Source organism: Carassius carassius, chromosome 4 (genome assembly GCF_963082965.1).
Source record: "Carassius carassius chromosome 4, fCarCar2.1, whole genome shotgun sequence".
NCBI classification, from domain to species: Eukaryota; Metazoa; Chordata; class Actinopteri; order Cypriniformes; family Cyprinidae; genus Carassius; species Carassius carassius.
The window spans coordinates 5,344,892-5,416,980 of record NC_081758.1 but is presented as its reverse complement, the minus strand read 5'-3'; the positions used below and the strand labels follow the sequence as shown (position 1 = coordinate 5,416,980).

At 41.0% G+C, this 72,089-nt stretch overlaps 2 protein-coding genes and 1 long non-coding RNA gene across 5 annotated transcripts in view; all 3 read left to right on the top strand.

Annotated features, from left to right (window-relative positions):
- Positions 1-16,534: 16,534 nt before the first annotated feature.
- On the top strand, positions 16,535-29,446 carry LOC132132819 (adenylate kinase isoenzyme 1-like). 3 transcript variants are annotated; one of them, XM_059545358.1, is made up of 7 exons: positions 16,535-16,623; positions 24,176-24,208; positions 25,274-25,309; positions 27,471-27,634; positions 27,743-27,859; positions 29,077-29,268; positions 29,360-29,446. In XM_059545358.1, the coding sequence occupies exons 2-7, from the start codon at positions 24,202-24,204 to the stop codon at positions 29,426-29,428; spliced, it is 585 nt and encodes a 194-aa protein (XP_059401341.1). In that variant the 5' UTR covers positions 16,535-16,623; positions 24,176-24,201; the 3' UTR covers positions 29,429-29,446. The 3 variants fall into 3 exon arrangements, with proteins under 3 accessions (XP_059401341.1, XP_059401344.1, XP_059401332.1); XM_059545361.1 differs by lacking the exon at positions 16,535-16,623 and adding an exon at positions 19,940-20,019; XM_059545349.1 differs by lacking the exons at positions 16,535-16,623; positions 24,176-24,208 and adding an exon at positions 25,004-25,111.
- Positions 29,447-40,035: 10,589 nt separating this feature from the next.
- On the top strand, positions 40,036-46,564 carry LOC132132864 (uncharacterized). Its single transcript, XM_059545402.1, has 2 exons — positions 40,036-40,277; positions 45,426-46,564. The coding sequence occupies exons 1-2, from the start codon at positions 40,218-40,220 to the stop codon at positions 46,560-46,562; spliced, it is 1,197 nt and encodes a 398-aa protein (XP_059401385.1). The 5' UTR covers positions 40,036-40,217; the 3' UTR covers positions 46,563-46,564.
- An 18,361-nt stretch (positions 46,565-64,925) lies between these two features.
- The window catches only part of LOC132132870 (uncharacterized), a 16,107-nt gene continuing 8,943 nt past the window's right edge, over positions 64,926-72,089 (top strand). The window contains exons 1-2 of the long non-coding RNA XR_009429101.1: positions 64,926-65,015; positions 65,551-65,709. This is a non-coding gene — a long non-coding RNA (uncharacterized LOC132132870). The remainder of the gene's footprint in view (positions 65,016-65,550; positions 65,710-72,089) is intronic.

Here is a 72,089-nt window from a genome sequence, read left to right as displayed (position 1 = left end):
CTGCATTTCAAGTCATGAGGGTGCCCACTGAGGATCGGGTAGAGCTGGTGAAACAGCACCTAAAGGATGAGGCCAAAGCCACAGTGAAGTTCATGATGGATGGGAAAGAGGAGTCTGTTGACAACATCTTTACCGTTCTCCTTGACACCTATGGAGATAAAGTGCCCATTGGTACAAGGCTGAAAGACTTCTATGACCGTGCTCAGAATGCAGGAGAAACAATACGCTCCTATGCTTATGACCTTCGGGAGAGACTTAATCGTGTTCAGCGCCGAGAGCCAGCTAGAGTGGCAGATGCTGAAAATGTTCTGAAAGAGCAACTGGTGTTAGGCCTAAAAGATGACTTCTTGCGTCGAGAGATGAAGCGCAGAATTAAGGCTGAGCCAGAATTGAGTTTCGTGGAGTTGATGCAAGCAGCAATTACCTGGTCTGAAGAGGAGGAAGCACAGCCTTCTAGCAATGCCAGGCCCAGTACCCGTGCCAGAGGGGTAGTGAATGCTGCTGTAGCACAGGATGCTCCTTCTGCGCTGTCATTGGAGAAACTGCATGAGGCGATACAGAAAATAGCTGCTCGTCAAGAGGAACTATATCAAGCAGTCTACGGGAAAGAGAGAAATAAACCACAGCAAAGCCGTCCAAAGAGTCAACCTTTAAAAGATAGTGAAGGACGTTATATTTGTTATTCATGTGGTGAACCCGGACATACCAGTCACTATTGTCCGCAAGGTGGCAAGTTAAGAAGGGGACCAGTTCCACCACAGCATACAGTGGAGTCAGTTGAGGCTACAGAGACAGAAATTGGAGGTGCAGTGCAGAAAGGCCCAGGGCCGTCATTGATTAGATGCCACACAGCGGAATGGTTGGCTGACGAGACTGCTAAAAAACTGAAGGACAGTGCTTTTGGGGATTGCTTGGCCATTGAGGTGAAGATAGCAGGTGTCAAAACCAAGTGCCTCTTAGATACAGGGTCAGAGGTGTCCACCATATCCGAGTCACACTTCAGACAGCACTTTGGGGAGCAGAAGTTGAAGTTATCCTCTGCGTGCTGGGTTAAGCTTACAGCGGCCAATGGACTGGACATTCCTGTCTTGGGATGCTTGCAGGCTGATGTAGAATGTCTGGGAAAGGTATTTCCTGGAAAGTGTATATTCGTTCTGACTGACACAAGTCCTGATGTGAAGGGAATGAAAGGGGTGTCTGGGATCATCGGGATGAATGTACTCAGTGAAGTTCAGTCCTTGTTTATCCCAGCTGAGGGGATGAAGAAGATTGGCAAGTATAATAGGTGAGATGAAGCCCAGGTCCGGAGAGTGCTTGCCAAAGTTGAGAAAGAAACAGGACATCTAGGGTCTGATGGAAGGATTGGGTATGTCAAGATTGCCGGAAGACAGGCTGTCACTATTCCTCCCCGCTGTGAGAAGGTGCTGGAAGGCCGCTGTGGAGTGTCGCCTAGGGTGAACGGTCATGTGCTAGTTGAGCCAGTCGCTGGAGCAAGTTTGCCAAATGGACTCTTAGTGGCTCACGTTCTTGCTAAAACTGAGGATGGAAAGGTCCCTGTGCGTGTAGTGAACTTGAGTGGAAAAGCTGTTAGACTTATTCCCAGATCCAGAGTTGCTTCTGTTTTTAAGCCAAAGGAAGTAATCACAAAGGACGTGCTTGAATTTGAGGAAGATAATGGAGTACTTCATGTCAAAGAGTTGGTGCAAGACAAAGTTCAAGCTGATAAAAACTCACTCACGCCGTTACCAGTTCCTGTTGAAGTGAACTATGACGGACTCACACCAGAACAATGTGAAAGGCTCACTGAGTTACTATCAAAGCACAGAGATGTTTTCTCCAAGGATGACCAAGATTATGGCTACACCACGGCTGTGGTGCACAATATTCCGACAGGTGAAGTGCCACCAATAAAGCAGCGACATCGTAGAGTACCACCGCGGATATTCCAAGAGGTCAAAAGGCATGTCCAGGGTCTGGTGTCCCAGGGAGTCATTAGAGAAAGCAGTAGCCCCTGGGCATCACCTGCAGTTATTGTTATGAAGAAAGATGGCAGTGTGCGTTTCTGCTGTGATTATCGAAAGCTGAACGAAGTAACGTATAAGGATGCATATCCGCTTCCACGAGTGGACGAGTCCTTGGATGCGTTGGGGAACGCCAAGCTGTTCTCAACACTGGATTTGACTGCTGGGTATTTCCAGGTGGCTGTGAGTGAGAAGGATCAGGAGAAGACAGCCGTCACCACTCCATTTGGGCTGTTTGAGTGGACCAGGATGCCGTTCGGGCTGTGCAACGCTCCGGCCACTTTTCAGCGCCTTATGGGTGTGGTGCTTGGTGACTTAGCCTTTAACGTTCTTCTTGTCTATCTAGATGATGTCATTATCTTCTCCAGAGATTTTGAAAGCCACTGTGAGAGGTTAGAACTTGTCTTTAACCGGCTAAGGCAATATGGTCTGAAGTTAAAGCCAAGCAAGTGCTTTCTTCTAAAGCCCGAAGTAAAGTTTTTAGGACACCAGATCTCTGCAGAGGGCATAAAAGTGAATGATGAGAAAGTTAAAGCCCTGTATATGTGGCCAGTTCCTAAGAATGTGAGAGAGGTCAGGCAAGTGCTTGGTTTTATGAGCTATTACCGAAGATTTGTCCCAAGGTTTGCTCAAATTGCCAAACCACTGCATGCACTGGTAAGTGGAGGAAAGACAAGCAAGAACCCAGGAACGTTTACTTGGAGCCAAGAATGTCAGTCCGCATTGGATAAGTTGAAAGGGTGTTTGATGTCACCACCAGTCCTGGCATATCCCGACTTCAGTGAACCCTTTATACTCACCACAGATGGAAGTCTTCATGGACTGGGAGCAGTCCTCAGCCAGAAACAGGAAGGGATTGAGCGTGTTGTGGCATATGCAAGCAGAGGGCTAAGGGGTTCAGAAAAGAATGACAAAAACTATAGTGCGTTCAAGTTGGAACTGCTTGCATTAAAGTGGGCGATCACTGAAAAATTTAGAGAATATCTTATGTATTCAAAGTTTACGGTGATTACTGACCATAACCCACTAAGGTACCTCAACTCAGCTAATCTTGGCGCAGTTGAGCAGCGCTGGGTAGCGCAGTTGGCCGAGTATGACTTTGAAGTATGCTACAAACCTGGCCGACACAACACGAATGCCGATGCCCTGTCAAGGATTCCCTCCAAGGAGGAACCAGAGAAGGATGATGATGGGAAGGATTTTATTCGGCTAGGAGCTGATGAAGTGAGAGCATGCTTGTGGCCAGGAAAAAGGGTCGACCAAGAGCAACCTGACGGCAAAGCCGCGGTGCAGGCTTCAATAAGAGGAGAAATAAATGGGTATAGTTGGAGTGAGATAAGAAAGCAACAGAGGAACGATCCTGTGATCGGCCCCATTTATAAAGCCGTATCTGAGAACCAGAGACCAAGTAGAATGGATCACAGAGATATGGCGCCAAAACTGAAGAAGCTTGCCAAAGAATTTGACCGTCTTAAGCTGCGTCAGGGAGTGTTGTTCAGACGCATCTTGGATCCGAGGGATGGAGAGGAGATCTGGCAGATGGTTGTTCCTGAGCCTTTACAGCGTGAAGTGTATGAGGGACAACATGAACACGGAGGTCATTTTGGAGAGAGAAGTACAGTTACTCGGATGAGCAGAAGTTATTACTGGCCTACAATGTCTGCAGATGTTCCATGCTGGATCAAGCAGTGCAGGAGATGTACACTAGCCAAAGATGTTTTTCCCAGACTTCGAGCTCCTATGACCTGCAGTAATGTTTCAGCTCCATTAGAGGTCCTAGCCATGGATTATACGCAGCTTGAGCAGTCTTCTGGAGGGTATGAAAACGTGCTTGTTCTTACCGATATGTTCACCAGATTCACAGTTGCTGTTCCTACAAAGAATCAGACTGCAAACACAACAGCAAAAGCGTTGCTTAAGCACTGGTTTGTTTATTACGGCTGTCCAGCTCGCTTGCACTCAGACCAGGGCAGGTGTTTTGAGGCCAACGTGATCAAGGAGCTTTGCAAAGTCTATGGTATAGGAAAAAGCCGTACCACCCCATACCATCCACAGGGGAACTCTCAATGTGAGAGATTCAACCGTACCATGCATGATTTGTTAAGAACCTTGCCACCCGAGAAAAAAAAGGATTGGAAGACTCACCTTCCAGAGCTGGTAATGGCTTACAACAGCAATGTGCATTCATCCACTGGTTATTCTCCGTTCTATCTAATGTTCGGAAGAGATGCACGTTTACCAATGGATGTCCTTGGGGAAAAGGACCTAGAAGAGGATGAGGTTGATAACCTGGATGATTGGGTGAAAGGTCATCATGCAAGGTTGAAGACGGCAGTGGAGATTGCAAATGCAGCATCTCAAGAGGCTTCCAGAAAGAGAAAGAGAATTTATGACCGCAAGTCATTTGGAGCTCTTGTGAGGCCTGGAGATCGAGTGCTTCTGCGTAATCACAAACACAGGGGCAGAAATAAAATTCAGGATAAATGGGAAGATACACCATACATAGTGTTAAAGCAAAACCATGCAGACATACCTGTGTTTACGATCAAACCAGAGCAGGGGGGTCTTACTAAGGTTGTACACAGAGATCAGCTTCGGCACTGTTCATTCCCGTCATCCACAACACCGCATGCACACCGGCACGATATCAGAGACAAGCCTGAGTCAGACACAGACATGTCAGACATTGTCTGCTTTCCAGAAACTGCACAACACTCCACTTACCATGCACACACAAGGGTGGATCAAGGGGAGGTACAGGAAGTAGGACAGGGTGACCGTGATGAAAATCAGAATGTGATAATTGAATCAGAGTTGAGGGTACAAGATGACGCAGATGATGTTAATGTTTCAGAAGCTGTAAGAGAAAGTATTTCTGAGCTTAGACGCTCTCAGAGGCAAAACAAGGGTATCTTACCTGTGAAGTATAGAAGTGACTATATTGTTAAATAAGAGTTCAGAGTCTTCTGTAACTTTGGGAAGTATATGAAGTTATATGACATGTTTTTCTAACATGCTGTTTTGTGTTTCAGAGATGAATCTGCCAGAGATGTCAATGGAGTGGCAGGGTTTAGCAGGGGGGAATGTAACGGGTATATTATTTTGAAAGGAGATTATATATATATTTTTGTTTAGGGGACTTTTATTTAGGCGAGTGGTCTACTTTTTGTGCGTGCTGTGAATGCAGCGGAGGGAGACGAAGAAGAGCGCGTGTTATGAGTGTGTGACTGACTCAGAAGAGAGTGCAGTGTCGCGTTTGTGAAGCTTGTTCGATAAAGTTGTTTCAATTAAAGATTATCGAGGCTTAAGTAGAATAAAGGATGACAGCACCAAGTGAAAGTGTGAACAGTGACCCACGTTTGATTTCGCAGAAGACAGTTTCGTTCCAGTGGTATGTGTTGGCTGTGAGAATGAGCAGTGACATATTGTGAAGACCACGGAAGCTGTGAGTACGTGCAAACCCTGTTTGATTTTTTTTTTTTTTTTTTTTGCCATCCAGAGACCTGTTACATGTCTTATTGCAATTTTTTTTTGCACTTCTCATGTTTTGATCGAAAAGTTTCGTCGAGTTAATAGCTCAGTGGGACTGTTCACGTGTAATTGAGTTTCCCGCACGAGTCAGAGCACGTGAGATTGAGATCGCTGTAGCAGCTAGTATGCAGTATGCACTTGATAAAAAAAACATAACTTTTTCGCTGATTCAAGAGTGAAGATTGTCGTTACCCTGCCATTCAAGTGACATCTCAGTTTGATTCATCTGCAAGTTGATTTTTTTTTTTTGAGACAGTTTATCTGTGAAACAGTTGAGACAAAGTTGAGTGTATTTTTGAACTTGCATACTTCAATACGGGATCTTCAGTTTATTGCAACGCACCCCACGTCCAGACAACGCACTCTAATTCTTCATTCTACGAACTGGTATTTTCTTTTATTTTTCAGTGACTGAACTGATAAACGGTGAACTGTGAGTACACGTTTAAAAGTGCTTATTCAGAGGTGAGATTTGATGGTATGTTTGTTTGTTGTTTTCAAATGTGATTGTTTGAAGGCGATCTTTTAAGAAAGGTTATAATTTGTGGGTATACAAATTGAAACATTTGAAATTATCTCGATTTGACGATCTATAAGGGATTTGTAATTCCACAAGCGAAAAGAGTTTACAATTTCAGTGTTGAAAGTGTTGGTGTGAATTCAAAGACAACACAAAGGCTGTAAATTATTTTTATTTCATTTTTTATTTAGACAAGACATAACCAATCATAAGAAAAAGAAATCTAAAAGAATAAATTGTTTAATTGTTTTTTTTGTACTTATTTACAGTGTATCTTTTCATTGAGAGCTGCTAGGGAGTGGGGAAGTCTCACTTACTTTATTAGATCTGGGGAGGGTGGAGTATAACACACTGTGATCTAGCATATGCAATTTCTCTTCAGGAAGCCACCGTGTGACATTATCGTACCTGAAGCCTACCCTTGTCAATCTTTAGATTTCTCATACAATAAAGTAAGAAATCACATACACACATTAGCGTGTAACGAGGCTAAAACGTTTGGGGAGCGAGGACCAAGATCCTTTCGTTGTCCGAACTTCCAGAGCAGCCATAATCCATTTCCCCACACGACGGGCTAAATACCCCGTTACATTTAGTCTGATGTTGCATGTTCCCCTGTAGTGTAGTTTAATAAACATCCATATGTATTCACACTTGGTTGTCTGTGTTTGCTGCTCACAGGACAAGGTCACTTTTAACGTTCTGGTTTCGTTACATGCTCTGGGAGCAATGTATTAGTAGTAAAATAATTTTTTGTGGCCAGAGAAATAATTTTACTTGGAGTCAATAAACGATTAACACTGTCCGCCCTGCGGATGAACAAATAATTTTATTGTACTTTTAATGCTATAATGCTACAAGTAATTCCTGAAGATGAATGTAGTTAATAATAACCTGTTATGATTAATTATGTACATCTCACTTTGAGCTAATTTGTTACACCTGTTAAGCCCTCCTAGTGTGAAGACCGATGAGTGTAAAGACCATCGACTCTACCGTGTGACTCCAACGGGCAGGGACACAGACAAAGGGATATAAGTATTGTTATGATTAATACTTTTTATCTTCTGATTGTTTCACTTTTGTTTCAGTTTTTATAATCAATTCTTACTATGTGTTTCCAGATCCCTACTATCACTACCACTCGCAAACCACGCATCACACAATGCAGGCAGCGCAATCTTAACAACCTGCACACTTTGCCTATGTCTGCTAATATACTACTTTCCTTTTTATTGGACTCTGAAATTGCCAGTCTGCAGTAAACAAAGCCAATTTCATTACTTCTATTATTAGTCATTCAAAGCTTAATCTCATGGCCCTGACAGAGACCTGGATCAAACTAGAGGACACTGCTACACCTGCAGCACTCTCCAATAACATTTTCCCACTGCCCCTGTTTGACTGGAAGAGGTGGAGGTACTGGTCTGCTCATCTCTAATGATTGGAAATGTAATCCTTTACCATCTTTGGGTATCAATAGCTCATTTGAATCTCATTCAGTTACTGTTACCTACCCTCTTAAAATACATTTTGTCATTGTCTATTGACCCCCAGGACCACTAGGTAACTTTTTGGATGAATTAGATGCGTTGCTCTCAACCTCTCCTGAGGATGAAACTCCCCTAGTTATGCTTGGAGATTTCAACATCCACCTAGATAAACCTCTGTCTGCAGACTTCCAGACTCTGCTTGCCTCTTTTGATCTCACCCGAGTGTCAAGTACTGCTACTCACAAATCAGGCAACCAACTGGACCTTATTTACACACGACACTTCTCCACAGATCATGTACTGGTTACTCCACTGCACACCTCAGATCACTTCCTCCTCATTCTTAACCTCAACATGGTCCCTGACACATCTCTTACCCCTCCACATATCATCTTTCGATGTAACCTATGCTCACTCTCACCCTCCCGGCTATCTGTGATGGTTTCATCTTGGCTTCCTTCCCCTAAACTATTAGCATCTTTTGATGCTAAAATGATGCTTTTGATGCTAAAAAGTAAATGCACTCAAAATTTTATCAAAAATACGGTAAGAATTTTAATATTATTGACACTATCCTTCTCCAGTTCATCCTGCCTAGAGTTGACAAAAATAAAAAAAGATTGATAGTTACTGCAGACAATAGTCAAGTCAAGTCACCTTTATTTATATAACGCTTTAAACAAAATACATTGCGTCAAAGCAACTGAACAACATTCATTACGAAAACAGTGTCTCAATAATGCAAAATGATAGTTAAAGGCAGTTCATCATTGAATTCAGTGATGTCATCTCTGTTCAGTTAAACAGTGTCTGTGCATTCATTTGCAATCAAGTCAACGATATCGCTGTAGATGAAGTGACCCCATTAAGCAAGCCAGAGGCGACAGCAGCAAGGAACCAAAACTCCATCGGTGACAGAATGGAGAAAAAAACCTTGGGAGAAACCAGGCTCAGTTGGGGAGCCAGTTCTCCTCTGACCAGACGAAACCAGTAGTTCAATTTCAGGCTGCAGCAAAGTCAGATTGTGTGGAAGAATCATTTGTTTCCTGTGGTTTTGTCCTGGTGGTCGTCTGAGACAAGGTCTTTACAGGGGATCTGTATCTGGGGCTCTAGTTTATAATGTAGAGGATTATAATGTAAAAGGAGCTCATTCAAATACTGAGGTGCTAAACCATTCAGGGCTTTATAAGTATAAGGGCTTTATTACTTATAAAGCCCTGAATGGTTTAGCACCTCAGTATTTGAATGAGCTCCTTTTACATTATAATCCTCTACGTCCGCTACGTTCTCAAAACTCAGGCAATTTGATAATACCTAGAATATCAAAATCAACTGCGGGCGGCAGATCCTTTTCATATTTGGCGCCTAAACTCTGAAATAACCTACCTAACATTGTTCGGGAGGCAGACACACTCTTGCAGTTTAAATCTAGATTAAAGACCCATCCCTTTAACCTGGCATACACATAACATACTAATATGCTTTTAATATCCAAATCCGTTAAAGGATTTTTAGGCTGCATTAATTAGGTAAACCGGAACCGGAAACACTTCCCATAACACCCTATGTACTTGCTACATCATTAGAAGAATGGCATCTACGCTAATATTTGTCTGTTTCTCTCTTGTTTCGAGGTCACCGTGGCCACCAGATCCAGTCTGTGTCCAGATCAGAGGGTCTCTGCAGTCACCCGGATCCAGTACGTATCCAGACCAGATGCTGGATCAGCACCTAGAAAGGACCTCTACATCCCTGAAAGACAGCGGAGACCAGGACAACTAGAGCCCCAGATACAGATCCCCTGTAAAGACCTTGTCTCAGATGACCACCAGGACAAGACCACAGGAAACAGATGATTCTTCTGCACAATCTGACTTTGCTGCAGCCTGGAATTGAACTACTGGTTTCGTCTGGTCAGAGGAGAACTGGCCCCCCAACTGAGCCTGGTTTCTCCCAAGGTTTTTTTCTCCATTCTGTCACCGATGGAGTTTCGGTTCCTTGCCGCTGTCGCCTCTGGCTTGCTTAGTTGGGGTCACTTCATCTACAGCGATATCGTTGACTTGATTGCAAATAAATGCACAAACACTGTTTAACTGAACAGAGATGACATCACTGAATTCAATGATGAACTGCCTTTAACTATCATTTTTGCATTATTGACACTGTTTTCCTAATGAATGTTGTTCAGTTGCTTTGACGCAATGTATTTTGTTTAAAGCGCTATATAAATAAAGGTGACTTTGACTTTGACTCTAGTTGTCCTGGTCTCCGCTCTCTTTCAGGGCAGTAGAGGTCCTTTCTAGGTGCTGATCCACCATCTGGTCTGGATACGTACTGGATCCGGGTGACTGCAGTGACCCTCTGATCTGGATACAGACTGGATCTGGTGGCTACGGTGACCTCGGAATAAGAGATAAACAGACAAATATTAGCGTAGATGCCATTCTTCTAATGATGTAGCGAGTACATAGGGTGTTATGGGAAGTGTTCCCGGTTCCGGTTTACCTAATTAATGCAGCCTAAAAATCCTTTAACGGATTTGGATATTAAAAGCATATTAGTATGTTATGTGTAAGCCAGGTTAAAAAGATGGGTCTTTAATCTAGATTTAAACTGCAAGAGTGTGTCTGCCTCCTGAACAATGTTAGGTAGGTTATTCCAGAGTTTAGGCGCCAAATAGGAAAAGGATCTGCCGCCTGCAGTTGATTTTGATATTCTAGGTTTTATCAAATTGCCTGAGTTTTGAGAACGTAGCGGACGTAGAGGATTATAATGTAAAAGGAGCTCATTCAAATACTGAGGTGCTAAACCATTCAGGGCTTTATAAGTAATAAGCAATATTTTAAAATCTATACGATGTTTGAGAGGGAGCCAGTGCAGTGTTGACAGGACCGGGCTAGTATAGTCATAATTCCTGGTTCTAGTAAGAACTCTTGGTGCTGCATTTTGGACTAGCTGTAGTTTGTTTACTAAGCGTGCAGAACAACCACCCAATAAAGCATTACAATAGTCTAACCTTGAGGTCATAAATGCATGGATTAACATTTCTGCATTTGACATTGAGAGCATAGGCCGTAATTTAGATATATTTTTGAGATGGAAAAATGCAGTTTTACAAATGCTATAAACGTGGCTTTCTAAGGAAAGATTGTGATCGAATAGCACACCTAAGTTCCTAACTGATGACGAAGAATTGACAGAGCAACCATCAAGTCTTAAACAGTGTTCTAGGTTATTACAAGCAGAGTTTTTAGATCCTATAATTAACACCTCTGTTTTTTCAGAATTTAGCAGTAAGAAATTACTTTGACATCCAGTTTTTATATCGACTATGCATTCCATTAGTTTTTCAAATTGGTGTGTTTCACCAGGCCGCGAAAAATATAAAGCTGAGTATCATCAGCATAACAGTGAAAGCTAACACCATGTTTCCTGATGATATCTCCCAAGGGTAACATATAAAGCGTGAAGAGTAGCGGCCCTAGTACTGAGCCTTGAGGTACTCCATACTGCACTTGTGATCGATATGATACATCTTCATTCACTGCTACGAACTGATGGCGGTCATATAAGTACGATTTAAACCATGCTAATGCACCTCCATTAATGCCAACAAAGTGTTCAAGTCTATGCAAAAGAATGTTGTGGTCAATTGTGTCAAACGCAGCACTAAGATCCAATAAAACTAATAGAGAGATACACCCACGATCAGAATATAAGAGCAGATCATTTGTTACTCTAAGAAGAGCAGTCTCAGTACTATGATACGGTCTAAATCCTGACTGGAAATCCTCACATATACCATTTTTCTCTAAGAAGGAATATAATTGTAAGGATACCACCTTTTCTAGTATCTTGGACAGAAAAGGGAGATTCGAGATTGTTCTATAATTAACTAGTTCTTTGTGGTCAAGTTGTGGTTTTTTGATGAGAGGCTTAATAACAGCCAGTTGGAGGAATTAATAATAGTCAGAAGAGGATCTATGACTTCTGGAAGCACCTCTTTAAGGAGCTTAGATGGTATAGGGTCTAACATACATGTTGTTGGTTTAGATGATTTTACAAGTTTATACAATTCTTCCTCTCCTATAGTAGAGAATGAGTGGAACTGTTCCTCAGGGGGTCTATAGTGCACTGTCTGATGCGATACTGTAGCTGACGGCTGAATGGTTGCAATTTTATCTCTAATAGTATCGATTTTAGAAGTAAAGTAGTTCATAAAGTCATTACTGCTGTGGTTTTGGGAAATGTCAACACTTGTTGAGGCTTTATTTTTCGTTAATTTAGCCACTGTATTGAATAAATACCTGGGGTTATGTTTGTTTTCATCTAAAACAGAAGAAAAGTAATCGGATCTAGCAGTTTTTAATGCTTTTCTCTAGGATAGGTTACTTTCCCGCCAAGCAATACGAAATACCTCTAGTTTTGTTTTCCTCCAGCTGTGCTCCATTTTTCGGGCTGCTCTCTTTGGGGTGCGAGTATGCTCATTATACCATGGTGTCAGACTGGTTTCCTTAACCTTCTTTAAGCGTAAAGGAGCAACTGTATTTAAAGTGGTAGAAAAGAGAGAGTCCATAGTTTCTGTTACATCATCAAGTTGTTCTGAGGTTTTGGATATGCTAAGGAATTTGGATACATCAGGAAGATAACTTAAACTTAAACTTAAAGCAGTAAATAAAGGCTACATGATGACTTTCCAGCATTAATGAATATAAGTTTGACTAAATAAATAAATTAATCAATTAAAAAGAACTCCAAATGAACTGGGAAGTGTTGTCTGTCAATGTCCCAGATGCTCTCTATCGGCACCAAAATGTCATGAAGCTGCCCACCATCTCTCCACAGTCTATGTAAACACAAATGTTCCAAAGAGGCAGGAAAGTAAGAACAAAAAAATTTCCTTTGAGGAAAGGAAGAAGCACCCCCCACCAAAAAAAAAAAAACGGAACAACCTTAGTTATAAATAATATCCAGTCATTATAAATGGTTCAGTTGAGTCAAAGCATTTTCAGTCAAGAGTTTATATAGACCTTGCAGTATCTGCAAAATGTTAATAATTTAAGCAGTAAGAGGGTAGAGAGGTAGTATCATTAAAAAAATTACAATTACTGCCCTGATGAAGCATTATATTCTGCAAGGTGTGTGAAAACTTTTGACCACATCTGCATCACCTAAGAGATAAATTAACGTTACCACAATCAACAGGGCAACATGGTAGTAGAATGCTGGGAGATATTCCTACACATTTCCCATAAACAGCAGAATTCCACTGACCACACCATCTTCACTGACACAAGGCTTTAAAAATAGTTAACATTTTTACAAATATTTATTACTCCTACTTTACAGGGAATAAAAATTACCAAAAACAGATAAATGTCCCAAAATGTATTTTAAATGTAAAATAATTACTATATATATATTAGTTTATTAATTATAGTATATTAATTACTATATATAGTATATATATATATATATATATATAGCCATTTGAAGTCAGCTCTTTCAGGGCCACACACACACACACACACACACACACACAAACATATATATATATATATATATATATATATATATATATATATATATATACACACACACACTATATAATCTCATAAAGGATTATTAGGAACATCTGTTAAATTTCTCATTATTGCAATTATCTAATCAACCAATCACATGGCAGTTGCTTCAATGCATTTAGGGGTGTGGTCCTGGTCAAGACAATCTCCTGAACTCCAAACTGAATGTCAGAAGAGGAAAGAAAGGTGATTTAAGCAATTTTGAGCGTGGCATTGTTGTTGGTGCCAGACGGGCCGGTCCGAGTATTTCACAATCTGCTCAGTTACTGGGATTTTCACGCACAACCATTTCTAGGGTTTACAAAGAATGGTGTGAAAAGGGAAAAACACCCAGTATGCGACAGTCCTGTGGGCGAAAATGCCTTGTTGATGCTAGAGGTCAGAGGAGAATGAGCCGACTGATTCAAGCTGATAGAAGAGCAACTTTGACTGAAATAACCACTCATTACAACCGAGGTATGCAGCAAAGCATTTGCACAACCTTGAGGCGGATGGGCTACAACTGCAGAAGACCCCACTGGGTACCACTCATCTCCACTACAAATAGGAAAAAGAGGCTACAATTTGCACGAGCTCACCAGAATTGGACAGTTGAAGACTTGAAAAATTTTGCCAGGTCTGATGAGTCTCGATTTCTGTTGAGACATTCAGATGGTAGAGTCAGAATTTGGTGTAAACAGAATGAGAACATGGATCCATCACACTTTAGTCCCCTTAGTGCCAATTGGGCATCGTTTAAGTGCCACGGCCTACCTGAGCATTGTTTCTGACCATGTCCATCCCTTTATGACCACCATGTACCCATCCTCTGATGGCTACTTCCAGCAGGATAATGCAACTTGTCACAAAGCTCTAATCATTTCAAACTGGTTTCTTCAACATGACAATGAGTTCACTGTACTAAAATGGCCCCCACAGTCACCAGATCTTAACCCAATAGAGCATCTTTGGGATGTGGTGGAACGGGAGCTTCGTGCCCTGGATGTGCATCCCACAAATCTCCATCAACTGCAAGATGCTTTCCTATCAATATGGGCCAACATTTCTAAAGAATGCTTTCAGCACCTCGTTGAATCAATGCCACGTAGAATTAAAGCAGTTCTGAGGGCGAAAGGGGGTCAAACACAGTGTTAGTATGGTGTTCCTAATAATCCTTTAGGTGAGTGTATACATATTATACTTTTTATTTATTTATTTTAATCTTAATTATCATCTTGTATTGCAAGCTTCTCTCACATATCTTCATGAAGGATGTTCCTGTATTTACAATGTCTGGCACAGAAAAGCTACTGTCCTCATCTTTTGGTTTATTACCTGTAAAAATATATGATTATTAGAGGGGGCTCTGTAAATGGAAAAGATTCAAAGCAGTTAAAATCCATATCAGGATAGTGACTAAATATAGCACTTTTAGCTTGTCTTGTGATCAAGGTGAGCTGATTGAGCAACAATTCATTTAAAAACTTCTTATATTACCTCTGGTCTGTACTGGTCTGTGTTTCCACACTGTAACTTATCTCCAGTAACAAAACTGTACTGATCCTGCAAAATGAATTCATAACTCCAGATAAGTAGAAAAATAACACAAGAAGTAACAGAACATCTCGCTCTTCAAATGCAGCACATGCAGCAAACAGCATTATTTCTAAAAGTGTCTGATATATTGAATATTACTGGTGGTTATAATATTGTTTATTTACATAAAATTTTACAAGATCGATCTTTGAATTTTGTTCAGTAACGTTAAATTTAATCTTAAATCATTTAGTTAAAATAAAATATTGTATTTTCAGTTGCCAATTTTTTTGGTACACACATGCAATCACATTCCGATATCAGAATGCAGTCAGAGATAAATTACGCAATTAATTCACCTCCCGAGTTCATATAACAATTAGCAAGAACTGCCACGTTATGGCAAGAATGGTAAAATTAAATTAAGATAAAGAAAGCTTATATCAAGATAAACTTACTTGATTCATTGTCAGCAGTATATAAAGTCTCATCTGTAATCATCCAAACTTGCCGATCCTTTGTTCTCGATTGTTCCCTCATGCATCGCGATTACACAAACATGGCGCACCTCGCATTTTTCAAACTCTGGTGAAGAAGTAATGTGCTGTCATAGTATTTTGGTATCATAGTATCATTAAACAAAAGAGACACTGCGTTGTTACGTATTATTTCAAGCTTTCCATTTCTATTCAAGTTCAAGTTGTTATAATCTGTTGTGTAGTTAGTCCATTTTTCAAATGGACTTGATAGACTAGTTTGGGGAGGTAATTCCCAGTTCTCCTGCGTCTCCGTTGGTTCCGTCAAGTTCAAGTCTTCCCGTGTTCCCTCCCAGCCTCCCTCCCAATTTCCACCATGGCTCCTCCTGCCGTTGACTCCACTGTGGGTCGCTATCCTGGATGGCCTCTGGATCTCCACCTGGTACCTCCTGCTCCAGGCTCCTTCATGGCTCCTACCTCCATCTACTCCGCCCTATGAACTATGCCCATTTCCCATTGCCTGTCCCTTGCCTGCTCCACGCCAGCCTCCTGAACCCCCACCCTCCCTCCTCTGTTGGACTTTTTGTCGGTGCGAGGACGCACCATGCTGGGAGGGGGTGAACTGTCACATGTATGATCTGTTTTTGTTTAGTTTTCTGTGTCTCCGTAACCCTGCCTAGTTAGTTTGCATGGTTTTTGATTAATTAGCTCCACCTCTTTCTTTTCTTCTTGATTACATTCCAAGTATTTAAAGCCTGTGTTCTCCATTTGTTGTTTTTGTCAGCTATTGATGTTTATTCGTTTGGATTTGTGTTTGGTTGTGCCCATTCTCTCCTGTGGATTATTAAAAAAAACTATTTTGATGATACTACTTTGTGCGCTTTGTTTTGTACACCAGACCAACAATAGGTGTTACTTGAGTTTACTGTATAAGAAAGTGTATTGAAATTTATTTTTTATTAATTGCATTAATGCACATAGTATATATTATAGACTAAATAGTAATACATTTAAAATACATTAACAGACTTACTTTTGGAGAACACACTTAAGTAAAATTAATCAATTATTTTACACGTGCTTTAGTATATTGATAAATACTTCAAAATAAGTGTACTTATTTAAAACACAAAATCATACTGTAATTATGTCAAATGTATAAGTAATACTTAATTAGACATTATCATAAAGTGCATTTTTATAAAGAATTCCTTTAAGATTTGAAGTACACAAAAAGTACACTTTTAACACAATTAAGCACACTTCTTTTTCACAAGGGCAATCATGAGCTCTAATTCATCTACATTGCTGCATTTTATCCCAGCAGCCCTCCGTCTTCCCAGTGTGCCGTGCGTCAGCTGGAGCTGCTCAAGACTATATAAAGTGGCTGTTGGCAGAGGGAGGGCTGCCGTGCAGTGGACAGACAGGAGCCGGACACACTCAGCCTTCACGGGACCACAGAGACAGACAGAGAGAGACAGACAGGTCAGTACAACACACTGAGAGGAAGTGCAATAATACAGCACGGAAATGCCTTATCGTGTATGTGTTTGTGTGTGTGTGAGAGAGAGTGAGTTGAGCTCTTTAAGGTCTTGCTGTTCACAGGCTGATCAGGTTAAAGCTGCATGAGAATATGTTTTGACAGCTGCAATGTCAAATGGACAAATGCGCATAGGCATTTGTGTTGTTTCATCTTTGCAATCGTCTTGTGTTTTCTCACGAGTTGCTCAATGCAGTGCTGATCTCACGCTCCGGAATAAACATCTGATGGAATCAGTCACATGTTCTCCATTGTAAACATGGCCCCTTTTACGTCAAACGGAGCCGCTCTCCTTTCTTAAAGCTACAGCAGCTCCATCACTATGGCAACAGCAGAAATGGGGTTTTCCAGTGGGTTTGAGAATGAAAGCGTTTTGTGCACTGGTTTTGTGGTGGACAGCAGCTGCCGCCATAGTAGATCATCTTTTTTTAGCGTCTCCTCATGAGCGGATGGATGGATGGGAGGATCATTAATCTATATGATAGGACAGGATCGAGGTTTCCCTCATATCAATTTCACCAGAAACTGAGCACAAGGTGTCCACAGATGCGTCACATGACCCTGAGACGCATTAAAATACATGCAACCAGTTCTAAATTTTGATGGCTGATTTATGAGGTTATATGTGACATTTAATCTAGTTGGAGACACTAACTGGGATCCCATATTCCTAAAAATATGCTACCCCTGAACAGAGTTCGAAATAGGTTTTGTAGTAACTAGCGGATGTAATTGGACTCAATATTCATATATATACATATATATATATATATATATATATATATATATATATATATGATTAGTAAAAATTATTATATAAAAATTGTTCAATATATATTTTCAAATTTTTTTTTTTATGTATTTTAAATACTGTATATAAGTATAGGTAGATGGATGGATAGATAGAAACAGCTAACAAGTTAGTTCATTAACTTGTATGTCCCCTATCATAAAGATAATTATGTTTGATAATTTTTCTGTCAATAACTCACAACTTACATCTCAACACAATTTCACAATTTTTTAATCTTTGGATCATTATTACAACATTACTGAAGTACATTTACAAGAAAATACCATTTAAGTCTTCTACTTAAAATGTTTTATATTTAATTAAATGTTTTACTTGCCATTTTTCTGTAATTGTTTACTAGCAATTTCTGAATGAGAGTTGTTTTTACACATTTTTTCAGAGGGGAAACTCATGCAGAAATAGGGTTAAATCAGTTCAAACTGACTATTTACAAATATTATAGGAATACACAATGTTTAACTGCATCACTGAAATTGAAATGCATTTTATACAACAAATGAAGGTTCCATTTGCGGGTGCTGATGGGAAGCACTGAGCAGCTGTCTGCTGAGAGAACTGGCTCATCTTTATACCAGCTTTTAATAGACAATATTACAGACAGCTCTGTGCATATCAGGTTGCATTTGTGCCTTCTCGTCTTCAATTCGGACATGATTTTGGAGTGTTATGCTGTATAGTAACCAAAAAGTAAGTGTTATGTTACCAAAGCATTTCATAATCAAAGTCCTTCCAAACCTTTCTAACCTTTGATTCATTTTGCTGGTTGATGCACACATTGACACTCTACTACAACCCTAGCGCTAATTTTTAATTTGTCATGGCACTATAGTTTCTGCCAAAATACCATAATTATGTTGGTTTTTCAAAAAAGCAAATAGTGACGATAATGTTTTTTACATGACGTCTTGTGCACGACACACTAAAAAATTCAATTTATCAAATAATGAGAGCTCGGTAAGCCGTTATTTACACAAGAAGTAAGTCATAGTGATCGAAATGGCAGCGGTTGTTGAGAATGACCCACATACCGTACTTCAGTTAATCATTCTTAAATGCAAATAATACAAGCATAAACACAAGCCATTAAACCTGCTATGATTCTCGGCTAATGTTTCCAACATAGACACTTCACGTCAGTAGGAATAAGACATGTAGCTGCAGAAAGCGAGAGCTGCTGGACCTGTTTGCTTCACGTGCTCTTGAAACTATGCCATATTCAATTAATCAGATCTACATCGTCATACTATACATTACATGCATGCAACCATATAAACCAGCTGCTAAGTTAGAGCCAAGAACAACAGTCTCCCATGCCAGAGAGTCCTACAGAATCACCATAATTGGCAGTGCATGCAGTGCTGAAGTGTCCAGTGCTGATTCAGGTCTTTGGGTGACATTTACAGTGGCACAGGGTCACCCGCATATAAAAGCAGCCCACTGGAGAACAGATCAGTGCATTACATAATACTGGCAGTGTGTTTGAGTTCACTGCACAAAACCCAACAGACAAGTGATGTGCTGCCAGTTTTGGGTGGAATACAGTTTGCACATGTATCTTTAACAAACAGATGCATTTACATTTTGCCAGAAATGTGTCTTAAACCACTTCCTGCAGCTATTTTTGTGATAGGGTTGCGATGCATTTCAGTCTGTCTTTTCCTGATTGCATAGCTTTCTGGTCAGTAAAAACATATGGCACGGTAAATAAGTGTAGTTGAGAAACTCAGCAGTTTAACTACATTTCAGACATTGTGCCTTATGAATGTAAATTCTGGTAGTGTTTTAATGTGCCTTGCAAAGTAATTATTAGACAATGGGGGGAAATAGGAGTGGCACACTTTTGTAATGTTTCATAAAACACAATTTTAAATGGGCAGGCTTGTTGCTCCAGCTCAGTTTTCACTGAAATTCATTTACTAGATCCATATACATTTTCTTATACATAAAATTATTAAAATATATTTATCTAAATTATAAGAAATATTTGTAACACTATATATATATATGTGTGTTTTATGCAGTGTTAGTATTAATATGACACATTTTGAGTCTTGAGTAAGTGTGCCTTGTAACAGATGATACATCATCTTCATAATAATAACGAAACATTGTCACATTGTCATAATCTTTTTCCCCCAAAATATTTGTGGCAACCTTGTTGCATTTAAAAGGTTCAGTGGTTGAAGGCCAGGGCAAACATAGTCAGTCACCTTTGTTTGAGTAAACCCTTGAAAACACTGTCTGTAAATCCTCAGATGCAGTTGGCTTAAATTCATAACAAATGCTCCAACAGTGAGCAGAGATCTGACATTAATATAACACATCTCCTCTCACACATATATAGAACTTACTATAGCACTGCTCTTTTAAAACAGCACTGCAACTAAAGCACAGACCAGCAGGACAAGTCTTTGAGAACACAGCATTTGCATGCAAAGCATTGTGGGTCACATGACCAGTAGTGCCGTCACAAGAAAAAGGGATCTGTTTTCACTTGCCATCCAGACGCTCCGAAACAGACCGAACAGTAAGACACACTCTTTATAAGCTCTCTCTTTCTCTGCTTTAGTGTCTGACGCAGAGTCTCTACGCTTAATGAATCCTGTCTAGAAAGACTCAGTCATTGTGGATGGTATGTAGTTTGAATGTCACTAACCTCTACACTTCAACAGACTGACTGACAGAGCTGTTTCATACGGATAATAATGCAGAGAACATGCACAGCTGTTAGGCTGCAGTCTAAGTCTACACATGCCATAAACATACCTCATGTTAGTGACTAACTGTAACTTGAGACTGAAAAATACCTCTGCAGCAATAACTGATGGTATAAATAGATGCAAATAAATTAATGTTTGAGAGTTTTGAATTCCAGTCAACTTTATACGGTTTATATTGTGAGGCAGTAAAAGTTCTTAATGTCTAAAAGCAGTGGGTTGCTCTTCTGGTTTTGTGTTTAGGTGTGACCAGTCGGTGTGACAGCTCACACGTCACAGTTGTGAGAAACGTCAGTTCATTTATGTGTTCATAACCGTCTCATAATGCCTCTCAATCTAGTTTTTGATGTAAAGATGGGTAAACTGATGTCTTTAAAAGCATCAGTGACTGCTTTACCATACAGGATTTGAATAATGTTCTACGCTGCGCATCTGTATTTTAATAAAAAAAAATAGCTTTCACTTGATGCACAATGCTAAATATTTCATCAACTGTTATAAAATTGCAAGAAAGAATTGATTTACAAACTATTCACAAGCAAGAGTTTAAACTAAAGAAAAATATTGTAAAGTTGAGAAAATACTGCAACTTGTTATCAGCAGAAGCAAGTCAAATGTGGTGAAGTGTGTGAAAGCTTGTGCTGTTCCTGTCTGTGTGGATCAGCTGCTGCTCTGAAGAATCCAATATGTATGTATGTATAGTAAAATATAAATAACAAATGCTATGAACATGGTATGAATTTATATATATATATATATATATATATATATATATACATATATACATACAGTACAGACCAAAAGTTTGGAAACATTACTATTTTTAATGTTTTTGAAAGAAGTTTCTTCTGCTCATCAAGCCTGCATTTATTTGATCAAAAATACAGAAAAAAATGTAATATTGTGACATATTATTACTATTTAAAATAATTGTTTTTAAATGTATTATACTTTAAATTATCATTTATTTCTGTGATGCAAAGCTGAATTTTTAGGATCATTATCACATGATCCTTTAGAAATCATTCGAATATGATGATTCATTATCGACGTTGGAAACAGTTCTGCTGCTTAATATTTTTTCAGAACATGTGATACTTTTTTAGGATACTTTGATGAATAAAAAAGTAAAAAAAATACTTTTTTAGGATACTTTGATGAATAAAAAGTAAAAAAAAAAAAGAAGCTATGTTTTTAAAATATAAATATTTTGTAATAACAATAAACACAACTGGTCAGTAATTTGGGGTCAGTAATTTTTTCTTTCTTTCTTTTTTTTTAAATAAAATCAATACTTTTATTCAGCAAGGATGTGTTAAATTGATAAAAAGGGATAGTAAAGAAAATATATTATTAGAATATATATTATCAGAAATGTTTATTTTATTTTGAATAAATGCAGTTACTTTGAACCTTTTATTCATCAAATATATTAGAGAGCAGAACTGTTTCCAACACTCATAATAAATCAGAATATTAGAATGATTTCTAAATGATCATGTGATAGACTGGATGTTACATGTGACACTGAAGGCTGGAGTAATGATGCTGAAAATTCAGCTTTGCATCACAGGAATAATTTTTTTTTTTTTAAGTATATTCAAATAGAAAACTATTATTTTAAGTTTTAATAATATTTCACAATATTACTGTTTTTTCTGTATTTTTGATCAAATAAATGCAGGCTTGATGAGCAGAAGAAACTTCTTTCAAAAACATTAAAAATAGTAATGTTTCCAAACTTTTTTTTTGAGTTCAGCTCATGAAAAATGGGGGCAAAAACAAAAGTGTTGCATTTATAATTCTATTCAGTGTATGTATGTTTGGGCTGTTATAAATGTAAAAAAAAAAAAAAAAAAAAATGAAAAATAATATTATATAGTTGTTTGGGGTGGGAATAAATTAACACGATATGGGATGACGCAACAGTTATCTTGCATTGTGGTCTATAAGAGCGTCCTGAAGTGTGCATATAAAGCAGACTCGCTCCCTCTGTTAAAATATGGGTATGTCCATGTAAACTTCCCTTGTACAATTGATGAAGTGGAACACACTTCAAATGGCAACGGGGATTCCCCCGAGGGGAAGTGCTTAGGGAGGTTTACGAGTGCGTGTCTAAAAGTGAACTTAAATGCAGCCCTGAAAAAAAGCTAATCCCCTTCGTAAACACTACTTCTGCTTCTTTTATGTCTGTCCTTTCCAACCTGACCATGTAATGTGTGAAGTCGAGCTTGTGCAAGACAAGCATTTGTGGTTAAAAAAATATCATCAATGCCAGTTGCTCAAAAAATGTAATGAAAAATTGCAGTTACATTCATAATCTTGTGAAACTTTTTGGATGTTAATAATGTTTTTTTAATGGCGGTAATAATTTCACCACCAGCAACGCATCTAATATTCTCTCTGAATTTCCATGTTCCCTCATGAAAATTAGCCATGGTTTTAACAGGAATAAAACCTAACATCATGGTACTTGTGCCATGGTAGCCACTAAATTAACCATGGTTTTATTACTTCAAATAATCATGTAAAAATAAATATTAAGATTTTTATTTTGTGTGTGTGTGTGTGTGTGTGTGTGTGTGTGTGTATAAAAAAGACCTAAGCCTACAACAGCCTTTAAAATGACTTACAATGCATTATATAAAAACAACGAGGCAATAATGATTAGCTAATTAATATTTGTATGGTTTCATAGAATAACACAATACAAAAAAATAAAAAAAAATAAATGCATGATGTAATACAAAATAAACTATTTACATACATTATTATTAAAAATGCCTGCAAAGGGAGCCAAAGGCCTGCTCTTATACTTACAGGACGATCAAATCCTTGTTTAACAGGCTATTGACCAAGCATTTAATTCAAATATCCACTTAATCTTTAAGGCCACCTTTTTGCTAGACCCTGCCTCTATAATTTCTTTAAAATAAAACACATGGACATCACAACCCTTAGAAAAATTAACCATGGTTTTATCAAAGAACTGCTTAATTTCTAAATGCTTGAGCCTATCAAATCAATCAGATAACTGTATTATTAAAATCATAGCCATAGGTAACGGTCTAAAGCTACAATTGTGATATGTAAAAGATACAATCGAATTACAATAAAAAAGTACATTTTTTTTTACTTTTATATTTTATTATGATCACTGTAGTAGTTTTTTTTTTTTACTTCCATAATATTTGAGCGAGGGGGTACAGCAATACAATCCTGCTTGGGCACCCATTTGGCCAGCAGCAGCCCTAAAGTAACAGGCAAAGAGACAATGAGCTAAATAGATAAAGATGAGTCAGAAATGTACACTGTGTGTCAAGTCAAGTCACATCACCTTTATTTATATAACGCTTTTAACAATAAAGATCGAGTGTGTGTGTGTGTGTGCGTGTGAGTGGTTCAGGTATACATTACATTATGGGGACAAAATCTTATGGGCAATATCCAAAATCTTTGGAAAAAAGTTTTTTTTTCAAACAAAATTTTTTTTCTGGTCCCCATGAAGAAACAACATAAATTGTACAGAATTCAGTTTTTTTCTTTTTTTTTACTAATATCTTGTGTGAGAGGTAGGGTTGGGGTAAGGGGATAGAAAAAACAGTTTGTACAGAATAAAAACAATTACACCTATAAAGAGTCCAATAAAACATGGCAACCCAATATGTGTGCGTGAGTGTGTTTGGGACGGAGGGGTGTAAATGTATAAAGTGTTGTTGGCCAGTGTGTGACAGTGTTTCAGGACTCTGTTGGGAAATGATGCTTTGAGCAACGTTTCTCCTCCGGAGTCTGCATTTCAGCATTAATTCAGAATCTGCTCGTATCAACCACATCAGAAATGATCATGAACTTTCTGATCCGTAACTAGGAGTTCAGATGAGAATGAGTGACAGACTTCAAATCAATAAGAATAGTAGTTTTTCCTCTCTTTATCTGGACTAATCCTTGGTTTTATTGCTCTTTTAGGATAATCTCTCACATTACAGACAACCATGGCAGGTAAGAATTTATCTCCATCTACAATATTTAATACTTTGAAAGATATTTATTTGTTTGTTTGTTTGTTTATTTATTTATAATTTATTTATTTATTTGTAATGACACTTACAGTTATTTTACAGTCACCTGAAAGAAATGGCCTTCAGTAAATGGTAGAGCTTTTGTAAATAAGATTAGTTCGAGACTGTCATGAAACACAAGTGTTTCCAAACATGGACCTCCTAAACAAGGACCTGCAGTCTGAGAATTAAACTCAATGACAAACACAAATACAGAGAACTAAAGAGCAGATAAACAGGGAAAGTTGACATGAACACACACAAATGAACGTCTTCATCATTCATCAACATCTGATGGTCTCTGATGACCTCATGTGGGCTTTCACTGTAATGCTTCATCATTACAGTGCAAAAAGTAGTGATATAGCATTCCCTGTTAGATGGGAATGTAAAAGATAAACTAAAGACACATACAACTCAATTTTTAAATAATGAATGAATGAAAAAATAACAAAAAAGAAGCACATAGTGTCTTACATAGTGAAACTGAACATACAAATAGCAAAATATGGGTCTGCCTTAAAGGTGTACAGTTTGCATGTTTAATATATATATATATATATATATATATATATATATATATATATATATATATATATATATATATATATATATATATATATAAGTTACAATAAATAAAGGAGTATGTTGTATTGGTTGCAGCCATTGTTTACCTGTCATCAGTAGTTCAGGATCAAACCTTGGCAACAGTTGCCATGGTGAACTCAAGCATTCAGAAGTAAGTGAAGGAAAGAGCAGAATCAGTGTGAAGCAGAAATACTGTGGTCAGAAATGGGCTTAGGTTGCTTGAGTAAATCAGCAGTCGCCGTGCTGAAGACAGATGGTAAATGATTTGAGCACAATGTCTGCAGGAGAACATCAGACTTCAGAAGTAATAAGACAGTCTGATAGTACTGAGATCTCAGAGAGTTTTCAAATAATAACACAGCCTCTGGTGATCCACATGCTACATTTAGACTGATTTGAATGTTTTATTGTGTCACAGATAAACTTAAAGATGCTAAGATCGTCTTTGTGGTGGGTAAGTTGAACTGCCTTTACTTTTCACCTTGTCTGGTAAAAAAAATCATTCATCAAATGAGATGTTCTTTTGTAAATGGAAACTCATAATCATAAGCCGTGTTGGAGAGAAACGTATTGTGAAACCAGACCAGCTTTCTGTAGGAAGGACAAAAGCATCATGATACACTGTAAAAAATATTTAAAAAATATAAACGTTGTAAACAAAGATTACATGCAATTTCTTTGTAATTATTAGTGAAATTTACTAGCAATTTCTGAGTGAAAGCAAATCGGTTGATGAATTCATGACTATACGTTTCAAATAATGCAGTGCTGTTCTGTTCTGTTTGTTTGCTGCTAAGTGTAAAGTCACATAAACTCCTAGTAAAGCATGCGTCTATGAGCCATCACTCAAAGGTTTGAAATAATTAAGAATTAAGGATTTGAAAACCTTTCTGTGCATCAAGGTTGCATTTATTTAAAAATTCAATAAAAACTATAAAATATCAGTGTGAATATATTGTGAAATGTAATATATTCCTTTGATCAAAGCTTCAGTCTTTTCCTGAAGCATTTTTATTATTATCAATGTTGAAAACAGTTGTGCTGCTGAATATTTTTGTGGAAACTATGACACATTTTATTGTTCAGGATCCTTTAAAAAAGAACAGCATTTATTTGAAACTGAATTATTTTTGTAACATGTAAATGCCTTCACTGACACTTTTGATCAATTTACTGCATCCATGCCAAAAAGAAGTATTAATTTACTTTTTTTAGCCACGTATCACAATTTTCACATACAAAAATAATCAGAAATGTTTGTTGAGCATTTAATAAGCGTATGATTTCTGAAGGATCATTAGGGTGACCACCTGCTAATAAGCCCAAGGGGGGACAAGGGGTACGTTTCTGAGGGACAATGTGGGACACCCTATGGGCAGACTCACTGATAGTGGTTTACCCATTTCTAGCACATACCACCTTACATGGTATATTAATAATGCCCTATTCCCCTAAACATGTGTAATTGCTGATGTATGCTCATGACAGAATTGACAGATGCACTTCCACTTACGATTTACTTTAGCTATTTTATTAATTTTTCATTACAATTTATTCACTTTAAATAAATTATAATATAAAACATCACAACTCAAGGGAAGGGAATTCACTCATTCACTAATCCCTATATAGTGTATGGCAGTTGAGTTTACTATATCAGGAAGGAGTGAATAAATAAATAAGTGAACGGATTTGGACAGTGACGTATAGCCTACACTGCGCGTGAGACTTGGAGCTGTTGCAAAAAACATTGCCATGTGTACTTTTATATTACATCTACCTAATTTTAGAAAATAATACTAATAGCAATAATACTCAAAATTACTTTATATTGCAGTTATACATACCTCCCGCGTCAGCTTTGTGGTTTCATCGATAGTAGCCTATATAGTAATAATAATAATAATAATATATATATATATATATTGTAATGCTTTTATGTTCATAATCATTAATTGCTATTAAAATAACGTACTGATAACAAAAATAAACACACATAAACGTTCATAATTATGTATTTATTACTTTTAGTATCTTGACACTTGCTCAAGCAGCGTTTTGAGCTCAGATAAGATGGTTGTTGAGCGTCCACAGGCGACTTTGTAAGTTAACAACGATGCCACCTCAGTAAATTAGTCAAATAGTAAACTGAGTATCTTTACTCTCATTCAAACTCGCTCGCTCGCTCTCGCAGTAGCGTGCTGAACTGTAATGTTCGTTTGGCTGCCTGGGGCTCGAGGATATAGAGCCATCAACTTTTTTTGAGCAAGCATTGATTTTGCGTGACACAGTCTCAATTTGCGGGACGCATGCATTGGGCTTCAAACGCTGTGCGCGCACGCGCTACGCGGGACGGGTGGTCACCCTAAGGATCATGTGATACTGAAGACTTGAGAAATGATGCTGAAAATTCTGATTTGAACAAAGCAACAAATTACATTTTAACATATAATCACATAGAAAACATCTATTTTAAATTGTAATAATATTTAACACCTTTTCTGTATTTTTGATCAAATAAATGCAGCCTTAGTGCACAGATGACCTCTTTCAAAATCATTAATATAATCAAGTAATATTATATTGGTAACTGATGAGTGTTCTTCTTATGTCAGGTGGCCCCGGCTCTGGAAAAGGCACCCAGTGTGAGAAGATTGTGGCAAAGTATGGCTACACTCACCTGTCCTCAGGTGACCTGCTGCGTGCGGAGGTGGCGTCCGGCTCAGAGAGGGGCAAACAGCTCCAGGCCATCATGCAGAAGGGAGAACTCGTGCCTTTGGTCAGTCCAATCACTCTTCACATCCTGGATAAAAGCATTTCTCAGTCCTGACGTCACTCGCCGTTATCATGAGCGGAGTTCATTCTGATGCTACTCTGGTTTCTGCAGGACACAGTTCTGGACATGATCAAAGAAGCCATGATCGCCAAGGCTGACGTCTCAAAGGGCTACCTGATCGACGGATACCCTCGTGAGGTCAAACAGGGAGAGGAGTTTGAGAAGAAGGTAAAAGAACATCATCACACAAACTCAAAGACAGCATACATGTATGCTTACAATCTCAGCAAATGGTGTCATTTATGACTGGATTTCAGGACTGACATCATTTGATCAGAGCAGATGGAATCACCATTAGAGCTTAACAATGGATAGACTTCATTATTCACAACTGTTAGCTCTAATCCTAAACATGTGCATACTGTACAGTAAAGCATTGACATTTGTTTACCATTAACACAAACCCAAACCCAAACCCCTTACATTATTTCACACTTAGAATTCATCTACTCTCGCTCAGTTTTGCAGAGTATTTTAATAAACCACACAATATGAGAGAATTTAGCAGTTTTTTTTTTGCATGTAAAAATACACCAGAATTTAAAAGTTTGCAGGCAATAAGAACTTTTTTGAAAGAAGTTAAAAGTTTTATTCATCAAGGACACATTAAATTGATCAAAAGTAATAGTACAAATAAAATAAAAGACCTTCTTTTGAACTTTATATTCATCTGTGAATCTTGAAAAATAAAATGTATAACGGTTTACACTAATATATTCGGCAGCACAACTGTTTTCAAAATCGATAATTTCTTGAGCAGCAAATCAGCATATTAAAATGATTTCTGAAGGATCATGTGACACTGAAGACTGAGGATTGATGCTGAAAATTCAGCTTTGATCACAGCAATAAATTACATTTTAACATATATTAACATAGAAAACCTCTATTTTTAATTGTAATAATAGTTCATAGTAATTTAATTTATTTTTGTTGAAATAAATGCAGCCTTGGTGAGCAGAAGAGACTTCTTTTTAAAAACATTAATAAAGTTCTTACTGACCCTAAACTTTTGTCCGCTAGCGTAAATAAAACAACAACATAGTTAAAGTATTCTTATTGGAAAAATAACAACAATTACATTCAATTCAATTCTCTTCAACCCATTTAAAGAATGCTGAAAATTTCAGGTAAAAAGCAAATGTTGAAATATGAAATTATAGTTTTATTTCACATTCGTGTCCAGTACAAAACAAGTGTGTAATCAATGAAAACATACAAGTAAGTTCAGTATGCTGTTAATTATATTAGTAGTAAATCACAAGCCACAAATCTCCTGAATGACCTGCACCTACAAGCACACACATAATCTGGTTTCCAAAACGTAAAAACTCCTTGAGAAGTCATTCAGATGGAGCATGCCGTGTCGTTCTTCTCTCTATCAGATTGGCGCTCCAGCTCTGCTGCTGTACGTTGACGCTAAAGCCGAGACCATGGTGAAGAGACTGATGAAGCGCGGAGAGACCAGCGGCCGTGCAGACGACAATGAGGAGACCATTAAGAAACGTCTGGATCTCTATTACAAAGCCACTGAGCCCGTCATCGCTTACTATGAGAAACGCGGCATTGTTAGGAAGGTGAGCAGAAACAATGACAGAAATATAATGATTCAGTCCAGCATGACACCGGATCTCTCTTCAATTCTATGATTTCTCTCTCCTTTTCCAGATTAACTCTGAGCTGCCGGTTGATGAGGTATTTGCTATTGTTGAAAAAGCTATCGATGAGCTGAAGTAAAAAGCACTTGACAACAAACTCTTGTTTGGGTGATTCTTTTGCCTTTTCTCTCATACTGTATATTCCTTATTAAACAGAAACTCCAACCTGAGACTAAATCCATCAGATCTCTCAGCTGGATTGTGTGTTTGACTAGTAATACCCTAGCAACCTGCCAGAATACATTAGCAACTGCCTTTCAAACAGTCACGCATCCCACAGGCTGTATAAAACATTCAAACTACACAGACACATGGATTTGGCAGCCTTCAGACTTTTTAAAGCTGTTTTAAACTTTTATGTATTATTTTTTGTGTTTTGTCAAGCTGACATTCGAATGCCTTTTCTCTCTCTCTGTGTGTTCATTGCTAATAGTGACAAGGATCCAGACTTATTACCTTCACGATTTCTCATTCTTTAGTGCTCCAGACTGAAAATAATCTCTACACTTTATACGTTATTATAAAATAGATAGATCCAGTCCTTGATTATGACTGACTGAGGTGTGTTCAAAGCCATTGATAAATACTCTGTGAAACATACGGAAGCTTATTACTGCAGTGAAAGAAAACCATGCTTTGCCAAGTCGTAATAATTAAGTCATAATTATGAAACAAAAAGTCAAAATTATGACATGCTTAATCTTATTTTAGAGATTAAAAAAAGAAATTTACGTCATTTTGACTTGGTACTGTATGTCACAAATACTTTTAAAATTATAATTTTAGCTTTTCATCTCATAATGACTTTAAAAGTAATCATTATAGGATGAAAAGTCAAAATTATAATGTTTGAAATTGTAACAAATGATGACCAATAATTAAAATCAATAAATCGAGATTTTTAGTTAAAAAGGGCAAAAAGAAAAATATTATTATCATCATTTTGTATATTTTAAGCTTACAATTATGAGTTAATATGTCATGATTTAAGCTTCTGAAGTTTTAATTTTTACTTTTAAAGTCATAATGTTCTACTTTTTATCTCATAATGATCACTTTTTTATCTCAAAACTATTAATTTTCTCCATACAGGAATTGATTTTTAAAAATAACCGATTAACCGTTACTGACAGACCAACTGTGAGCTCTAAAGGTTGTTTATAGGTGGTATATACTTTTGTTGATGTCATCCGTTGGCATTATTTTAAAAACAATTGTGTTAACAGCTGAATTTGTGGTGGAAAAGCTACATTACCGATGTCACTATGTAGAAAGTTCCACAAATCAGGGAGTTATGGAGTGCAAATTGTACCAAAAGAGTGCCTTAATATGCTGTGAAAATACTAAAATATTTGTATATAAATAAACTTGAAGGATATTGTTACAATAGATAATAGATATAATCAGCAACTTAAATTGTTTTTTATTTCTTCATTGTCTGATTTTGAAATACCTTTTTGTTTCAAATTAAAGTTTGTAATGTTTAAATAATTAAATTTAACATTATTTAAATAGATTTTAACTGTTGTGTGTTTATTTTATGATATTTTCCCAGCTATATGTAGTAATCGTTTTATTAAACCGATGCACCCTGTGAAACCGTGGTTTGCAGTGATTTTAGAACAGCTCGAAATCATACCCAACAACCTGTAGCTCTTCTAAAATCACTGTAAAGCAGGGTCCTTCACATCTCAATCTGTCAAGAGCTTTATAAATATATAAAATAAAAGTCAGCTTCAGTCTGCAATTAGATGCGGACCAAGGAAGTAGAAGATTGCCCATGAATGGGAGCAAGGAAGACAAAGGTGAGTGTGACACCAAAGAAAGAAACAACCAGGACATAGGACACGAAACACATAGAACACCAAAACTACTCACAACACAGACTGGACAGAAGAGGAATATAAAGGAAAGGGGTAATCAGCGACAGGTGGGGTAGAGGCAGCCAGTGTTCAGCGCAGCCCCACCGCCAGATCAGCGCTGATTGCACTGGTCACAAGCTGCCGAAAAAGACATTACACACAGACAGCAGAGGGAGCCAGAGGGCACCCTGACACGCAACAATACCCCTCCCATCAGGGATACCTCCTGGTGTCCCCAGAGGACTCCATGACACTGATGAAACTGGTCAATGAATGCACGATCCAGAATGTCGCGAGCCGGAACCCAGCATCTCTCCTCTGGGCCATAACCTTCCCAGTCTACCAGGTTTTGGTGTTCTCTACCCCTATGCCTCACATCGATTAGTTGCCGTGCCCTTATAAGCCGGCGACCCCTTGATGAGTCTAGGATGGGGGCAGTGGTCTGGGGCTGAAGGGGGAGTGAATAACGGGCTTGATCTTAGATAAGTGAAATACCAGGTGAATATTCTTAAAAAAAAGGGGGGGGGGGGGTTAATTGAGTCACACAGACAACGGACTGAGCACTTTAGACCAGACCTTCTGACCGCACATGTAAAGTGGGGGCTTAGTAACCGGAGACAGAGATCTCTGGTGGACAGTCAAAGCCACTGACCCAGCTGATAGTTTGTGCACCGATGACAATGAGCTTGTTCTCTAGTATGAAGAACTGCTCTTTGAAGATGTACTTGGGCCTCGTTCCATGTCTCTTCACTTTGTCGAAGCCAGTTGTGAAGTTCCCTGGACCATGGGAATAGAGGTGGTTGGAAACCCAGGACGCACTGGAAGGGGGTGATACCAGTTCCAGGTTTGTGGAGAAAGTTCTGAGCATACTCGGCCCATAAGAGATAGCAGCTCCAGTAGAGTAGAGTAGGCCACCAGAAGTGATTATTTAATAACTTCTAAGTGTTGCTGCAATACCAGGGTGTCCGGAGCTGGGAGTTGAATGAACTAGCTGAAGGACTCTTTGTCATACGGCTTGAGGCACGAAGGTGAGGTTAGGTGGGGTTCTGACTGGTGGTGGTTCAGTGGTTTGAGCATCCGTGATCTTCCTCATGATCCATTGGATGGGTGCGAGAATGATGGTAGATGGAAGGATGGATTCTTGGCTGGGAGACAGTGTGGATGATTCATAGAGTCGGGAGAGCATCCGCCTTGGTGTTTTGAGAGCCTGGATGGCAGGTTATTGGGAAGTCAAATCTAGTGATGAACAGTGACCACCTTGCCTGTAAGTGATTGAACTCTTGGCTGATTCAAGATACTCCAGATTGCGGTGATCAGTGAGTACAACAAAGGGGTGTTTGGCTCCCTCAAGCCAATTTCGCCACTCCTTGGTTGCCCACATCATAGTTCTGCTTGGTGGGACTGAGTTTGCGGGAATGGAAGATGCAGGGATAAAGTTTAGGTGGGTTAACCTTTCATTGTGAGAGAACTGCCCCGATGCCCGTGCTTGATACGTCTACTTCTAGTACAATGAACTCTCACTCTGGATCTAGATTTTGCAAGATAGGTGCAGTAGTAAACTTCTTCTTGAGGGTCTGGAAGGTGGATCGAGCTGATGAAGACCATTCAAGGTGCTGGCTACGCCTTTTAACCTTTGAAGTCATATGAGCTGCTATGGTACTCAAGTTGCGATTGAATCCACGATAGAAATTGGCAAATCCTAGAAAGCATTGCCTTTCCTTTAAGGTGGCTGGTAGAGACCAGTTGACAACAGCGTGAACCTTCTTGTTATTCATGGCTACCCCTCCCGAACCGATCACGTACTCGAGAAATGATACAGTCACCTTGTGGAACTCACACTTTTCGGCTTTGGCATATAGCTGGTGGTTGATGAGACGTTGTAAGACTGCCCGAACCTGCCTGACATGCTCCTGGTATGACTCGGAGTAGATTAAGATGTCATTTATGTAGACAATGACCCAGCGATATAACATGTCCCTGAACACATCATTGATGAAGGCCTGGAATACTGATGGACTCATAGTGCCCAGTAGTAGTAGAGAATGCAGTCTTCCATTTGTCGCCCTCTCAGGTGAAAATGAGATTGTAAGCACTGCACAGATCCCGCTTGGTGAAGAACCTTGCCTTTCGGGGGTGTTCCAGACCTGCAGGGACTAGAGGCAAGGGGTAGCGAAACTTGACGGTGATGTTGTTGAGTTCTCGATAAACGATGCAGGGACAAAGACCTCCATCTTTTTTCTTCATGAAGAAGAACCCAGCAGAGGCAGGTGATGTGGATGGACAAATAAATCCTTTAGAGAGTTGCTCTTCTGTATAAGACCTCATAGCCTCAGTTTCCGGTTGAGATAAAGGGAAAACACTTCCCTTGGGAGGATGTGAACCAGGTTGGAGATCGATGGCACAGTCATTTGTTCTTTTAGGAGGTAGTTCAGACGCCTTGGTCTTACTGAAAGCCTCGGTGAGATAGTGATATTCAGCAGGCATTTGGAAGTTGGTAATTGCCCTCCCTCTCCTTTCTGACTGGAGTAGTGTTGATAAAATTATGTTGACAGAACTCTGACCACTGCATAATTTGTCCTTTGGACCAGAAGATTGAGGGATTGTGCTTTTCCAGTTCCAGAATGATTCACAAGTTCACGCTTACATATAATTAGCTGAGGTATGGTATGCATATTTGGCGTGCTGTCCGGGGAAGGGCTCCGATCTTTTTATTCCCCATCTATTTATAAAGTGAACTCGAAGTGAGGAGATGGGGTGGAGGAGGGATGCTGATAAACCGTCAATAGATAGAGAAGTCAGCGATATTTATACTATGGTATTGATTACTTGATTGTGGTCCATCTGTGTTGATTAGGCTAAGTATCTGTCCCGCTCCTCCCGAATCTTGTTACTAAAACATCATTAGGTGTTCGTGGAGATTGAAAGACTAAGAGGCGGATACGTTCAGTGTGAAGCACTCCAGTACATAATTGTATGTCTTTTTTGGTGAATTGAATTTGGCCAGTGCCCAGCGGTCAGCCAATCTGTCTTACCACTGTCAAGTGAGACATACAGGGAACAAGAGAAATGGTATGATTTTTTGAAAGTGAAAAAAAGTGAAAGTGACATGACATACAGCCAAGTATGGTGACCCATACTCAGAATTTGTGCTCTGCATTTAACCCATCCAAAGTGCACACACACACACACCGTGAACACATACCTGGAGCAGTGGGCAGCCATTTATGCTGCAGAGCACCGGGGAGCAGTTGGGAGTTTGGTGCCTTGATCAAGGGCACCTCAGTCATGGTATTGCAGGCACGAGACTCGAAACCACAACCATCTATCCCGCTACCTCTCGCATGCTAAGCGAGCGCTTTACCATTTGAGCTAATTCCCCTGGTCTCTTGTTTAAACTGGCATCATTTCCTGCAGCCACAGAGACAATCAATGCTGTAGTCTTTGTGATCTGCCCATTTATTTCTAAAGTGACTTAAGTCTCTAAAGCAGTGGAAGAACTAGAATTTTAACTCACCGCAGATGGATTGCGAGGCAGATGGGTGGGGCAGGAAGTAGGTAGGCATCTATCAAACGTCAACAGGTAAACAGTCCAGGTAATCAAAAGGAGATCAGACACATGGAAACGCTCAGAAATGTATTCAGGGCAAAACAAAACTTTGCAATGAGCACAGCGAAGGCTCATTCTTAAATAGGCCAGCCAATGGAAAACACATGTGCAGGTGATTAGTCTCAGGTACGGGGCATTGTGGGAATTGAAGTCTGAAAGGCTGACTAGTACTCTAGTGATGGATTCCCTCTGGTGGTGATGAATTGTGACATATATAATTTGTTCTGAAATAAACAAAAACTTATGAACTGTTTAGGATAATTAATTATTATTCTAAACTGTTTTGAGAACAGTAACCTGAGTTTGGAAAAATGTGTCAAATTGATTTAGGAAAAACTGTAATGCAATAATGCAATTTACTATACTCTTACTACCATGTTAAGCATATCTGTTGCTGTAGACTCAAACGGACATGGGTTTTGAAAGCACAGGATCTAGTTGTTTACCTCCAAAGCTCAAAAATTAGCTGAGCCAAGGCTGCTGAAATCATCACAGGCTCCTCACACTTCATTCGTACACTTCCCGAGAGCCAAATAACACTTCTCCGCAGGTATCCGGCGTATCCTCTGAGGAGCACTCGTCTGCCTCGAGGAGGAAGAGGAAAACTTGTTCGTCGAACAGGAGGATGTGTCCTTCTGAACAAACGCCTGTAAGTGTGTTCATAACAGCGAGGCAGGTTATGTGTGTGGAATGTCATGTCCTCGCAGACAGACACCTGACTAATGTTTGAAACATCAGGAAGGAAGTGTGTGACGTCAGGTGTGCTGATGAAGGTCAAATCCACAAAAAAATATTGTAGCATGCAGCTTAGCTCATTCCGTCTGTTTTGTTTGTTTGTTTTTTCCAACATTTATTTTTGTACAAAATTTTCATGGCCCACTGAATATTTTGTTGTATGAATATCTCACCATGCAACATAACAAAAAACAGAGCCTCTGCTTTTAAGCAAATACCCCTTCTAACCCCTGGCTGTCTGACGTTCCTCGTGAACATCAGCCCCAACTTAGAGCAGCAGAGAGAAAATGTCACGAATTGAAAGATCTGTTAAACCTGAGTAGGCTATGTATCAGTCTTTGCTTTCATCTTTCTCTGCTGAAGTCCATGCCAAATCTTCATACAGTCAAACCAAAATTTATTCAGACACCTTTATCATTTCACACATTATCACAGTTTATTCGCTACAGTTTAAAAATGGTAATAAAATATGACAAGATCTCAGTTAAAACTGTTAAACTGTTTTTAAACTGTTAAACTGTGTCAGAACAAATTCATCTTGATAATGTCAGATAACAATTAAGCAAAACATGGTCAGGTCAAAGTGTCTGAAAAAATTTTGGTCCCAGATATTTTATCAATTTTGCTGGTGGTCTACTGTATGAAGAATCTTTGGGTATAATATGTCACAGTTTACTTTATATTGCTATCCTCACTTACATAACTTAACTAGATAGATGAACATGTCCTGCACCCACTAGTAAAAACATATTTTAAAAAAATCTGGTGTCTGAGTAGTTTTTGTTTTGACTTTATTTACACAACAAGACCAACAGCGCTTTGGACAGACATAACCTCTTCAAAACATTCAATTCTTTCCTCTGTCACCCTCCACCACCTCTTTAACAGCAGATGATTTAAACACATCCTTCCCAGACAAAACTGTTGTGTTCTTTTGTGCATATTGGCCAGTAGGTGGCAATAAAGGTTTGTGGTATATATATATATATATATATATATATATATATATATATATATATATATATGTGACGAGTGGGGCGGGGCCGAGGGATGTGGGAACACGGTCTCGAGTCCCACAGAGGAGATGGAAGGATATAAAACTGGAGCGACAACAGTGAAGGACGAGAGAGGACCAGGCCTTGGCTTTATTTTATGTTTTGGTTCTGTTTTGTGTTTATTTTGTTATTAAAGTGTAAAAAAAATGTATGTCTATATAATGTATCTTATTGATGTCCCGCGATTGTTTTGCGGGTTACCATCGGCGAGTTTTGAGCGCCGTAGCGGCCGTAATTTGCCGCGAGAGAAATGCACTAATCTGTATTAGCATCGGCTGTATTATTATTCTGTGTCAGACTTGTGTTTACATTAATATCGCATCATTGCACAACTATGTCATGTTTATTTGCATCGATTAGGCTGCTGTTAATGTTAAGGATGCAGACTTGAGTGTCTAATCAGTGTTTATTTGCATATGTTTGATTTTCATGTTAGTGTGTAAATGATTATCAGAATATGGTTGTAATTATATTTCTTTATCATTCTTTTAGACCATTAATACAGATGTCAGTGCCAAAGAATGACTAGTGCAGATGACAACCCAAAGACTGTTAAATAAAACGCATCTTTGTGAAGAATCTCTTCTCCAACCCTGATTCTCTTACCGGAATCCTGTCCATATTTGGCCGCCTCAGCCAGCGTAATATAGAGTTGTAACGTGCTTCCGTTACAAAGGTGGTCCTTCGAGCCGGATTGAGAGCAAGATTGAACCAATATGGACAAAGCACAAAGTGATGCATCGGAGACAACCTCCAGACCTCCACGCAAGACTAATCTACCTACCCATCTGGATGATTATGATGTTGGCTACCAACCTTCAAGTGACCCTCCTCCAAAAGCTTCCTCTCATTGTCCTAGTCAGCCCCGAAGCAGCATGAGGAAAACGTCTCACAGTGGTGTCAGCTCTCACTCCAGGACGAGTAGGCGTTCCATTACTTCAGCGTCTATGTCCCACCAGAGCTCTCTAGCGTCCAGACTGCTATGTTGAAGGAGAAGATTAAACAGAGACAGTATGACAGTCTAAGGCAGCAAGTAGAAGAGGACTCACTGATTGATCTGGAACACCAAAGACTGCAGGCACAAGCAAAAGAAGCCCAGCGTATGCAAGAGGAGGCGCTTGCCGCAAAGGTGGCCTTGTCGAAACACCTAGAACGACAGCGTAAGCTTCAACAAGCAGAGACTGAACTTGAAGTAGCTAAACTTGTATCCTCCATGCTGTCTATGGACTCTGGTATGACCACTCCAGTTCCTCCAGACTCTGGTTCTCCAAACACGCAACAGCTTGCAATGGAGCTCAAGCAGGCTTGTTCACCTCAGCTCACTTCTTCCAAGCCTCAGCAGCCCCACTTCCAGTCACCAGCTGTGACATCATTGCTGCTGCCCTGTCCTACTGAACTGCCTGATCCTGATGTCTCTGCAGTTTCCCTGCCATCACCTAGACCGCCACAGTGGGCCCCACCTGTTACTTACTCTGTGGGTACGCACTTGCCTGTCGCACCCCACCCCGGGCCACAAGCATTCTCATCGCCAGTCCCTGACATTGCACCATCTGCCCATACTGCCGTTCCAGTACACTCTGTATCATTAACATCAAATGTGGCACTTCAGCCTCCAGCAGTGTACACCATCCCGACATCCACTGCATACCAGGGTGTGACCCAGCAACCTGTTACTGCCACACTACCTACCCTTGGCTACGGGCTACAACAGACAGGAACAATGCCAGTGAAAACACTCCCAGTGCCAACGCAGCTCCCTGTCTCCAGCCACCAAGCATCAGCGACAACACTTTATGCTCCTGGTTACGTTCAAGCAGCTTCATCTGTGCCTTTCCCCCCAGCTGTTCACTCAACTCACCAGAGTCCAGAGCTCCTGTTTGCATCAGCCTGTTACGTTGTTTAATGTAATGATTTTGATGAATGATGTTATTTTTCCGTTGTATTGTGTATGTGGTTTTTGTTGTGGTTCTCTCTCTCTCTCTCTCTTTTAGCGGTGCTTGTTAGAGCGAGTACAGGTGCACGGCATTACGATGACGTCAGAAGTGGCATGGCTGCTTTGATTTAAGCGTGCTTGGATGTTTCCTCCACAAGCTCTCCTCTCTCCCGGCTTCGTGGTGTACTTTAAGTTTTCTTCTAAGCCTTGTACCATCGGCGCTATTCGAAGCCTTGCTTGTGTTCATAATGTGAAAATTGTTGAAACACCTGTGTAACAAAAGGAGACGTATGTAGGGAGGTGGGTGCTTTTGTTTTGTTTTTCCTCCGTTTTCTCCTGTTTTGAGGCTAGCAGGGAGGTAAGACTATGTTGTTTATTTTGCTCTTTATTTTGAGAAGGAAAGAGGTGTAATGTGGTAGATAGTTTGAGTTTGGTTTATTATTTTGGCTTTTCCCCCTCCTGAGGTAATTAGCTTATTCTTTTGGTTGTCTCCTAAGTTTATGTAATTAATAAATCCTTTTCTTATTATACTTCTTGTTTTCGATGGCTTATTAAATCATTTAATTAATGAAGCGGAAGATGAGACTCCGGGCATCTTATTAGGGTGGGGTTAAGGTGCTCTATGATTGAAATAAATCCCCGTGTGTTTAGTTGAATTGTGCGGGTCTTAAATTGGCTGTGGTGGTGCAGCTTTTGTCGGACCTCGTAACAAATGGGGGCTCGTCCTTTCTTTAATTTTTTTTCTTTACTTGTTTTTTTTCTTTTTAGCGAGCCAAAGTGATGTAGCCTATATTGAGGGTTGAGAAAAAAGGAAGAAACCATACACCATTGTATTTTTATAATTTGTACTTTTTTCTCTAATTTTGAAAAGTGTTAAGTACAGTTTTTATTAACTGTCCTTTTTTGTGTACGGGGGTAGTTGGGAATAAGCCTAATTTTTTTTTTGGTATGGAAGTGAATGTTGAGGCTTTTCTTGGTAATCCAACTGCTAAACAGCTAGATAAATTTAGAAAGAAAGATCTTTTACAGTTGACAGATGTTTTAAAAATCAAAGTTGTGCCGAATGTAAAAGAACAAGTGATTAAATCTGATCTTCTTTCTGAAATGTTAGCTCGTGGCATTTTGCCAGAGGAACCCCCGGTCGCGAGTGAAGTTGCGTAGGAGATGGATGAACCGAGTGAAAAGTTAAAGTCTGTCTCCCCTGAACGGGAAAGTGACCCGATGGTTGCGTTAAAATTGAAAGAGTTAGAACTCCAAATTAAGCAGCAAGAGCATAAAAATCGTTTATTGCATTTAAGAGAGATGGAGTTGCACCGTGTTACGAAGCAGGAAGAGCGCGATGAGGGTGCTCATAATGTTCAACCTGTTGGTGCTAGTAACTCTGATCAATTTGATCCAAGTCGATATATTCGATTAGTCCCACCGTTTAGGGAAACGGAGGTCGACGCTTATTTCACAGCTTTTGAGCGTGTAGTTGGGAAATTAAGATATGGCATTCCACGACCCACGTTACCAGTTTTCGAAAGTGGTGCTGAGAGTGACTTTGCATTGTTTAAGCTACAGTAGCATTGGACAATTTGTTGAGTAATCACAATCATATCAGTGAACAGTATAAATACCATGTTCTACTAAGCCATTTGAAATTTTCCAGTGCTCATCAGCTAGCTAAATCCTTCATGTACCACCCCCAGCCTTACACTGCTGCTCTGCAGGCACTTCAAGACAAGTATGTCACGGTTCGTGAATGCACCGTCTCCAGCTGTAGTCATGTTATGTCATGTTGATTGGTTCATGTGGGTGTTGCCACTGATCGCCTGATCAGCGGCAGGTGCATCTCATTCCAACCGCCTATTTAACGCCCTGTCTTTCGTCTCCTGTTTGTCAGATCGTTGTTTGAGGTCCTCGTGTCGATGTCTGTTCGTGCTCCTGTGTTCCTGTCTTTGCTCAGTGTCCTGCTTCAGTCTTCATTGGATATTCACAGTCATTCACGGATTATCACCGCCGATCACCGATCTACCATCACCGCCATCTCTACCAACGCACTCAAATCACCTACCCACCTGTCTGTGCTGCCATCGTGGTTCCTGCGTCACTCACCAGCATTCATCCATCACTACTCCTGTCAATAAACTACCTTTACTTGCATCTGCCTCCTGTCCTCCATTGTTAGCGTCACAGAACGATCTGACCAACATGGAGGCAGCGAGTAATCAACCCTCCTCCCTCGAAGCTTTCCTCAGCGCCAGTGTTCGGAGGATGGACTGCCAGGAGCGGACTCTTAACGACACTGGTCGCGCGGTTCAGGCTTTAGTGACGCAGGTGTCCGAGCTCACCCAACAGTTCCAGCTATTACAAGCTCCCACTGCGCCACTCACACCGCCTGTTCCACCAGCACCACCGGAGGCCCCCTCCCAGCCGGAACCACGCCTCCCGATTCCGGAAGCGTACTCAGGTGAACCCGACTATTGTAGATCTTTCCTTAATCGTTGTGATATGCATTTTGCCCTCCAGCCTAGAACGTTCGCCAGTGAGAGGGCCAAGGTGGCCTTCGTCCTGACCCTGCTCTCTGGGAGGGCGGCATTGTGGGGAACAGCGGTGTGGGAGAACCAGGACCCATGCTGCGCCTCGTTCCAGGCGCTCTCCGCCGAGATGAGACGGGTCTTTGATCGGGCCGCCGCAGGACGGGAGGCGGCCAGGAGGCTGGCGGAGTTACGCCAGCACGAGAGATCCGTCTCGGACTACTCCATCGAGTTCCGGACCCTGGCGGCGGAGTGCCATTGGAACGAGGAGGCGCAGTGGGACATGTTCCTGCATGGGCTGGCTGACCGCGTCCAGAGGGAGATCTACGCCCTGGACCTTCCCCCGTCGTTCGATGGACTCATTGAGCTGGCCCTTCGGGTCGACGCACGGATGGAGAGGAGGGGGCTACTCAACACCCCATCCAGGGGACCGGCAGACGTGCGGTTCAGCGGCGGGGAGGTGGCCAGCCCCGTCTACGATCACGAGCCCATGCAGGTAGGGCGAGCTCGGCTTTCCCGGGAGGAGAAGGAGAGGCGGAGGTCCCTGGGCCTTTGCCTTTACTGCGGGGGAGCCGGACATCAAGCCCACGCCTGTCCGGTAAAAGGCCAGGCCCGGTAGTACGTATGAGGCTACTATCGGGTGGGATCTCTGCCGAGAAGACCTCATCATCATCATCATCATCACCATCATCTTCTACGCTCCTCCCGGTATGGCTGCGGTGGTCAGCACAGACACATCACTGTCAGGCACTACTGGATTCCGGGGCAGAAGGTAACTTCATGGACAGCACATTGCTCCACATTCCCCTCAGACCTCTTCCGCACCACATCACGGTTCACGCCCTCACTGGTCAGCAACTTCCCACCATATCATACATCATGGAAGACATTACACTCATCACCTCTGGCAATCACTCCGAAACCATCTCTTTTCACATCCTTGACTCTCCCCTGGCAGCCATTGTCCTCGGACACCCTTGGCTCCTCCTCCACAACCCTAGCATTGACTGGCTCTCTAACTCCGTTTTGTCTTGGTGTAAAAGGTGTCATGAGTCTTGTCTAGTGTCTGCCTGTCCGTCTGTGTCTGTGTCTGTGTTGCAGGAGGAGGCGGTGGATTTGTCTAACGTGCCCGCTGAGTACCTCCATCTGAAGGAAGTGTTCAGTAAGTCTCGGGCTGCTTCTCTTCCTCCGCATCGTCCTTACGACTGTGCCATAGATTTACTATCAGGTAAGTCTCCGCCTAAGGGCAAACTCTATTCACTTTCTGTTCCAGAGAGGGAGGCTATGGAGAAATATATTTCTGATTCTCTAGCTTCCAAATTCATCCGCCCTTCCTCTTCTCTTGCGGGGGCGGGGTTCTTTTTTGTGGGAAAGAAGGACGGATCTCTGCGACCTTGTATTGATTACCGGGGACTGAACAACATCACGGTAAAGAATACTTATCCTTTGCCGTTGATGTCTTCGGCCTTCGAGGGGTTGCAGGGAGCGTCAATTTTCACAAAACTGGACTTACGCAATGCGTATCATTTGGTTCGGATCAGGGAGGGGGATGAATGGAAGACCGCTTTTAACACCCCCAGAGGGCACTTTGAATACTTGGTTATGCCCTTTGGGCTCTCCAACTCCCCAGCGGTCTTCCAGGCACTCGTCAACGACGTGCTGCGAGATATGATCGATCAGTTCATTTATGTCTACCTGGACGACATATTGATTTTTTCTTCTTCTCTCCAGGAACATGTGCAGCACGTCCAAGGAGTGCTTCAGAGGTTGCTAGAGAATGGGCTTTTTGTCAAGGCGGAGAAATTTCATGCACAGTCAATTCCATTTTTGGGGTATATCGTGTCGACTGAGGGAATACGCATGGATCCCGAGAAGGTTAAGGCTGTGGTAGAATGGCCAAGCCCAGGTTCCCGTAAGGCCCTACAGAGGTTTCTGGGGTTCGCTAACTTCTACCGGCGTTTTATTCGCAACTTCAGCCAACTAGCCGCACCTCTGACCGCCTTGACCTCCGCCAAGTCTGCGTTCAGGTGGTCGGACACAGCTCAGGCTGTGTTTGCCAAACTGAAGAGCCGTTTCATTTCAGCCCCTATTCTGATTACCCCTGACCCTACACGTCAGTTCGTGGTGGAGGTCGACGCATTAGAGGTGGGGGTAGGAGCGGTGTTATCTCAACGTTCTCCCTTAGACGACAAGGTCCACCCTTGCGCGTATTTTTCATATCGTTTATCTCCGGCAGAACGAAATTACGATATTTTGGTAACCGAGAATTGTTGGCAGTTAAGATGGCATTGGAGGAATGGCGACACTGGTTAGAGGGATTGGGGGTTCCTTTTATAGTATGGACTGACCACAAGAATTTAGAGTACATTAGCACCGCCAAGAGGTTGAACTCTTGAATATCCAAGAATATCAAACCCGATTCTTTGTCGCGTATTTTTGACCATTCCGAACGCCCGTCCACTCCCGAGTGTATTTTTCCTGAGACATTAGTGGTCTCCACTCTCACATGGGAGATCGAATCGAAGGTCAGAACGGCCTTAGAAGGGGTAACGCCTCCACCCGGGTGTCCACCGAACCGTTTATTTGTGCCGGAGGGATTAAGGTCCAACGTTATCCAGTGGGGACATTGCTCGAATGTAGCTTGCCATCCAGGGGTTAACCGTACTAGATTTTTAGTCAAGCAACGATTCTGGTGGCCACTTATGGCTCGCGACATTCACAGTTTTGTTTTGGCTTGCTCGGTTTGTGCCACTGGTAAGACTTCCAATCGGCCCCCTGATGGGTTACTCCAACCGCTGCCGTTTCCTTCGAGACCCTGGTCCCACATCGCTCTAGATTTTATTACTGCCCTCCCGCCCTCCCAGGGCAACACGGTAGTTTTAACCGTGGTGGACCGGTTCTCGAAGGCGGCCCACTTTATTCCCTTGCCCAAATTACCCTCAGCCAAGGAGACAGCGTTGACCGTCGTAGACCACATCTTTCGTTTACATGGCCTCCCGATAGATGTGGTTTCCGACAGGGGACCCCAATTTGTGGCTAAATTTTGGCAAGAATTCTGTAGACTACTGGGAGCGACTGTAAGTCTGTCCTCAGGGTTTCACCCCCAGAGCAATGGTCAAACCGAGAGAGCCAACCAATATTTGGAAAGGGTGTTGCGATGTTTGGTCTCCAAGAATCCTTCCTCCTGGAGCCAACAATTGTCTATGGTGGAGTACGCCCCCAATACCTTACCAGTATCAGCTACGGGCCTATCTCCTTTTGAGTGTAGTGTAGGTTACCAGCCACCTATTTTTCCCAGTATGGAATCCGAAGTTGCGGTCCCCTCCGCTCACGCCTTCGTCCAGAGGTGCCACCGCACTTGGACCAGAGCCCGTGAGACTCTACTCCAAGTGGGGGCACGCACCAAGGCCAAGGCCGATCGCCACCGGTCTAGGCCTCCCGTATACGTCGTGGGTCAAAAGGTGTGGCTTTCAACCAAGAATATTCCTCTCCGGTCCGTATCTAATAAATTGGCTCCCAAATTTATTGGCCCGTTTACTGTCACCAAGATCATTAGTCCGGTTGCAGTCCGCCTTAAACTCCCTCCTACGTACAGGAGAATTCATCCTGCCTTTCATGTGTCCAAAATCAAGCCCGTATTTCATTCTCCCATTAATCCGCCTACCCCGGTCCCTCCCCCGCCGCGTCTCGTAGATGGGGAGACCACCTATTTGGTAAATCGTATTCTGGACTCTAGAAGGAGGGGACGCGGATTTCAGTACTTGGTGGACTGGGAGGGTTACGGTCCGGAGGAGAGAAGTTGGGTACCTGCTAGGGACATCCTGGATCACTCCCTTATCGATGATTACAATCGACAGGTAAGAGATTCTGGGGACGCCAGGAGGCGTCCTTAGGAGGAGGGGTACTGTCACGGTTCGTGAATGCACCGTCTCCAGCTGTAGTCATGTTATGTCTTGTTGATTGGTTCATGTGGGTGTTGCCACTGATCGCCTGATCAGCGGCAGGTGCATCTCATTCCAACCGCCTATTTAACGCCCTGTCTTTCGTCTCCTGTTTGTCAGATCGTTGTTTGAGGTCCTCGTGTCGATGTCTGTTCGTGCTCCTGTGTTCCTGTCTTTGCTCAGTGTCCTGCTTCAGTCTTCATTGGATATTCACAGTCATTCACGGATTATCACTGCCGATCACCGATCTACCATCACCGCCATCTCTACCAACGCACTCAAATCACCTACCCACCTGTCTGTGCTGCCATCGTGGTTCCTGCGTCACTCACCAGCATTCATCCATCACTACTCCTGTCAATAAACTACCTTTACTTGCATCTGCCTCCTGTCCTCCATTGTTAGCGTCACAAAGTATGGACAGCCAAGACAGCTTGTTCAGTCCGAGTTGGGTGCCATCCTGAGCACCCCGCCTCTTAAGTTTGGTGATGCTAATGCCTTTGATTCATTTGCATTGTCAATAGAATCCTTAGTGGGTATGCTGAGAGCTCTTGAGGGCCAGAATGGTTATGAGCTTTTGTGTGGCTCACATGTGGACTGTCTCTTGAGTAAACTGCCACCAGCCTATCGCGACAGTTTTGTTGAATACTGTTTAAGTCGGGGTATTCTCCAAACGGGCACCGACAAGACCTACACACTTCCTGATTTTGCAGACTGGCTCCAGATAAAGTCCCAAGCAAAACGGATCTCCAGCAGAGCCACGGCTATGTTCCAGAGTGAGACTCCAAAGGCCCCTGGTAGAGCTAGAGGAGCACCTCATCCCAGGGAGCAGCCAAGGCCAGTTCTCCTGACAAGGGAGAGTACAACCAAGACTCCTGAGCCGACAGCACCTAAGTTCAGTTTCAAACCCAAGCCATACTGTCCACACTGTGACAACAGGGAACACTATCTCAACTCTTGCGAGGCTTTCAAGAAGTTGACTACCTCCCAGATTGTAGCTTGGATTAAAGATAGTAAACACTGCTGGAGATGCGGACGATTCCATGCTGTAGAGTCTTGCAACCTCAAACGTCCATGTACAATCTGTAAAGAGCTACATCTCACAGTTCTTCACAATTCTATCAAAGACACCACCAGTGCTATCCTTACCGTCAGCCTTCCATCCACCCGGGTTTACTTGGACAGACCAAACCGTACACCTAGAGTCATGCTGAAGGTCGTCAAGGTCCTCCTCCATAATGGACACCACACAATGGAGGCACATGCTGTTCTCGATGATGGGTCAGAGAGAACACTCGTGCTTTCCCCAGTCGTGCAGCAGCTCAAGCTAACCTATACCCCAGAGTTACTTCATTTACAGACTGTTCAACAATCTCACACAGAACTTGTAGGGTCGTCTATTTCCTTTGAGGTCTCATCAGTCACCAAACCCATGCAGAGGTTTACTATCCCCAATGCCTTTACTGCAACCGGTTTGAGCCTGGCGGAACATAACTACCCAGTGGCTGTGCTTCAACGAGCTTATCGTCATCTAAGAGCTCTTCCTCTTCCCCCGGGTTGACAGAGTCAAACCACTACTTCTCATTGGTTCTGACATGCCACACCTCTTAATGTCAATACAGCCTGTATGCCGAGGTCTAGACGGAGGTCCAATAGCCATCAGAACACAGCTGGGATGGTCTCTTCAAGGTCCCATGAGCCCCAAGCAGCCCTCACGGTGTTATCAGCAGTGCCTTCATATCACCAACGCTCCGCCACATGATGATCTGATTCGGCATGTTGAACGACTCTGGTTGGTCGACACCCTCCCATACAATGAGAGAATAGTCACCAGGTCCAAACAAGACAAAGACGCTCTCGCCATGCTCCAGAATGACACCACTAGAGTGAACATAGATGGCGTTCAGCGTTATGCCACACCTTTGCTCCGACGCCTGCCCATGACCATACTCCATGCCGACCAGGATGCTGTTCTTCCCAGTCTTCGAAGTACTGAGCGCAGACTGGCACGAGATCCTGAACTAGCCAAATCTTACCGCACTGAAATCCTTAAATTGGAATCTGCTGGATATGTAGCCAGGATAACCACAGAAGAAGCGCACAATACTTCAGAGTCCTGGTACATTCAACACCATATCGTACACCACAATGGTAAGGACAGGATCGTCTTTAACTGTTCCTTTCAACATCAAGGGCAGTCATTGGGACCATCATTGTTAGGTGTGCTCCTGAGGTTCCGAGAACACAGTGTGGCTGTGAGTGGGGACATAAAGGGTATGTTCCACCAGGTTCGCTTGCTACCCAAAGACAAACCAGTGTTGCGGTTCATTTGGAGGAACATGTGCAGAGACCAGGAACCTGAGATATATGAATGGCAGGTGCTTCCGTTCGGAACTACATGCAGCCCATCTACGCCCTCCAGCACAATGCCCAAGAACACCAGGATGACCAGGTCAGCCTGGTTAACATAGTTGAGAATTCCTTCTATGTTGATAACTGCCTGCACAGCACTTCAAACTCTGATGAAGCTAAGAAGGTAGTTGATGGACTTCGTCAACAGTTGTCTGAGGGAGGATTTGATATAAGACAATGGGCCTGCAATGTACCCTCTGTCATTGAACATCTTCCCACAGAAGCCCGGTCTGCTAACAGTGAACTGTGGTTGACCAAAGCCAGTGCAGACCTACAAGAACCCACTCTAGGCCTATGGTGGGATTGTCTTAGTGACACTCTGGGCTATAATTTGCGCTCAACTGAGCCCCTAGAGTCTACTATGAGAAACGTGTACAAAACCTTGGCCAGCCAGTATGACCCGCTGGGGTATATCATCCCATTTACCACCCGGGCCAAGGTTCTCATCCAAGATCTCTGGAAGCAGAATTTGGGCTGGGACGATCCGATAACACCTCTACAGTTAAGAGAGAAGTGGCTATCATGGATAAGAGAGATTCCTAACCTCCTACAGCGGCAATTTCCTCGACCTTATGCACCAGCCTCTGCTGATTATCCTAGTGCCCTACGGGAAAGAGCATACGGCTCAGTGGCCTATTTGCGCACTACTGATGATCAAGGCCACGTCCACATCACTTTCATTTTGGCCAGATCCAGAGTGGCTCCCAGAAAATGCCTCTCCATGCCTCGTTTGGAACTGAGTGCAGCCCTGACCGGCGCTCAGTTAGCCAAAGTGATCCAGACTGAGTTGTCTCTTAACATCCACACAGTCATCCTCTGGTCCGACTCAACAACCGTGCTGAACTGGCTGACATCTGAGTCCGGTCGCTACAAGGTATTTGTGGGGACACGGGTAGCAGAAATCCACACCCTCACAGACAAAGCTGAATGGCGGTACATTGATTCAGCTCACAACCCTGCTGACCACATCACAAGAGGTCTGACACTGACCCAGCTAGCAAGTCCCCAACAGTGGAGTTCAGGCCCAGACTTCCTCCTTCAACCTTCTTACCAGTGGCCATCTACACCCGTCATTAAGGTAGAACCAGAGGTCAGTGAGTTGAGGAAAACTGCATTCATCGGCACTGTCACAGTCTCCAGTCATTCACTTCTGGACCCCAATCAATTCCAAACATGGCTAGAGCTCGTTCAGGCCACTGTCAGGTCCCTACACGGGGCAGCTGCCACAGACAGTGACTCTTCCCTGCAAGCTGATGATTATGTAGAAGCAGAGAAACTTATCCTGGCTCAAGCTCAACAGGACTCATTCCCACTAGAAGTCCAAGCTCTGAAGACTGAACAGCCGATTCCAGCTAACAGCCGTTTGGCATCCCTTGCACCAGAGTATGATAAGGACACAGGTCTCATCAGAGTAGGGGGGCGATTACGTCGAGCAACTGACCTTGACCTGGATGCCATTCACCCGATTTTGTTGGATCCTGGTAATTATACAACTAAGCTGTTAATCAAAGAGACAGACTGTAGACTTCTGCATCCTGGTTCTGAAAGAGTGCTAGAATGACTACGTGTCATTCTGCGAGAGCAAACGGTGCCAGAGCCAGTGCTGCAGATCTTGTTAGTGGAAGTCGAGGGCATTCTAAATGCCAAGCCTCTTGGCTACGTATATTCTGATGTTGCAGATGTGGACCCAGTGACTCCGAACCTACTCCTTATGGGCCGTCGCGATGCCTCCCTACCTCAAGTTTTTTTTGACTCTACCAACCTGCTCGGAAGACACAGATGGAGACACAGCCAGGTATTGGCGGATCATTTCTGGACTGCCTTCATCCGAGATTACCTCCCAAGTTTGCAGGATCGGCATAAGTGGAGAAAGGATTGCCGAGAGCTGACTGTGGGCCAAGTGGTTCTCATTGTTGACCCCCAACTTCCTCGTGCCCTCTGGCCTGTAGGCACAGTGACTGAGACGTTGGCTGGACCTGACGGAAAAATTTGCACTGCTCGGGTCAGAGTTCATGAGAAATCCTACATTCGCCCAGTTGTTAGGTTAATTCCACTTCCTCACTTTGAGGAAGAGCCTAAGACACTGTAGACAGACTTTCTTGATGTTTACAATTATCCAGTCAGATTATTGGGGGCGGCTGTGTACGAAAGCCTGTCCTAGGAACCAGAGTTGTTATCTACATGGACTGATTTACTGTGTGACACACAAAGGACGGTTTGGTGAACGCTCATCTCTGCACGATTGTTTTATGTTCTGTATAATGCGTTTATGCCTTGTTGTAAGTACATCTGCATATCTATGTCTATATAATGTATCTTATTGATGTCCCGCAATTGTTTTGCGGTTACCATCGGCGAGTTTTGAGCGCCGTAGCGGCAGTTATTTGCTGCGAGAGAAATGCGCTAATCTGTATTAGCATCGGCTGTATTATTATTCTGTGTCAGACTTGTGTTTACATTAATATCGCATCATTGCACAACTATGTCATGTTTATTTGCATTGATTAGGCTGCTGTTAATGTTAAGGATGCAGACTTGAGTGTCTAATCAGTGTTTATTTGCATATGTTTGATTTTCATGTTAGTGTGTAAATGATTATCAGAATATGGTTGCAATTATATTTCTTTATCATTCTTTTAGACCATTAATACAGATGTCAGTGCCAAAGAATGACTAGTGCAGATGACAACCCAAAGACTGTTAAATAAAACACATCTTTGTGAAGAATCTCTTCTCCAACCCTGATTCTCTTACCGGAATCCTGTCCATATTTGGCCGCCTCAGCCAGCGTAATATAGAGTTGTAGCGTGCTTCCGTTAGAATTTGATTGTCAAAAAATAAAATAAAAATAAAAATAATAATAATAATAATAAAAAAAAAATAAAATAAAACCAAAACATAAAATAAAGCCAAGGCCTGGTCCTCTCTCGTCCTTCACTGTCGTCGCTCCAGTTTTATATCCTTCCATCTCCTCTGTGGGACTCGAGACCAGTGGTGGGTCGCAGGTGTTGCTGATTTCCCAATCACTCCACCGGCCTCGCTCGTGTTCCCACATCCCTCGGCCCCGCACTCGTCACAATATATATATAGTGGTGGGCCGTTATCGGCGTTAACGTGCTGCGTTAACGTGAGACTCTTATCGGGCGATAAAAAAAATATCGCCGTTAATCTATTCTCAAAGTTGGGTTGGGAGCTGGGTCTATGACGACTTTCACCTATGTCGAGAGCGCATTATTGTAGCGCGAAAGTACATTAATATAATGCATGATCGCGAATGCGCGCGCGCTCTCAGATACACGTTGCTATTGTAAGAATTTTCTCTGGGCTCGCTCAGAGAGTATGCCTGTTCATACACGCTTACATTAAGCGAAGAGGAGAGATTCGCGATTGCACTGAACACGTTTTAAGTGCAGGCATACTCTCTGAGCGAGCCTATATATATATGGTTAACACACATATTCTGAATGCCTTTGGCAGAATTCAAATGAGCCGTTTTAATCTAGATTAATCTAGATAATTCCAAGATTACAGTGAGATTAATCTAGATAAAAAAAAAAATTAATCTATGCCCACCCCTAATAAGGGAGTCAGAAGTGTTAACAGCCTTCAAAGCCACCGTCTATAGCCCATTCTTCAAAGCCTTCATTTACTACATCTGCTTCATCGTACCATGAATGTTACTGGTGTGGATCTAGGAAACACCTCACAAATGACCGCAACGGAACAGTGTAATAACTGTCAAAAGATGGGACATTATTCACGGGTGTGTCATTCGGGACAAGCCTGCTCAGGGTGTGAAATTGACTTACATGAGATTCAGATCCTTTATATGCATGACTCGCTAACTGATAAAATTCAGTGCACAACTGTCATTGTGACCGCAACTACATCTGTGCCTATCCAGCTTGCAGGGGATTCTGGATAATTTTTTGTATCTTGCCGAAAATTGTGTATGATACACACTTCAGGAAAGATGCTTTGGAGCCTCCTTCCATAAGACTGGTGACGTAGTCTCGTTCTCCAATTCAGCTTACCTGTCACTGTCTCTAATGACGACATTACCTACTCCACGTCGTTAATCTTGGTTGAATCTGGCACAACTCTGCTTGGGATGGATCTGATCAATGGGCTACATCTTCATTTTGAAGGCAATTCAAATCTGCCAGCGTGCACATCAGCTCCTGGGTATTGGTTGTCTGCTTCGACACCTCTAATTGCTTTTGGATGTGCAAAAGGCTTTGTGCAAAAGGTAAAGATTTCATCAGCTGTGGCTCCTGTTAGCCAGAAACTCAGCCACTTAACTTTGTCCATTACAAACACAGTCAGTGAGAAAATGAATTGCCTTCTCAAGGTGGGCATTATTGAAAGAGAGGTTGCTTCCCCTGGGTCTCCCCGATAGTAGTTATTTAGAAAAATTTGGGTGCTATTCGTATGTGCGTGGACCTGCAAGGGCCCAACAAGGCTGTAGTTACTGATAGCTACCCACTACCACACATCGAAGAAATGTTGTCTTTGTTAAGAGGTGCGACTGTATTTTCCATTATCGATTTGGAGAGTTCTTACTTTCAGTTGCCATTACATGAGTAGAGCCACGATCTGACTGCCTCCATTACTCACAAAGGACTTTCCAGATTTTGTCAGGTACCATTTAGTCTTGCTTCAGCACCCTCTGCCTTTTAGAAAATTTTGGAAACAGTTTTACAAGGACTTCCAAACTTTGCCAATTACCTGGATGACATTATTCTTTGGGGACGTACACAAACAGAACACAAGCACATGTTCAAAGCTGTCGTTCAGCGCTTACAGAATGCTAGGCTGAAGTTGAATGAACTGAAGTGCCAATTCAACAAAGCCAATCTGCACATCCTGGGACATACAGTGAATGTGCAAGTAATTCAACCTGATGAGGATCATCTCTCAGCTATTCTTCATGCACCTGCTCTGGAAGATGTGACCCAACTTCACTCGTTCATTGGGCTACTGTCATGGTACAACAAATGTATTCTTAATTTTGCCACGGAAGTTGAACCCTTTTGTATCAGAAAGGGCTCGGATTTCGTCTGCTCTGAGGACGCACAGCAATGCTTTGATGCTGTAAAAAAAATTGCTCATTCATAGCCCTGCACTTTCATTATTCAACCCAGATTTGCCTACAGTGGTATCTACAGATGCCTCTGACTATGGTCTAGGCGCTGTTCTTGCTGAAGTTCATAAGGATAAAACAGAGCGCATTGCATCTTTTGCATCCCAGAACTTGTCAACGGCTGAACACAAGTACTCGTCCATTGAAAAGGAAGCTCTTTCTGGGGTCTGTGCCATAGAAAAGTGGTGAACTTACTTGTGGGGCCATACATTCCTCCTGCGCACGGACCACTAGGCTTTAACTGTGCTTCTGTCATCCAAAGGAACTGATCACAACGGGATGCGCATTGTGTGCTGGGCAGCACGGTTACTGTGTTTCAATTATGATGTGTTTTACCAGCCTGGGGCTCTGAATAACACAGCCAACTCTCTTTCTCGCTTACCATTGCCTGCTTCGGAAGAAGACTTGGAGAAACTTGTCATGACTTTATCACCAGCAAGGTGTACTATTGTAATGGTACTATTGTAAATATCAAGGGTTCACACAAAACAAGGGGAATCTGCTTTTAGTTATTAAGCCGCCCGCAGTTTGAATCAGCTTCCATAAGAGATCAGATGTGCTAAAACATTAGCCACTTTTAAATCTAGACTAAAAACTCATCTGTAGAGAGCAACTGTGCGTTGTCTGAACTGATTGCATCGTATTCTATGAATTTCACTGTACTTTTTGCAACCTTAAATGTAAATGTCTTAAATTATTTTTTTTAATTATTATTTTTAAAATCATATTTTTTATGATTTCTACGTTTTTACACATAAAATTATTAATTCATTTTATGTAAAGCACTTTGAATTACCATCATATACAAAATAAATAAACTTGCCTTGCCTTGGATGCTGAACCTGAGTTTGTAGCATTTCTGTCTTTTGCGATGTCAGCTCTGTCGCCGTCTGAGTTTGCTTTTGCCTCCGCATCATGCTCTGAGCTCATTACGCACACAAATAGCTCGTGGTTGGCCTTCCTCTTCAACTTCTGTGGATATTATTCCACATCTATACTTTCAACTACGTGACAAACTGAGTGTGCAGCAGGATCACGACACACATTGGTGAAGTTAGTTCACAAAGGGAATTGTGTGCACAAAACAGCAGATTTGTGAACTGTACTGTTGGCCAGGCATTGATTTTCAGGTTAAGGAGCATGTTCATGCCTGTCAATTGTGTCTGTCCTCTGATAAAACTTTTAACACCTTGGTTGCACCGTTGCAGCTAGTGCCTTTTCCATCTGTACAGTGGGTAAAGGTAGCTATTAAAGTGGTGGGCCCATTTGAAACCACTGTGTAGTTATGCGCGGACATTGATCGACTATCACAGTAAGAGGCCTGAAGTTGCATTTACATCTTCCATCACCACTCAAAGTGTTATCACCTTCTTGTCATCTGTGTTTAACAGATACAGCAATCCACAGACGGTCGTGTCTGATAACAGGACCCAATTCACATCAGCAGATTTTTCTACATTCCTGGAAAAGAGACACATTTGACAAATATGTAATTCTTTGATCAACCCTGCCACGAATGGAGCTGTAGAACATTTTCATCGCATGTTGAAAAGCTGCATTCATTCTGCTGTTCTGGAAGCAAAGCCGTGGAAATCTACAGTCATGAAATTTCCCCAAGTGTATCATGCTACACCCCATACTGCCACAGGACTTTCCCCATTTGATGCTTCATGGCAGAAAGATTCAAATGCGTCTCAGTGTTCTTCCTACTCCCACCACGCATCAGGATGCTCCTGTGCTTCTTCAGTTTCTTTTGAAGCAAAAGAAAATGAAAGCATACACTGACTCCAGACATTAAGCTCTCACTTCTGATTTTAAAGTGGGGGATTGGGTGCATGTGTGTAATCCAACTCATATTCCAAAAGCACATCCACGTTTGCCAACCTTTGTCAAATTGTGTGTAAACATGATAGCATCAACTAACCATCGAAAAATCCTCTGCTTTGTGACTGGGGACCCTTTGGTGCGACAACATTGTGTCAACATTGGACTGCATCCCCCTCCCAAAAAACAAAAAAAAAAAAAACAAATAAAACAACAACCTTGTTTTCTCTTTCCTTAATCCCCCGTCTAGTACTAATCTGAACAATGTCTGAACCTTTGTATTACAAGCACTTCCTGTAATGAATCACATGATGTTAGATAGTTTACAGTGTGATAGCTTGAACAATGTGTACCCGGGGACTGCAGGTGAACTTTCTTAAGGCTCCTTAAGAAGTAAAGGCACTCCTGCACCTTTTTGACCAGAGTGGAGGTATTTAGGGACCAGGGGACTCATTTATAAAACTCTCCGTAGATTTCATCCTAAAATTTTACGTAGGCACAAAAGCTAGATTTTGCATATGCCCAAAAGTTTTCAGATTTTTAAAACCATGCGCACGCCAGAACCTGCACAAAAAATCTCTTTGTTAAATCCCAGTCAGGGGAAGATTGTGCGTACGTGTATTTCCACCTCATCTCCTACCCGAAATCACCATATATGGAGCTTACAACGCCTTTTTTTACTGTTCATAACCTCATCTGCATATCATTTACATGCGAATTCCCATGCACATGACACCATGTTTAACACAGAGGCAGTAGGGAAATAGTATCCCTGCTATGTTGTAGAATAAATACGAGAAAATATCCATAAAAACAAAATGGTTTCAAATAGTTCTCAGATATTTTAGATGATTTCATTCTTTTACACTGGCCAAATATAATTTTGATTATTTCACTTAAAATTTATGCAGTTTTGCTGATAAGATAAACATATTTTAGCTATTTTAGTGGAAACAGATAAACACATATTTATTGCAGTGTATGGTCTGATTGGGCACGTCACTGACAAAGCATTGTAAAAATGAAATCTTATGTCCTTCAAATATAGTGGAATTTTTCATTATTTCATTATGTTGTAGAGATGACTTTACATGACATTAACACCTCCATGCAGCTGTGGTTGTACAGTAATCCAGCAGTAAGTGCGCATCATTGATCATTGTTCTCGCTAAAATATTTCTCATAACATGTGGTCTGTAGTTTAGTTTAACGATTAATTACACCTATAGCACTCCTTGCTTTAATAAAAATAACATCACAGGAAAATTATTTATTGTTAATGAAATTATGCAATTATGTTGTTTGTAAAATTATGTAATTTCAGTGTTAATCTCTTTTAATGCGAGTGGAATATTTAATGTAAATGTGTATATCACATGAAAACGGAGTTTAAAGTCGTTGTTTACTTCATTAATTTTCTCACTCCATGAAAAAGTTTGTACGCATGGTTTACAATGTCCGTACGGTGCGTACATATTTATGCCAAGTTTATTTTTTATAAATCCTGATATGTGCGCAAAGAAATGCGTACAATTTTTATGCCTATTTTGTGCGTACGCAATGTTTATAAATGAGACCCCAGGTGAGGTCATGGGAGATGTGGATGCCAAGGAACTTGAAACTCGACACACGCTCCTCTACAGCACAGTTTATGTAGATGGGTGTGAGTGCATGACTCGTAGTCTGCCTGAAGTCCACAATGATATCCTTTGTCTTCTGGGTGTTTAGTTCCAGATTGTTGGTGCAACAAACAACCAGGTGCTGCGCCTCATCCCTGTAGGCTGACTCATCATCATCTTCATCATGTTTGATCAGACCTACCACCGTGGTGTCATCTGCGAATTTGATTATGGTGTCGGAGCCATAAACAGGACCATAGTCATTGGTGAATAAGGAGTAGAGAAGAGAGCTCAGTATGCAGCCCTGTGGAACAAAAGTGTTCGGGGTGATGATGGAGAAGGAGAAGTTATCTAATGCCGCTTTTCCACCAAAATTACCCGGAACATTTGTACCAGGAACTTTTTTCCCCAGGAACTTTTTTTCCGCCCAGACCTGTTGCTTTCTGCGTTTCCACCGCGGTCTAAAGTACCAGGAAGATTAGACAAATAGTCTGGTGACGTAAGTCTGCACTCGTTTCTCAATACAAAGTACGCACATTTTGGACGTTCATCCTCTGTAGTTCAGACTTTGCTCATTTGACTCGGGAGTGACTCGAGACCGACGCAAGACCAGTAATTCTGCAAACAGCAGTGTACTTGATAACATCAGTCAGCTCGCCTTGGCTACTGCAATTTTCCTCACTGTTTATTTACAATAAAACAAATTATGATACCAAATCCCACTGTCTCCTTTCGTTTTCATTTAAACATAATAACAGCTGCAGAAATGTACTTAGTTTAGGGATATGTGTATATATACAGACATTACAATGAAATTAAATTTGTATAAATTTGCCTTTTTTATTTTCATTTTAACATATAGATAAATTGAATACAGACCAAAGATTACCTGTTAGATTTACCCAAAATGAATGATATTTTATGTTTAACCACTAAAGAGACATCAGAGCCAGCAGCACATATCAGAAGGTCTAGCCGAGGTGAGGCTGCTCTCGGCAGATACATGAGGACTGAGCTCCCGCTGATCGTGTGGAGCTCACCGTCTCCAAGATCGGCGAAACGCATTTTTAAATAGGCACTGTGCTTATAAATAAACCACAGATTTGAGTTTTAAACAACTACATTCTCGCCTGAAATTACATTTCATGACACAATAACAGTAATATTTTGAAAATGATCCGAATAAATGGTGGTTGAATCACAATGCTGCCTCACTCAACCAATCAGGATATTTAGTGCCCAAGTCCTGCCCCCGAAAGTTCTGGAACTTTGAAAAAGTACCACCTCGCCAGCGGGGACTTTCAGAGGGGCAATTTTTTACCCAGAACTTTATTTAGTTCCTGGTTCCTGCGGTGGAAACACACCGAGTACCAGCCCAAAGTCCCTAGGTCCTGGGTAAAGTTCCTGTGGTGGAAACACGTTAGTCAGAAAATCTAGAATCCAGTTGTAGATGGATGTGCTGATTCCAGGCTTGGAGATCAGCTTGGAAGGGATTACAGTATTAAATGGAGAACTGAAATCAATGAACAGCATTCTCACGTGTGTATTTTGACTATCCAGGTGGGTGAGGGCAGAGTGAAGTGCCATATAGATGGCGTCCTCTGTTGACCTATTGCGGCAATAGTCAAATTGGAATGGGTCTTTTGTAGCAGGGAGACAGGATTATAAATGGGATGCAACCAGCCTCTCAATGCACTTGGCAATGATGGCGGAGAGTGTGACAGGATGGAAGTTGTTAAGGGCAGAGGCAGTGGAGTGCTTCGGAACTGGCACGATGGTGGAGGTTTTGAAACTAGTGGGGACAGTTGCCTGGGCCACGGCCAGGTTGAAAATGTCCATGAAGACCTCAGCCAGCTGATCCGCACAGGCTTTAAGCACAGGACCAGGTATTCTGTCAGGGTCAGCTGCCTTCCGTGCATTCACCTTATGCAGAGTGGAGTAAAAATCTGAGGTGAAGCGTGTGAGAGGCAGTTCATTGGGTTGATGCTCAGCTTTGGGGGAGATCTCCTTATTATTTTGATCAAAACGAGCATAAAAGTGATTGAGCTCATCAGTGAGGGAGGCAGAGCTGGAGGGGGGCACAGTGTTAGGTGGTTTGTAGTCTGTGATAGTTTGTATTCCTTGCTACATATGCCGGGGGTCTGAAGAATTTAAGTGTTTTTCAATCCTCTTTTTTGTGTGTGATTTTGGCCTGGCAGATACCCTTCCTCAGGTTGGCTTTGGCTGAGCTGTAAGCCTCCCGGTCTCCAGACCTGAAGGCTACATCTCTTGCTTTGAACAGGAGGTGAACTGCCCTGTTCATCCAGGGCTTCTGATTTGGAAACATTTTTTTTGTTTGTTTTTGTGTATGTGTGTGGTCACTCTGCCCACACACCTGTCAGTGTGCTCCAGCACAGTGTTGGTGTAATTGTCAATGTTAATCTGAGAGTTTGTGGTGGCTTGGGCAGCAAACTGGAATTGATGTTGAAGATTGGAGTCAGCACCTTCCAGCCAGATTTTAACAGTTTTTATTGTAGGTTTCACACATTTTATGATTGGGGTATACTTTGGGAGCAGGAACAAAGAGAGGTGATCAGACTGGCCCAGGTGGGGGAGGGTGTGACTTTGTAGGCATCAGTCACATTAGTATATACGTGGTCTAATGTTGTATGTCCCCTTGTAGTGCAGGAGACATTTTGATGAAATTTAGGGAGAACATATCTTAAAAGTGCAGTGATTAAAGTCCCCAGCAACAATAAAGGCGCCATAAGGGTGCAAGGTTTGTAATTTGCTAATAGCAACCCAAAGTTCTTTCATAGCCACTAAGCATTAGCATCCGATGGTACATAAACTGCAGCAGCAACAATGCAAGTAAAACTCACGTGGTAGGTATAATGGACTGCACTTGATAATCAGGAACTCCAGATCAGCAGAGCAGTAGGTATCAGTGTTGCGCGGGTCAATGTATTAATAACCCGCACCTGACCGACGTTTTCAAATAACCCACCCCCAACTCTGACCGCAAAAAAAGGAAAAGAAAATATTGTACCCGACCCGCTTCCTGACCCGCATTTTTTAAAAGTAGTAAATGCTCATCATAGCATCATTGGGCCAAAGAACTAGGCAAAAAAATAAATAAAACCAACCCTTATTATATTCTAATTTTGTCAAGATTTATAATCGCCAAATGTAAATCGTCAATAAGCTCATAATTTGTTCTAAAATAGTCTAGTCTGGATATGTCTATTTTGATATTTCTGTTCAGCAGACAGTGAGGTTCGGGTTTGTTCCGATCAGAGCTCGTGAGCAGAGAGCGCATTTCTTCATATATTACGCTCCGCTTGCTCATTCCGTGGGGTCTCGCTCAAACCAGAATGGCCTGCTGGTTCGAAAATATGCAAGGAGACATTTAATTGTTTAGTAATAAACTGGTGTTTTTGATGTGGACTCGCCACGCCATGAAAAATGCACATTTCATATGGATTACATAATCAAAGAGTAGCCTATTTATTTTGGTTTTAATATTTTCGTTTAAAAGTAGACATTTCAAGCTTTCTGTAATATATAGCCTATATTTCTCAAATCTGTGAGGCACAAGCTGAGTTTCGGTGCCCTCCAGTTCACATGCAATGCAAGTGATCGTGCCAGCGCCTCATTACATTGTCTGCTATATATTTGCTTCTTATTTATAAAGTACGGGCAATTGATTGATAAAACATTGATCAAAATTAAGATACAATTTATACAAAACGAAAATATTTTAAAAAGAGTTTTCTATAAAACAAAACTTGTTTTTCACAATGAAGTCGTGAAAATCATGTTTCACCAAAAACAGCGTCTTCACCTTTTCTCTTGCCGCCTCCATCTCTACGTGCAGACTGAGCTCGTGCGTCATCTTCGCGTCAGTTATTCAGCCAATAAAGTGTAGGCAGTATTTCAAAACTGTGTCTAGTACTATATTAATTACAAAGGTTTAATTGGCATCTTTATTTCAAACGACCCGACCGACCGCGACCCGAATATCATTAAAAATATTTTTGGACGACTCGTAAACGCGGGCAACAGTGGGTGACTGCAGGCACCCGCTCATTTTGGATCAACCCGCCCATCACTGGTAGGTATCAACAATGACAGAGTCTGTACACCATGATTTGTTTACATAAATGCTTACTCCACCACCCTTGTTTTTACCAGATGTTTCTGCTACACTTTCAGCCCTGAAGAAAGAGCGTCCATCAATATTCACGACGTTGTTTGGGACATCATTGCAGAGCCATGTTTCATTGAAGAACATAACATTACAGTCCATAAGTCATTTTTGTCCGTTTATGTTTATTTATTTATGTTTGTCCATCTTGTTCATCAGAGACCATACATTTTGCAAGGAAGATGCTGGGCAGAGCTGGTAGATGTGGGTTTAGCTTTAGCTTAGCATGCAGCCCTCCACGCTTTCCCCATCTTTGTTTACAATCTCGACGGAGACGCCGAACACTTCTGGTCGGTGCAAGTGATCTGCTTGTCTTGCTTGTCTGGCTTGTCTGCTTGTTATCTCTGTAGCTCCGGCGGGAGTTCGCTGAAGTCAAAAGGGTGATCTAAAACTATGTTGGAACCCCGATTGTTGATGTCCAGGAGTGACTGTTTACTGTAGCTAAGTGAAAGCTTTGTGATGTGTTTGCGTCCCCATCCTGTTTTGATCCACACATTCAATACTCTCTTAGAAGATGCTTAATAGTGCCTCCTATTGTATAACAGTGAAATCACAGAAAGCCAGGAAAAATTAACCAATAGCGGGGAAAAATGCTTAAAAAAATCTACCATTGTGCCCATACCAAAGAAAAACAAAATCACATTCTTAAATGACTGGAGCCCCATTGCTCTCACACCCATCTTCAGTAAGTGTTTTGAAAAACTTGTCAGAGATTACATCTGCTCTGTGCTGCCTGCCTCATTGGATCCGCTACAATTTGCATTTCATAGCAACCGTTCTACAGATGTTGCTATTGCTTTTAACCCTACACACTGCTCTCTCCCACCTGGAAAATAAGAACACCTATGTGAGAATGCTGTTTGTGGACTACAGCTCAGCATTTAACACCATAGTGCCTGCCACACTTGTTGCGAAGCTTGTTGCAAGGCAGAAGTCAAATGGGCAACAACACTTCATCCCCGCTGACCCTCAACACTGGTGCTCCTCAGGGCTGTGTCCTCAGCCCACTCCTGTACTCCCTGTACACACATGACTGTACAGCCACACACAGCTCCAAAGTCGTCATCAAATTCGCTGATGACACAACGGTGATAGGCCTGATCAAACACAACGATGAGACGGCCTACAGAGAGAAGGTGAGCACCCTGACTTAATGGTGTCAGGAGAACCACCTCTCACTCAACATCGACAAGACCAAGGAGCTGGTGGTGGATTTCAGGAGACAGAGCAGAGAACACACACCCATCAGCATCGACAAGACACCTGTGGAGCGGGTAAGCAGCTTCAAGTTCCTCGCGTTAACATTAGTGAGGATCTCACCTGGTCTACACACACTGACGCAGTGCTAAAGAAGGCACATCAACGCCTCTTCTTCCTGAGACGGCTTAGGAAGTTTTGAATGAGCCCCAGCATCCTCAGAACATTCTACACCTGCACTATAGAGAGCATCCTGACGGGCTGCATCACTGCCTGATTCGGAAACAGCAACGCTTGCAACCGTAAAGCTCTGAAAAGGGTTTTACGAACTGCCAGCCACATTGTTGGAGGTGAGCTTCCCTCCCTCCAGGACATCTACACCAGGCGGTGTATAAGGAAAGCCCGGAGGATCTTCAGTGACTCCAGCCACCCGTCCCACAGACTGCTCTCTCTGCTGCCCTCAGGAAGACGTCTCCGCAGCATCCGATCCCGAACTAGCCGACTGAGGGATAGCTTTTTCCCTCAGGCTATCAGACTAATGAACAGTCAGAACTAATACACCCTTCAGCATACTCCCACAATATGTTATGCCACACACTGCACTTTAACAATTCAACACTGGACTATACATACACAATGCATTTAATACAATACCTACACGTTACCACTGAATACCATCTGATGTACAACCATGACATTTCTGTATTCAGTTCACATACACTCTGTTGCACCTTAGCATATTTTTATGTGTATATATTTTTACATAATGTAGAACGTGTACATTCTGTGTATAGTATATAATGTATAATGTGTAGTGCTAACTGTATGTATGTACATACCGCGTATAATGTGTGGTGTTAACTGTAAGTATGTCTAATAGTCTAATGTCTGTGTGTACTGACTATTTGTATATGCATATTGCACATTTTCACCTGCTGAAGTCTGTATGGTTATATGTTAATTGTTTCTGCAATTTCTGGAGCAAGCTCCCAAGAATTTCACTCACCAAGGCACATGTGCTATGGTGATGTGACAATAAAAGTTACTTGACTTTACTTGAAAGAGTTAAAGTGGACAAAATAGGTCACCATTTGCAAATGCTTTTGACAAAGCAAGGTGTATAATTATTAAACATTAAAAATAAATAAATTAATATAAACAAACAAACAAATAAATACATAAAAAAATGGTATGCAATTATTCAAAGGGTGCAAACTAATAAACAGTGTTTTGGAGCAACATTGGATGTTTTCAGGGTGGCCTTTAGCATCAACAACAAGGGGACTTAATTTATGCAAACTTACTAAAAAACACAACATATGTCATACAAATTAAATGCAAGAGATTTATTGTACTGTCACTGCATTTTCACTCTTATTTAGCAAGTAAATCATAAATCAGCACCAGTAAACAGATTCAGTGGACAGGAGTGAATTCTGCCTGTCACTTGCATCCTTGACCAGACCCTCTGAGGTTCATAAAGAAATGTAGGGCCTGCACACAGACATTCCCCTTTGTTGAAAATGTTGTTTGCTGATGACATGGAAACAAGTGGCACCACGCTGGAAGTTGCATTCAGACGGATAGACATCACTTCCTGTGATTGACTGCTTGGACGTTATACGTGCAGACTGAGCTTCATGTTGTTTGTCCATGTACATCAGAAGCCGCTTTGAAGAGTAAAGGCCACACAAACTTACTTTTTTGTCTGTAAAACCACTATTTCATTGTCCACAATTTCAAATACAAAAAAATAAATAAATAAATAAATAAATAAATAAATAAAACACTGAGAAAAGTTCCTTGTTTATTTGTATGAAAAATATGAAGAATGTAAAATTTCATCAGAAAATGCGAAGAGTCACAATTATCTATAAATGTATATTAATGTTATATCACAAAAAAAATGTTTTTGTCAAAAATGCAACAACACAACACACGTAAGATTTTCATAATGAATTCCCATGAGCCATTCACCACTGATGCAAAATAGAACTACACATGTTCTTTATTGAGTTTGCAACATAGTTGTGGCCCTTCAGGAAATGAGTTTACAGTTTTAGGACAATTATAAAGTGTTCACTGTGTTAACCTCACCAGAGTTTGGAGAAATGTGCCCAATCGATTTAGAAAAACTGTTAAATTCAATTCAATTAGAATGAAAAATATAATAAGTGATAGATAGATAGATAGATAGATAGATAGATAGATAGATAGATAGATAGATAGATAGATAGATAGATAGATAGATAGATAGATAGATAGATAGATAGATAGATATTTTTCTTTGCACAGTCTGTTTCTGTTATTTGCAGTCTAACATTCATAATTCCAATGGAAATTGAAGTCTCTGAACAGATCATTGTTGGTGTTGGTGTTGCACCTGAAGAGGGCGCTTTCATCAGACAGTCATAGGCTACTTCAGAACCTCTGTGCAGCATCATCCTCTTCATCATCATCAGTCGTTCACCTGATCATCCTTCATCAGTATGTCATACAGGCAGTAACGTGCGGTGAAATCTTGTCATGGGTAGGCTGTGGCCTATCAATGTGTGGAATATATGTTCATATATTCATTCAGTTAATTTAGCAAACCAAGTTCATTTTAGGCATCATCAGATCGCTGCCTGCATTCAGCAAAGTCAGTCATGTGAGGCTAATGCACAATCAAATATAATAATAAATTAATGGACACATCTATCTTATGACTTATACAACAAACAAATGTTTTGTGCGGGACACAGAGAAGGAGGCGGCGCGGCAGCCTAGTCACTCCATCAAAATGCGCAAACGCGCACAGACAGCCACGGCGCGCACACACACACACACACACACACACACACACACACACACACACACACACTTTTGCTCTGGTGACGGCGCACCAGGCTACAGTCAGAAAACATTGTGTCAGCAGTACAGCTTTAAAGTACAAAAACAGCTTATTCGCTCCTACAAACTGCTAGGCGCACACACCGACACGCAAGTATACTAGATGCTAGTATTCGGGAAGCGCGCGGATTGAGTGAGAGCGAGTAGATCACGTGACATGAAGCAAGCTCGGTCTCTGCCTCAATGTTGATAATTCAAGACAGCATGAGAACTGACTGCGCATGCGCAAATCTACATAAACTACGTTCTATGGACCAAAGAGGCACCGCTCACCTCTGCCTCAATGGCCATGGCTTTTGAATTTCCTGCATGAAACAACGGTTTTTAGGAGCAAACAATGGCAAAATGAGTATATTATGTGTATTCCTGAACATTTTTGTTACAAAAAATAATATTTGGAATAAAATTAATGCAATTAATAATGTGGTGAATTAATAAAGCTCTTGGAATTAATAAATGTAATGTCAACATTTCCTTTGGTGAGGCACTGCCTACCCTGCCTACCCTGACCGCACGTCCCTGCATACAGGTGATCATCATCCACATGTACCGTGTGTGAAAGCTGATTTGCTGTGTGTTTGTTGTGTTGTTGTGAGCAGTGGGAGGGTCAGTGTTGTGTTGTAAGCAGTGGGAGGGTCAGTGCTGCTGATGTCAGTGCTGAGGGTTCATCTGGACTGACCGACTGACCGCTGGATCTGAGCTGCCGGATCTCTGTAGGAGCCGCCGAGTTTCCAGCGCACGGTAAAACTCTTTCGCCTGTTTTCCAGCCTCACAGATTAAGAGGGGTTTGTTTGGGAAGTGTGACTGTTTAGTGTCTCTCTCGCGCGCTTTGCTTTCATTATGACTTTCTAGATGCGCTGTAATGCGGTTCTAGTAACTTTGACCAACTTTTAAGTGAATGAACCCATAACGAGTGAATCGTACATTTGTGCGTGTGTATCAGATGTGTGATATTTTACGGTTTAGTACAGTTTGGTGTTATATTTCATAATCTTAACTATGATGTTGTGGATGTGGCTGATGTAAATGTTACGAATCACAGAACCTAATGATGAGTAATTATATGAGTAATGATGAGATTCACTTTAAATCAGCCTGCCTTTTATTTTTAAATTTTTATTTATTCTTTTAAATGAAGTTAACGGACACAGGCATAACTAAATATATAGTCTAAACAGTATGGGTTTTATATAAAATATCTAAACTTATCTTGTGCAGTCAGTGTTTTACAGACCGGTCTTTGCTGCCATCAAACTAATGTTGATTTCTCTCTCAGGAAGTATCGGGTGTGGAATATTCTGGTCACTGGTCACAATATCAGCCACAACTGTTGAGTCCATAAGGAGAGACACATTCACAGCAAACCACAGTCTGAACATGAGGAGCATCACGTATTTCATAGCTGTTCTTTTGTGCCTGAGAAGTGCAGCTTCAGGTAAGAAGACTGTTAATTCACTTGAAGTGCTTGACAAAGACCAACATAAAGTAAATGTGCTGACCTTTCACTTAATCTCAAATAACCAGTAAATATACTGACCAACTAATATAATAAATGACCATTAAAACTCTAATAATTAATAATAGAGTAAATAATAATAATAAATAAATAATTAGTTCTCTCAATACATTAAAGCAAATTCACTGTTAAACACGAAAATTTGCATCTGTTACCTTCAAGAGCTCTTTCCAGCCTATAAAACAGTTTTGTTGCTATAATACATTTAGCTGATGCTTTTAACTTCAGAGTGTGCAGTGAGAGATATCGGAAATAAATCAAGATGATCGGTAGATGTTTTTATTTAGGTCTATGACCTGTAGATTATGTAGTCAAATGTGTAACAGATTTTGTTAAAAATAAATATCGAGCTACTGAAGAATCTTTGGTTCTGCATTAACATTAATTTAACCTTTGTATTTTGGGGCAAGTCATGGTCTAATGGTTAGAGAGTTGGACTCATAACCCAAAGGTTGCTGGTTCGAGTCTCGTACCAGAAGGGATTGTAGGTGGGGGAGTGAATGTACAGCTCTCTCTCCCACCTTCAATACCACGACTGAGGTGGTCTTGATCAAGGCTACAAACCCCCAACAAAAAAAATGGCTGCCCACTGCTCCGAGTGCTCTTGCTGGTGACTGAAAGCCTTTGGCGCATTGAGATTGAGTCAGTCTGTTCAGTCTGCTGTTATCCAGACGCCGCAGGTGGATTGTTTTGGTCACTGATTGCTTGTCTGGGTTTAAACGAAGGATCCTGTTAGTGAGAATACATGAAGCTTTAGAGACACAATCATCGGGGGTTCTCCTGTGTGTTTGAATGATAGCAGACAACATTGTTTGTACTTCTGGCTTCCGTGTGTCTTATGTCAGTGATCTGCTGCGCTTGTACTTTCACTTTGCATTTTACTGGAAATCCTAACTCTGCTTAGCAGTTTCTCATGCTTTTGTCACCCTTGAGAGGGTCAGTCAGTCTGTCCGTCATTTAGAGAAGAAGACTACAGCCCTTTAGGTGTTTTTAGGCAGTGGGACAGAGCCCATGATGAGGTTGTTAGTGGCTGTAATCCACAGAAAAGCAGTGGATCTGACATCGTCAGGAAGAGGAACACGCAAGGGCTGTTATGTAACTACCTGATATTCCTGCCACAGCACCATCATTACTGCACCACACAGACAGCATGAGAGAGAGAGAGAGAGAGAGAGACAGTCGGTTCCTCAGTGAATAAACACAATGATGGTAACAGGAAAAAAAATCCCTGTGTTAAATATGGCGTGTAGCGTTTAAATGAGGCACTTCCGCCTGCTGAAGGACCGCCGGCTGGTCTGGGTGGCAGTGAGACCCAGTGACGCGACCGCATGGAGACCGATTTCTATCTCGTGCTCGCAATTAACAATCTGTTTTTTCCCTCTTCTGACTAAAGTTTTTTTTTTTTTTTTTGGTCTTCCTAATTTGGTTTGATAAAATGCTTGAACTTATGTCTGTATGTGTTGAATGATTATGTTTTGATGGCAGACTATGAAGACAAACATTTTCATAAACACTACAGTTCGAAATATTTATGAAAGAAGCTTATCTGCTCACCAAGGCTGCATTTATTTGATCAAAAATACAGTTATACATATATATATATATATGTGTGTGTGTATATATGTGTGTGTATGTTTAGAATTTAAACCTTTTCCTATGTGAATGTTAAAATTTGATTTATTCCTGAATTTTCAACATCAATACTGCAGTCTTCAGTGTCACATGATCCTTCAGAAATCATTCTAATATGATGATTTGCTGCTCTAGAAATATGAATGTTGAAAACAGTTGTGCTGCCAAATACTTTTGTGGAATCCGTGATGCATTTTTTTTTTAGGATTCTATGATTAATAAAAAGTTCAGATGAACCGCATTTCTTTGAATCAAAAACCTTTTTGCAACAGTATAAGTGTCTTTTCTGTCACTTTTGAACAATTCAGTGCAGCCTTGCTGAATAAAAGAATTAATTTGTCGTTCAGTCTTGTGTGTTCAGTTAGCACATTTTTGAACAAATTGGAACACGGAAGTGTGTGGAAGCCGCTGGAGACCTTCTGTGGTAGTGTGAACAAAAATTAAGGCGAGAAAACATCAAAGAAACACACACACACACACAATCCTCAAACAAAGCCTAACACACTCGTATCTCCCATAAACCTGGAACGAGCTCTGAAAGTCTGCTGCGCTCCAGTTCTCCATATGTCCATTCAGATTAATTCTCTCAGACTTTAAAGTCTACAGATTGATCTGTTCTTGACTCCTCACATCTAGCATGTGGAAGTTTTGTGCCATTAGCAGCATTAATAAACATTATTATTACATAGTGAAACACTCCATGTCATCCATTGGTTAGACAAACAGAGCTGTGCTCAGAGACACAGAGACAGTGTCATGCTTTTTACTTTTAATGCTTAATCTTTAGATCTTAATATTTTCGGGCGACTTCAGAGATTTAGCAGTAGTTATGATAACATGAACAATAGGCAAGAACACCATTAGAGAGCATTTGTTCCTAATTATTATCAACTTTTTGGATTTTTGTAGTTTTAGGATTTTGACCAAGCCCTGACACAATCTGCAGACTGTTTGCACAGATTAAAAAAAAAAAAAAAAAAAATCAGATTTACGCATGGTAAAAAGGTTAAACAGAACTGGGAGAATTACGCTCTATTGGTAGAATACTGTTGTTATCGTTTATTAAAAGTATACAAATTTGTTTTGTTCATTTAAATAAAGCTAAACTAAAATTATTAAAGATAACAATTAAATGAAAAAGCTTTATGAACAAAAATTGAAAATATTCCTATGGAAAACTAACTGAAATAAAGTAAGCTTAAATTGAAGTACTAAAATTATAAGAACTAAAAGTATGAAAAAAATTATGGATATAAAACCTCAAAATATAAATGTAAACCAAATAGATTTAATAAAAATTATTAAAGCACATGACAAAATTAAAGTAAAATTAATAAAAACCCTGATAATCTAAAAATAACACTTTTCAATAGAAAAGCGGAATCATTTCATTTTAAAATGATGAAATGAAAACCTAAATTTTCTTCATCCAGTCTTCAGTGTCAGTTGATCCTTCAGAAATCATTCTAATATATTGATTTGCTGCTTATGAAACATTCTTTTGATTCTGACTCTTTCTTTTTGATCAGTTTTAATTTTTATATATATATCTCCAAGCATTTGAACGATTGCATACATAATAAATGTCAGTTTGGATTTTATGTCCCTTCTAACACTGTAAGCTCTCTGCCTCCTATCATGGCTGTAAGCTTTGAAGTGCTACAAATAAACTCTGGACTAGAACACAGAAGACACTTTGTGGGTGGCTGTCGCTCCCCTCCCAGTGTCTCCCAGTGTTTGTCTGTGTCTCTGTCTGTCCCGAGTCCCTCAGGACGTGTTCTGTCTCTAGAGCGTCAGGTGGTCTCTCGAGCCGGCTGGCCAGCCATAGCTTGAATCATGAATGGCTCATTAGCGCCAGACAGAGATATACAGCTCGCTGAATCTCAGAACTGCCGCACTGCCAGCGGCTGCCATGTCGTTGCTGATAAGAGCTGCGTTATGAGCACTTATCACAGGCGTCTGACCCACACACTGATCTAGAATCAGCTGCTAAACTTCAGCATTCATTCAGAAGGGAAAATTCAGTCATCCTAAATTAAGAATTTCCATGTAGATCTGCTCCACAAGTTGCCAAAAAGGGCAACAATCAACTTGAAAGGAATTTGTATGTGCACTAAATTGTACTGTACGATTCTTTGTGTGAGAAACGGATTGAAAGTAAAATAGTTTGTCACTGAAAACCTTCCGCTCTGTATTAAACTCTCAAATCTCATTTGCACTTGTCCATATTCAAACATGGTGCATTGCAATAGGTCATTAAATGAGTGCTTAGAACCAGTGTTAGGCATCATCTGTCAAACCTGGCAAAACACATCTCAACAAAGTTTGAATATGCTCAAGTATATGGATGAACCTTTAATTTTTGGCTGATCTGTTCCCTTAATGGTGTAGTTCACCCAAAACTCACCACAAAATAATTTACTCATCCATGTTGTTTTAAACATGTATGAGTTTCTTTCTTCTGCTGAACACAAAATAAGATATTGTGAAGAATGTGGGTAACCAAACTGTAGCTATTGACTTTCATCGTATGGAAAAATACTATGGAATTCAATGGCTACCGGATACCATACTTTAAAATATCTACTTTCGTGCCTCAATTCTATTGAATATGCATTTAAAAAAACTGTACTTGCAGAGTAGCTATAATATTAACCCTTTAACGCGTACAATCTCACCCTAGGGTGTGATCAGTCTTGGCTGGTCCCTGAAGCGCACGGTCACACCGGTGTGAGTTAAACTTTCAGTGAGTCACGTCATCACCTGCAGAGTTTAAATCAGCTTTCGTGCTTTGGATGGCGAAGAGACAGATTGGACGTGCTGAGCACTTGTCATATTATCGCACATAATTCAGTGTTTTCAACCATAGAATGCTTATTTTAGGTTTCAGACATTTAAGAACACATAAGTACTAGCAAAACCATACATTAACAGCTTGTAAAATACCAGCTGATGTCTCAGGAACCGGCAATAATGATCTTTACAAATATAATCTGACTAGATGTTTTTTGCGCATGTTTGTGAATATTTTGAATAAAACAGGAAAAACTAATTAAAAGTGATCTATGTGTCATACAGATCTATTGTGGCTGCGTTGTCACATGACAAGCATGACGCGTCGACATGAAAACAATAAGGCGGTACATCCTAAAATAACGGTCGCCTAAAGAAACTCAAGCTGGGGCTCAGCTAGAATGTTTTAAATGTGCGAAAGGGTTAATAAAACAAAAGGCCACTTAGGTGTATACATTCATGATTGTTTATTAACACACTTAAGTACACTTTTAGGAAGTGCACTTTGTGATAGTCAAATGAAAAGTTTTAATCTTTCATTGTGCTTTTTAATTTTAAACTTTAGCAATTAACTTTAGTGTGTTATTACATTTGAAGCTGATTTATTTTTTGTCAAATTGTTGTGCATTTTTATTTTAAAAGGTATATGTACTAAATTGCAACTACATTACAAATGTGTAATTACAAAATTATTTAAATGTATGATATACAAAATTCAATAAAAAAGGATAGTATAAGTATATTTGAATTTACCATAAATTCTTATCAGGATTTTCAACAGTACTTTAACCATATTTCAAGGACAATAAAAGTAATTACCTATAATGATGTACTTAAGTCCTACTTAAGTCCTAAAACACTCTTAAGTTCATGCATTTAATATAAAATTATAATACATTTTAATTTATTTGCAATTAACATGCAATCACATGTCTGAAAACGACACATTCAGCTAACACTTAAGTGTATTATTTTAAATGTAACACAATGGGATCCATAACATCTCGACAGACTTCACAAGTAGTTACCAAAAGATGAGCTTTCATTTGATGTCATCGTGATGTGCTTATTAAACTTTCTTACAGAAGGACCAATAGACCAGTTATCATACTCTGCATTTTTCACATCCGCTGCTAATTATCTGATCATTTACTGCCAAGATGGCTAGCGGTGATGCTAAGGTTGCAGTGACACGACCAGTAAGCTGGTCCATGAATCTGAGTTAGGTCACATTCATTAGGAGCACTGGAGTGAGACGTCTGCTATCCGCCAAAGCATATGTTGTGTGAAGCTACATCAGATTTGAGTGATTAGAAGCCCCTCCTGTGCACTGAGACCTGGTCGCTTCCATCTGCTTAGAGGAACCAGCTTACACACTCCGCTAAATGAGTCTTTCCTCCCCGAGTCACCATGCTAATTACGACAGAGAAGTTAGATTGGCTCTCCGTGAGGTGCATCAGAAATATCTCATTATTTCCTTATTTATGTGTGTCGTTTGCATGACGTAGGCATGAAATACTGCCGCTGGAACACTTGTGATAAATGTGTTTTGTGTTGGTGTGTGCCTGCATTGCAGGATCATCTAATATCTTTTTGCCAAGAACCTGAATCAGGGAAAGCGTAAAACTTGTGAAGTTCTTCGAAAAGAAAAGCGCAAGCAAATGCAGTAAAATCTGCAAGCAAATGCAAGTATTTAAATAGCGTTTAGAGAGGGCTGAGGCAGCTTTATTTTTGAGGAGAGGAAGAAAGCACGTGTCATACTGCTATTGTGCTGCAGCCACACTGAGAGAATATGACTAACTAGCCTTGAAGTTTAAAACGGTTTGGAGGTTTGTTTGAATACTTGAGTGCATGGGCTGAGTAGAGAATCGACA

Coding starts and splice junctions, on each gene's coding strand:
- LOC132132819 (XM_059545349.1), top strand. CDS start 25,060: ATGGGCTTAGGTTGCTTGAGTAAATCAGCAGTCGCCGTGCTGAAGACA. Junction 27,860..29,076: donor GAGAGGAGTTTGAGAAGAAG/GTAAAAGAACAT, acceptor TCTCTCTATCAG/ATTGGCGCTCCAGCTCTGCT. Junction 29,269..29,359: donor AACGCGGCATTGTTAGGAAG/GTGAGCAGAAAC, acceptor CTCCTTTTCCAG/ATTAACTCTGAGCTGCCGGT.
- LOC132132864 (XM_059545402.1), top strand. CDS start 40,218: ATGTACCACCCCCAGCCTTACACTGCTGCTCTGCAGGCACTTCAAGAC. Junction 40,278..45,425: donor TTCAAGACAAGTATGTCACG/GTTCGTGAATGC, acceptor AAGTATGGACAG/CCAAGACAGCTTGTTCAGTC.